Raw genomic sequence first — 72,089 nt, forward strand, 5'->3', positions numbered from 1 at the left:
TAAGTGCTCGGGTCAGGCCTCGAGTATATAGCATGAGAGCTTTGATGTTTCAAATTCATGATGAAGTTTGAAGCTGTGTTGCTTTTGGTGTGGGTTTAGACTAGGGTGTTTAGAATCTATGTAAAGATCATTCCTTGACCCTTGTACAAAGCTTGCTCAATCCGTTTTAAAAAGAAGTGTTTTACTAAGCAAAGAGAAAAAACAATTGGTTGAATTATCGAAATAATCGGTTGTTTGTCACTTGGCTAGCTTAGAGGTTTTAAAATTGTTTTTATTTGGTTAGATATCTGTCTAACCAATTCAACCGGTTAAAACGACTTTTCAACCTGTTGATTGTGACATTTCATAACTGTTTTTTGAAAACATGTTTAAACTGTTTTGGATGTGATCAAAACTTCTTTGACTCATAAATGCTACCTAAAACGGCTAGTAACAACATTTTAACAACATATGATTTTAACATCATCCGCAAATAATAAATATTGTAGGAAGAAATAAAATAATGAAAGAAAAAAACCTCAAATAGTATGAAAATATATAAAAGTCAAATTTTGGAAGATGAAATTAAACTTCTCACATAGAAATTTTATAAAATGAGAAAAAGTTGAAGAGATATATAACCATTCACGATGTATGAATAAGGATAATAATACGTCAACAGTTTACGAAATTTATATAATAACACTCATCATTTCATTTTTCTTACAGTTAAAAGTTTATTTTTTCTAAGAATTATATTTCTCTTAAAAATATATTGTCAAATAATTATATTATTGTCAAAAGGATAATTTTTTTGATAAATAATTAGAAATTAAAAGATAATTTAAAATAAAATATGATTTTCACCCTTCTAAATTGTGTCATATAATTTTTTTTTTAAAGTCAAATAATACTTTTACCAATAACATAATTATTTAACAATGATATTATGGTGTGTTTAAATTGAAAATGGAATGAATGAAGATTTGAGAGAATAAACTTATGAGGATTTGATAAGGAAAAGAAAATTGAAAGAAGTGAATGTGATTAAATTGAAGTCGTTAGAGTGATGTGAGAAAAATTTATTGAATTTTCTTAATTATGTGATAATTGTGAAAAAAAAATTAATATTTTTTAAAGTGTAAAATGTAAATTTATAACTTTATTCTTATTTAAAAAAAATATTTAAATAATAAATTTATATTTTTGTTTAAATTTAAGTTAATTAAAATTTTTAAAATTATTTATAGTACTATTGAGTAATTATTTTTAAAAACACATAAGTTTCTTATTATTCTTAAAACATATAAATAAATTTATAAATAATGTGATGAGTGTGATTGAAATTTTAATTTTTTTAATTAATAAAAAATGTATTTTTTTTTATATTTAAAAAAATTAACTAACTAATTTATATATTTATTTTTTATAATTCATAATAATATTATCATGTAAATTTATTTTTTATATAAATTAATATATTTATTTTATTTTATTATAATTTTATTTTTATTAATTATTATTATTAAATATTTCATACAAATAAAATAAAATAAAAATAATTATTATTAGAAAAAGTAATTTATATTTATTATTATTATTTTTAAAAAAATATTTTAATTAACATTTTTTATAATTTTATTGTTATTTTATAAATTAATTTTAAATATTATTATTAATTAATATTTATATTATTAATATTAATAATATATTTTATTATTATAAATATGTAAATATATAAACATATTTCTATTATTATTTATTTTATTATTATAGTATATAATTATATCATATTATTATTATTATTAATTATATTATAAAATTTGTATATATATTTTATTATGTATAATATTTAAATTTTACATATGTTATATCACTACACGAAAATCATGAAATAAAAATAAATTTTAAAGACAAAAAATAATTAATTGCTAGTGACTAAACTTGAGACTATTTTAGAGATTAATTTTTTTTATTGTTAAATAGTTTCTAAATTAATATGTAATTAATAAACAAGATTTTTCTACCAAATTTAAAATCTAAATAATTGGTATTTAAAACTTTGATGGCTAATTAAATACTAATTTAAAAATAAATTAACAATAATAGAAATTAATTTAGAAACCAAATTTTTTTAGTTTCTAAAATGGTCTCTAATTTAGTTAGTATAGGAACTAATTATTTTTTATCTCTAAAATTGGTTTTTATTTTATGTTTTTTTCTTATAATGTAGGATCGATTATGTATATAAATTTTTTATAATATAATTAATTATTTTATTTTTATTAATATATATATATATATGTGTAATATTTTTTTTTTATTATATATAAATATATATAATATTTTTATTTTATTATAAACATATTTAATATACTTCACATGAAAAGTAGGTAAAATGTAAATATACACTAGTCAGTGGTTTTCTGTCATCACAATGCACCTTCGTTCATATCAGAATAAATTTATTACATTTATCTCCGCTTTTTCATACCATTAAAGTTAACAGTATACACATGGAAACATAACATAAATGAAATTCACAACATATCATTATTGCTTTTTAAATTGAGTACATTTTTTTTATCTACAAAATTAAAATTTAATAAAATCTGATCTGGATTATTAATTTTGTTAAACAAGTTATTAATGTAATAAATAAATATCATCATCCCACTAACACTCTCTCTCACCATCTCCATGCATAGATTGAACCCACCAACCATTTCCTTCTTCTACTTTTTCTCGCGGTTTCGGGTTCAGGCAAAACGAACCTTCTACACACTCCAAAACCACCACAATTATTTCTTTCCTTAATCACCATTTTCCGTGACTTCTACACAACTATTATTCTTTTCCTTTCATGAATTTTTTTGGGTGCCAGTTACCGATAATCACCACATTTTTTTTTGTTTTTCTCATTGCTATAGCTTAGGGTGGGGTCCACATCATTGTCATATCAAACTACACGTGGCATCATACGCGTCGCTGTCATGAGCCGTACAGTTCCTTCTCTCTTCTTTATTTCTTTGTCTTCCCTTCACTTCCATTGCAGCTTCCAGAGAACCCAAGCAAACAGACCCTTTGTTCGTGTCACCAGCAGCGTCAAAAAGAACCAAGCTTTCTTCTACATATAGCTACGTGCGGGTAATGGCCGTTTCACCATCTCTCTTGTGTTGTTCTCTACTTTTACTTTTGATCCTGCACATTTCTAAGCTGTGCTGGTGTTTTTTTAAAAAGAAATAGAATTGAAAAATTCTAAGAATTTTTCTAAATGAGTTGTGGGTTTTTTGTTTTTTCATGAAGGGAAGTGGGGTTGCTGCTTTATATTAGAAAAAAGGTTTAGTTAATCTTTTGATCAACTTTTTTTTGTATGGTTAGTTTGCTCCTTCATCTTATGATTTGAACTATTTGGGTTCTTTTTAACATGCATGTCAAATTTGAGCATAAGGGTTTTTCTCTGTTTCGAAGGAGGGAATGTTTAATCCTCTTCTTTGTGATGATCAAGCTTGATGCTTTGTCCCAATTGTGTCATTAAGAAACACGTTAAGGGTATTTCTGGAATATGCAGGATTCTTCCAATTAGATTAGACAGTTTTTATCATTTATTTGTTATATAGTTCCTTCACATATATTATCATATTGGGGTTAGGGTTAGTTTTTCAGAACGAGGTGAATTAAGAATGGAATTCGTTATAGGAGAGGATCCACATTTGGTCTTATGAAAGATGGTCATGTAAGAAACAAAAAAAATCACAAATTTCATCTGTTTATTGGTAATTGCTATGATTATTATTCTCTCTCGCCGATAATAACAAGTGGCCTTTAATTAAGTAAGTTTATGGTTTGTGGTTATCATCTTGTTTACTACACCTTGTATACTGAAACAAGGGCTACTCCAAGGTTCTAGAATTTGTTCTGTGTTATCCATGTTTCTTGTTTAACGTCACTACCACTTTGTTTATTTGTAAAAGCAAGGTTGAAAGTGTATCTGGCTTTGGTGGAAATGGTTGGGAAGGAGGGAACTGGGGTGCTGAACATGAGTTTTGGAAAGCTTATGATGGTTGGTGGTGGTGAAGATAGTGGGAAAGGAGTGAACTTGAAAGCTGGGGTCATCACCGAATGGAAGGATATTCCAGTGGAGCTTTTGATGCAAATTCTGTCACTTGTGGATGATCAAACGGTGATCATAGCGTCTGAAGTTTGTCGTGGGTGGAGAGAGGCAATTTGCTTTGGCCTTACCCGGTTATCACTCTCATGGTACATAAGCTCTTTGTTTTCTGATTTCTAAATGCTTTGTATATTAAACATTGTAAGCTACAAAAATATATTTTCACTGTTTGGTTTATAATGTTTGAACACATGAAATAAATTATATTCTTGGTAATATATTAATCGAAATAGGAAATGAAAACATGGTTTCTTCCATCTAATAGGCCTTAAACATGATGTTTTTCTACTTATCTGCAATTAACTGCATATTTAAAGTGTTTTATTCTTGGTTTCATCGATTTATTATATAAACATGAATTGATTTCGTTTTGCTGCAATCTCGACTCTGCCATTAGTTTTAGCTCACCTTTAACACGTGTTTATGGGTTGCTAGAGTAGAGACTCCGTGAGGTTGCAACCCATTTTAATTTCATATAATTGTTTTGCATTTTATTTAGCAATCTGGATTAATTCCTTTGTGTGGAAGACAAGAGGATGAAGTGTGTCTATGGAGTTGATCAGTTACCTTTTAAGTCAGATAGCAGGTCTGCACTTGTTTAAATCATAACTAGAAGTTACTGGTATTGGGGCAACTTGGTTTTAGAAAATTTAAACAAGGAAACTAATGTCTGTTCTCAATGTTTTTGGTGGATAATCTTCAAAATCAGTAATAAAATTGATTATGAAATTCCTTTCAGGTGTAGCATGAACATGAATAACTTGGTCCTATCTCTTGCTCCTAAATTTACAAAATTGCAAACTTTAATCCTTCGTCAAGACAAACCTCAACTAGAGGACAATGCTGTTGAGACTATTGCAAATTTCTGTCATGAGCTCCAAGTCCTGGACCTCAGCAAAAGTTTCAAGCTCACAGATCGTTCATTGTATGCCATAGCCCTAGGTTGTTGGCATCTTACAAAACTGAACATTAGTGGTTGTTCAGCCTTTAGTGACAGAGCTCTGGCTTCCCTAGCCAGTTTATGCAGAAAGCTTAAATTTTTGAATCTATGTGGATGTGTTAAAGCCGCATCTGACACCGCATTACAGGTATGTTGGAGGCCAGTTGATTGTCATAACCATAGAAGAACTAAGATAGCTGAGTTATATTCTAATAAATAAATGAAATCCAGGCAATTGGACGTTACTGTAATCAATTACAGCTTTTGAACCTTGGATGGTGTGAAAATATCAGTGATGTTGGAGTAATGAGTTTAGCATATGGCTGCCCTGATCTTCGAACACTTGACTTGTGTGGTTGTCTCCTTATAACAGGTATTCAAATTTCAGTAATTTAAATCCACTGTAGATGCCAATTGATTTCATATTGGTGTGATTCTACTTGACTAGTTCAAATTCATTACTAAAACAACTTTCTTATCCATATTGTTCTTTGTCTATTTGAGCTTATCTGCGGTTTGGGTGTGTTCTTATTAGACACATTCTGATATAAGCAAATTCAGTAGTGAAATGTTAAGTGTAAATCCATGGGAAGAAAGCAAAAGGCAACGAATCTTTTTCTCTCTTAGATATTATGCAAAGAATGGCACTCCTTCTGTTAACTTCTAGTAAATTCACACTCATTTCTGGTAAATACTCTTTGTGTTTTCATGTAAAGTGGATGAGGTTGCAAAATATGTGGAGGCAACATAATGTATTTTCACATACAAATTACAATGGAGCTTGCTTTCACAGACACTGGAAAGTGAAAGAACACAATAATTAGCAAGGGAAAAAATCATAATTAATGAAGTTTCAAAATCTATATACTCATAACCATATTCAGTCTTTCTCAAGCATGATGCAGCTTCAGGAAGTGACCAATATTCACTTCATTTAGTATAAATGCTTTAATTCTGGTCTGAAGATTGACAATAGTACAACTTTGACTCTTGTGTTGTTATTTCAGATGACAGTGTAATTGCCTTGGCAAACAGATGTCCTCATCTTAGGTCCCTTGGACTGTACTACTGCCAAAATATAACAGACAGAGCAATGTATTCTTTGGCACAAAGCAAAGTGAAGAATAGAATGTGGGGGTCTGTGAAAGGTGGAAATGAAGAGGATGGATTAAGGACTCTGAACATTAGCCAATGCACAGCACTCACCCCTTCTGCTGTGCAGGCTGTATGTGACTCATCCCCTGCACTCCACACCTGTTCTGGAAGACACTCACTTATCATGAGTGGTTGTCTGAGTCTGACATCTGTGCACTGTGCATGTGCTGTCCAAGCACACAGTGGTATCAGCACCATTCCTAATACAGCTCATTGATCCACAGTGGTTGATGCATAAAGACACTTTGAAGAAGTTCACTTGAAGGGTTGAGAGTTTTAGGTCTTGTGTGCATTAGTTTATGCTGAATGCTACATCATGTCATGTTTATTGTAGAACAGGTTGAACTTGGTGCTTGAGCTTCTGTTGATTTCATGTGAAAGCTTAGGATATTTTGGGTGTAAAAATGGGGTTTGTTCTTAGCTTGGCTATGAATTAATGGTGAGACAGACTCTTATAATTGCTTTCTCTTATGCTAAGATGCTTGTTTTTTTCTTGTATTTGAGAAATGTTAGGTTAGCTGAGTTTTATTTGATTCAGTTTGTCTAAATATGAAATGCGTATGTTAAAATTGGACTTTTATTTTTTATCTTATACTGTTACTTTTGACTATAATTATTAATTTTAATCGAATTAGTTGGATTCATTTAAGGACAAAACTTACATAAATAAATCTATGCATACAAATTTTTATTTTAATATATAAACTTATAAAAATAAAATTAATTTAGTTTAAAATACTAATTATTATTATACTAAAGAAAGATGTTTTAAAACTTTTATCTTATCATTTCTGTCTACTTCGTCATCATTAACATTATTGTTTTACTATTCATTTACAAAACAAAATATAGGAAATTATTGCTAAAGATATTTCTGAGTATTCAAATATGCTACATAATTAAATAACACCAACATTAATTTATTTTTTATAATTTTTTGATAAAAATTTTCTTACTAGATAAAATTCTGAAACTTTTAACTTTTTTCCTTTAACAATTTTAAGGAAGTTCTAATCTCAAATTTGAAAAAAAAAATCAGTTGATCTTAAGCACAACTTAGCAATATTCTATAATTAGTTGCTATATTTTAATAACATTTTGTTCAAATATGGCCGATATTAAGTTAGTGGAAATATTCTCAGTATCTAATAAATGACACATGAAAAAAAAAGTAAATATGAACAAAATACGGTGTCAAATTATTGTCATTTATAACCAAAAGAATTTAAAGGTATTTGTAAATGTCTTTAATTATTTAAATAAATAGTGATGTCTATAACAATTAAAAAGTAATTAACTTTAAATAAAAAAATTTCCTTATCACATACTTTTATAAGGATAGACTATATATTCTTTTTTCCATTTTTTAAGAAATAATTTGAATATTATTTATTTGTTTTATGTCATGCATTTAGATGGTAATTTCTTGTTTATTTTACTAATGAAAAAATATTATATTAAATAATCATGCCAAATAAAAATTGAAAACTCTCAATTGTATTAACTAAATTTTTTCTTTAACATTATTACAAAATTTATACAATTCTAATAAAGTCAATCACAATGACATTTGGACTTTAAAATGTAATAGTTTTAATTTTACTTTTCAACCTAATATTAGATAAGGATTCCACATTTAATTAAGAAATACTATCAAGTAAAATTTTACAATTTTAAGAGAATGGGAATATATACATTGAACAAATAATAGAACAACTTTAATTTTGAAAAGAATCGTATCATTAAGAGTAAGACTAAGTTTAAAATTAAAAAAAAAATTAAATAATTCATATCACTAAGACTGAGATTAAAATATGATAAATATTAAATATATATCTTTTAAATAAATAAAACAAATAACTACTTTTTATTAAAAAAATTATTTCAACATTATAAAATTTGGAATCTCTTTATTATAAAATTTGGAATCTCAACTAACAACCTAAAATTCACCAATCATATGCCCATATATGAAAATAGTATAAAAGAAAAAAATATATATTTATACCAAATCTATGCAAGAAAGAGAATAACAATCATAAACAAAAAAAATAAAAAAATAACTACAACTTGTTATGAAAGAACTACAAACTAAGATAGGAAGGTGAGTCAGAGCTCTAAAGAAAATTCAACATATTATCAATAATAAGGTTAGTTAACTTATTTGTAAAATAATTGTCTTCATAAAAAATATGAGAAACTTTGAAATTCATTCTAGCATAAAACTGTATATACCTTTTTCACTTGTCGTTAAGAGACTGAGCAAGGAAGAATTACTCTCCAACGAAAGATAAAGCATGTTCAATAACAAGGATAACACCCATAATCTTAGCATATAAAGTCGTTTAGATCCTAAAAAATGCAAAAATAACTCACCAATGTACTCCTCACGACTCCCTCTAATAATGCATCCACAAGCAACTAGATCAGGAGACCCCTGATAGCACCATCAATATTGATTGTGACTTAAACTGCCTTAGAGACGTCATAAGACTTGAATAGGGACTAAGACCTTCCTAGCTCTACTGCAAACATAACAAAAATACCTTTCCTTGACATGTTGCCAGAGATACAAATGTGATCTTTGATCATATAAAGATCAAAGTCCACATTAGTATTATTGAAATCTGAAATAATTTCTAAGGCACCAGATCATCCAAAAGGAGAATGTAATATCAACAAAGTTAAGGTGTTGAATAAGAAGGTTACTAGAGGACTTAAGAAATGCAATGAAGTCCAAGCTTGAAAGGTTAGTGAGATATAGAAAAACATTATAAAGTAAATAGCAAATAAAAGTAACAATACAATAATTAAAAAGCAGATGATCAATATTTTTCTTCTACTCCCCACACGGAGAACACATAGAACATAAAGTGATACATCTTTCTTAGCCTCGAAGGCGCCTATGGAAGACCTTCAAAAGCGCAAGTAACTTAGAAAGAGGAATGAAACAGGACCAAACCAACTTCCCCTAATCACAAGGAGAGAAAGAAGAAAATAAATTCTTCACAACTTTCTAAGTCAAAACTCTACTATTGTCTAGGCTCCAATTCGAAACATCAAGCAGATTAGTGACAACCAAATTATCCAAAGAACTGAGCTCAAGATTAATTCGAAGATAAGAGGAAATAGATCAATCAAGTCCATTTGAACCATCAATAAAAAATGAAGAAATAGTAATTTTGTCAATATAAGGAACCCCAACTAATGGAAATCATCCCGCCACAACACCCACAAAATAAGAAGGATGAATACCTAAACATTTGTTAAGGACTTATTAGCATAGATGGACTTAATTGGGCTTTTTCTATCTTTTGTAAGCTCAATAAAGAGGACAAATCTAGCATGAAAACAAATTATTGTGGTAATATGGGAAAAATAATTAGGAAAAGAAATAGGCAAGGTAAAACCTTGTTTTGGCAATAGATTTTGTGACTATTTGGAACTCGATTTTGTGATTTGACTAATTTTGTGTATAATTTTTTGTGACCAATATTTTGATTGATTTTGTGATTGGTTTTTGTGACCAATTGTGACTGATTTGGTGACTAAAATTTTGTGATCAATTTTCTATGACTAAAAAATATAGTTATTATTGCGGTCATTAAATTATAAAAAGAACTTCTGGTCCCTAATAGTGACCATATTTTTCCATCACTTATTTGATCACTAATAGTGACCATATTTTTCCTTATTTTTTTTTAACACTATTCAACAATTTTCTAATAGTTGAGTAATAATCTTGGTTCTATGGCACTTTGTCATGATTCTCTTCAAGCTACCCATTTTTATATGAGTGAAAACCTTCTCATTTCATGAAAAAAAAATAAAGAATAAACAAAGAAAACATAAAATCATTAAAAAAAATACTTAAATTTAAGTTTTCAGCCAAAAGTTATAAAATAACAATAACAATAAATGTCCAAATATAAACTAAAAATATATATACCAATGTTATGCACTTATAATTGATTACCTTGAATTTCTCTCAAATGCACCACATATACTTCTGTCAAAATTTGAGAATCCAACCTTATTTGATTTTAGAATAGCCTTAATTTTTGGCTTAGCCAGACCCTACCCACAATCCAACATGCCACTTTTAGCCTAATTGAAAATTTTAAAAAATCACCACCTATCCATATAAAAAAATAAAGATATATTATTATCCAAAAGTATAAAGTTTAATATTAAACAATTAAAAGACGTTATACAAAAACATCATTCACCATGCTCTAAATATTACTTGAAACAATTCTATTATTGTCTCCCACATTCATAATATGTGTAATTAAAATAATATGTGAAATTAAAATAATATGTGTAATTAAAATAAGTAAATATTCTTAAAAGTAAACAAGAGTTTCATATCACTATGAAATTGTTAGTTCTAATTAAAATACAATAAAATAGCAATTAAACACTTCAAAGACTAAGTAATTCCAATACTTCAACATTTGCTTACTACAAAAGATAGAACTCAGTTAGTTAAAATGTCCATGTAATTCACTTAAAATTTAAAGTTATCAAATCTTTATTCTTGAACTCTTTTGATATATTATCTCATTGACTAGTTTTCTCCGTAAAGAATTGTATGAGACGATTTCAATGTCGTACCATAAAAATACATTTTGCACTTTACAACCACTTTTCTTCATTTCTTCTCATGAGCACTTTATTCTACCAAATTTTTTTTGGTAAAATGTTATATTATTGAAGAAAAGAGTTATAAAACCTCATGTGTTCGGATGAGAAGTTCATGTGAATCAAGTACCAATACTTAAGGCCATCAAATGCGATAAAGTGCAAAACTATTATTATGAATAAAAATTTATTGGTATCTAAAGTACCAATTAATTTAGATTTTAAAGTTGATAACTAATTAGATATCAAGTTAGAAACTAGTTTATAAATTTTATTAATAATATAAACTATTTAGATACCAATACTTTTTTAGTGACTAAAATAGTATCTAATTTAGTCAATACAATAACTAAATATTTTTTGTCTCTAAAATTTGTATTTTTTTTTAGTGAAGTATCCCCTTAAACCTGTCCCATCTTCTTTATATAAACTTAATATGACTCGTGAAAGGCATGGAAGATAATGTAGAAGGCATTCACTATGCCACCCTTCTCAACAACATTTTAAAGCAATAAGGGATTTATAAAAAGTTCAACAAGATAGACAAACCCTTTTTGCAAAGGAAACTCACTACAAAAAAAAAAAATTAGAATTACATACGACTCAAATTTGTATGTAAGACAATAAATTCGTATGTAACTATATGGATTACATACAGAAAAAAATTCGTATGTAAAACTGTCGTAGATAACTGTTACATACGAATTTGAGATTCGTATGTAATTACATACGAATTTGAGATTTGTATGTAATTACATACGGATATTACATCCGTATGTAATATATGTATGTAAGTGTGTGAAGATTTACATACAAATAAATCCGTATGTAACTTCGTGCAAATTTACATACAAATATATCCATATGTAACTGTATGCAGATTTACGTACGAATATATCCGTATGTATGCAAATTTACATGCGGATATATTCGTATGTAACTGTGTGTAGGTTTACATACGGATATATCTGTATGTAACTGTAAATCACTGGAAAAATATTCAGGTTTTTTTTTATATTTGAAAGCACTGGAAATCAGTTCCACACCTGCATATACCAAAAGTCATTCTAGTTTTCAATAGAATTCATTCAAAAGCAAATATCCATCAACATTTAAACCTGCCCATTAATTGAAAAGCATGATAGAATACAATATTATTTCCAAATATTCAAAATATCCAAATGTATTTCATTTAAACCATAAAAAATATCTAATAAAAGGAAATTCAAGTCATTATAAAGTTTTTAAGAAGTAATAATTATTATAATCTTGACCAGGTGAATTTTATTGCTCATCATAATTATCTTGCATCTGATTCTGTTGAGTATTTGGTTACGGGGTATTTGGTTGCTGTAAGGTATGTTGTGCAGTTGCTACTGCTTCAAGTGGTAGATATTGAATCATAAGATCTTGAAATGATTGAAACCGGGAATTCATGCGTCGAATATGCTTCTCACTTGTTGATAGTCGTTGTCTAAGTTCAACAATTTCTTCTGAATCAACTTTCTTACTTGAAGATGTTTGTGTTTCTTGTAGGTAGCGATCAAGACAGTCATCCTGACGATCGACACATCTAACCCCATACACTCGTCCCTTGTACCTTCCACCTAAAGTTTGTAACCAACAATTGTTTCTTAATCTTGGATCTAATGGAGTAGATATCGAGGTAGACGCAAATTGTGACTCAGATAATGCTTAAGAGAATCTACTTTGAAAATCTTCCTATTAAAATAAAAAATATTTGTTATAATAGTAATTAATGTACATGAACAAAAAAGTTGAAAAAACTAACATGTTTCCACCTTGATCTATCATCTACAAATTCCCACTGCTCTTCCATATATGTGTTTGTTGAAACACTTCATCAACATGGATCGAGCGGCCAAGCTCTATCTATAAACAAAATATTTTATAAATTATGGAGGTAATAATTAATCATAGATTAATTTGAATAAAAAAATTAATAATAGATTAATACAAAATTTTATAAGGAAGTCATACCAAACGAATATCGTGTCCATGCACGCTAATGGATCCTCCGGTGTGCAGGCATCCACCTTTTTCGGACAAACGATTCTTTTTAACTGTATCACATTTGGATCGATAAACAGACATGTTCCATTTTTCCAGGAGGTTGTTCCAAACACTATTGATGAGACCCAAGGAGAGGGTGCGCCTACCAATGATGAAGACCACACCATGACCTCAACATCCATACCTGAAAGGGTTACAAGGAACAAAGCACAGACTCTGGGAGTTGAGCATCCATTGGTCTCTCTATTTGCAATTGACATAGAATAGGTTTAAATAGCATAATTAGGAGGTGAAGACATAATATTGGGCATTAAGAAGTCCATTAGGGTAGAAAGGAACCCTACCTTCTAGAAACACATAGAATGGTGCGACATTGACCAATGTCAACACCTAAAGCCGCACCATATGGTGTCTTCCCATTCTACCCTCTTTTCTTCTTTTCCAAGGCTCCTAAATCTATAAATAGGAAGACCTACCTCATGTATTCATATGTTGAATGAAGAGTAAAGTTACTATACACAAATTGTGTTAGAATTGTGAGTGAGTGAATCTCCTCCTATATTGGTCTTATCTTGTAAGTGTTGTGAGCTCTCAAGTGATGGCATCTACACTTATCTTGGATTCAATTCACCATCCAAGTGGTGTGCTCCTTTCACAACTCCATATCTCCTAAGTTTCCTTTCACTCATCTTTTTCCATTCCATTTCCATTCCTATTTTCAATTCCAAAGTATGTCTTGTTCTTGTTTTTGCTTCCTTTAATTCAATTCGGTTCATGTATTGCTCACCTTGTCTTCGCTTAAATTCCGCACCTATATTTTTCATTCATTCTCACCATTAATTGTGTTTTTCCTTTGGCCTTATGGAAATGAACCTTCACATCTACTTAACATTTGTTAAGTTAATGTCCAGTGGGAATTTTCCTTAGGCTTCCCACCTATATTTGTCCTAAAATCTAAATCTAAGTAAAGTGTCACCAAACAAATGAACAATTCTAAAATCAACTCACATAAACTATTGTCAATCCATTCTTGTTGTTTACCTTCTTGGTGAACCACTTTAAACATTTGTGAAAGGGTGTGAGAAACCTTCGTATGGAAATTTTTCTTAACTTTTTCCTCATCCTCAACCCTCCATGTGGCCTTCCTCTGCAAAATAATAGGAATCATCAATCGAAATTGTAAAATATAAGCATTTTTAAAGGGAAAGAAAGACAAATTCCTTAAGACGTTGAAAAAATAGATCTCGATCAGCCTTTGGGATTGCCGCCCATGTTAGCCATGACTCACCAAATTGTTGCTTAATGGTGGCAGTGAGGGCCTTTGATGCAATTTTTTATGGATAAAACCTAAATACCAAAACAAAGTTAGTCAAAATTATAAGACAATAATAGTACATTATATAAATTGAGTTTTATTATATTTTTACCCTCCCCCAATAGGCTGAATCAGAGGGCGATCACTAGAATTGGTATTGTTTGATAAAAGCAAATGAACAACCAAAAACATGGGTATTTAACATAATGGAAAATTTAACATGGTTCCCCAAAGTCCATATGTGTAAAAAGTAAGTAACAATACCTGCAATATTACAGGCATAAAGATAGGACAAACACAACCTTCAAGGAAATTAGATGAAACTCTATTCCTGTGAAGCAATGTCATAGATGAGAATTAATCATATTATAGGAAACCATATTATAGGAATAATTAATTGAAAAAGTAAAAATCTAAGTGTTGATGATCAGTTCAATGCAGAAATAATCAGTTGTAAGTAAAGAATCCCACCAAAAAGGGATCATTTTTTTCTCAACTTAGATGGTCCTTTCTGGTCTTACGGAGTCAAAGTTCCAAAGTGGGGGTGGTTTGGTACTTGAAGTTCCCATAATGTGGGTTTGTTGGGGACAATCAAATATTACTAACATTTGGCTCACACTCTCCACGCCACTCACTCTGCACCTTCTGCCTCTCTTACACCCACTCACACTCTTCCCAGAATCTTCACCACTCCCTCATTTCCATCTCAACTTCCAACATTCACCACCTACCTTCACCTACTTTTTTTCTTCCCACTCTCCATCAATATAAGGAGAGGTAGTGACATAGAAAAGGGGATGAGAGCGTAAGGTTCCAAACATTTCCATTCATGCGTCCACCATTGCCTTCCTCTTTCATACCATTCGTTGGCACATAATACATAATGCAAATAAAAATTAGGATAAAGAGCAAACTCACCTTTGTATTGTTCAAGTCGTCGAACAGAGCTTCGTCTTTGCTTCAAGATTGAGCTTCACAAACTCCACTTCTAAAGGTAGAATTAGGGCACACATGTTTTAGGGGAAAACGTTGGAGTTTTAGTGAAAAAAATGTCAAAGGTTTAAAACTTAATTTTAATATTTAAAAATTCGTATGTAACGGATGTCCTTTTTTACATACGGATAGGTTTTACAAAATTTATTTACCTTCACATACGGAAAAATCGGTATATATAAGCAATTTACAAACTGATTTTTATCTATATGTAATATCCGTATGTAAATCCATAATTACATATGAATCTAAATTCATATGTAATAATCAGTGTGTAATGAGCAAATTTCTTGTAGTGACTCCCATGCTCAATCTTGATGAGCTTCTTCTATACTGTTTGGTGAATCTTAAACTCCTCACCTAGGAACCTTTGAAAGTTTTCCTCTAGGAAGACAAGACTGAAACCATCACTGAAGAAACCATGAATAGCATAACACCATTTGAGCCAAATCAAATCTCAATAGGATGACAAGGATCATGACACCGGATCCAGGGTTAGGTTAGACATCTTTGGTAGCCAGTGACTCCGGTCCTACCATTCCTCATAGGATCATTAGGGGTAAAGCACGGAAGCAAGGGTCAAGACATTAATTGTTCTCTCTTTTCAATATTTCTATAGAGTAGGATTAATTGTAATAATTTGGGCTTCCCCCTTGCCCAATTGTTGTAGTGTTCCACTCCTTTTAGGTTGGAGTGTGTTTAGTCACTCACACTTCTCACATTAAGCACATGCTTAAATTTTTAAAGTGTGACTTCCTAGATCCATGATTATAGGCGCCTAATTAGGGACTTAACTAAACTTAATTTGAATTTGAATTTTTCCCTCTTTCCTTAATCACATGACAATTATTGTTATAAATAGAGTGTTACATTGAGCTTTGAGTAAAGAAACTCTAGTTATTTTCTGTGAGACTGAGTTCTCTAGTTTTCTCTGGGTCTTATCTTGAGTGTGAGCTTTAAATGGTGACTTTTCACCACTTATCTTGGGTTCTCCTTCCAAGTGACATTTTCCTCCATCTCCATTCACCTTCACCAAATCTTTTTTCTCCATGAGTCTTCTATCTCTTCTACTCTAGTATATCTTCTTCCAATTCATCAAATTCTTATTTTTGTCTTCTTGTTCCTTTCATTTATTTCCGCCAATTAATTGCTTTCATGTGCTTCTCAGAAGGCAATCTTCATTGAGTTCCACCATACTTGAAATCAACTAAAGTTAATAAAGTGAAACTCTAAAACATGGATCATGTCAATCATAACTCAACTCATATCAATCACGCTAAAAAAGAATACAAGGATAAACAACTTAAGGAATGAAACCTCTCTTTGCATAGGACCCTAATTTTTCATCATCATATATGAGAGCTTTATAAGAAAAATGACTAAATGACATAAGCCTAATCATTCACATCCTTTTATCCTCGCCAAAGAAACTCATAATTGTTCTCCTTAGAGGACAAAAAAGAAAGTTATTAAGCACTTCAGTGCTTTCAAGAAGTTGAAGTCATATTGTCTACACACAATGGAAGAAATGTTTCTAGTGAGTTTATTCTTTACAACCCTCAAAAGGCCATCTCATAGAATCTCTACAGCAAACAAGCCCTACTTGATCTGTGGGTTATGACTCACCTTTCCGTTTTCTTGTCATAATTAGGAGGTTAATTGCCAATCAATTGCAATCAATGGGAGGTTAATTGCCACAATCAATTGCAATCAAAGGGAGGTTAATTACCATTAATTGTATTTATTATTGTTGTCTCCTAGAACCACTATATATAGTGGCTTCCTTCAAGCAATGTAACACACAACAACAACACACACTTGCTTCCTCTCTCTTTTTCCTATACTCTCTCTTTCTGCTCGCTCTTGGGTGTAAGTGTTTAACCCATATAGAGAGAATTTGTTTTAGGGCTATTTATCTATTAGTCTGAGAGGAATTCATTGTACTCCCAATACCATTATAGTGGAAGTTTTGGCTCTCTCGCCGGTGGTTTTTTACCTCTATTTAAAGGGATTTTCCACCTAAAAATTCTGGTATCATTCTCACTTTACTTGTTACTTTAATTTCTTAAAATCTTTGGTTGAAATTATTACGCTTCCGCACACGATATCCCTACAAATTGGTATCAGAGCTTTTCGATAATTCAACCAGGATCTGTTGTTCAATAATGTCGAAATTGGATATTGAGAAATTTGATGGTAAAATCAGCTTTGCTATCTGGCGAGTCCAGATGCTAGCTGTTCTCACCCAGAATGGTTTAAAGAAAGTTTTGACAGGTAAAATGATGAGACCAACCGCTATGACGGAGGAGCAGTGGGATGAGATGAATGAAAAGGCATTGTCTGCAATTCAGTTATGCTTGTCCCGTGAGGTGTTGCGTGAGGTCATCAATGAGAAAAGTACAACAGGCATATGAAGTAAATTGGAGTCTCTATACATGACCAAAAGTCTTGCAAACAAACTCCGGTTAAAGGAGCGACTCTTTACACTCCGAATGTTCGAAGGTACTCCCATCCAATCTCACCTTGATGAATTTAATTCCATCATAATTGATTTGGAAAATTTGGATGTTAAAATTGATGATGAGGATAAAGTCGTTCTACTTATTGTTTCTCTACCACCCTCGTATCAACAATTCAAAGAAATTATGTTATACGGTAATTATCTTACCTTAAACTTTGATGATGTCAAGACTAATTTACTAGTCAAAGAAAAATTTGATACTCAAATTCATTCTGAAAGTTCTAGTGAAGGATTAGTAGTTAGAGGGAGAAACCAAGAGAAAGGTAGGAACAATAAGTATAAATCTAGGTCAAAATCTAGAGGCAAGAACTCCAAATATTGTCGTTATTGCAAGAAAAAGGGACACGAGATCTCTGAATGCTATAAATTGAAAAATAAGCAAGATAGAGAAGATAAGGGAAATGGTAAACAACCAGAAAAATTTTCCGAAGCTAGTATTGTTGAAACTGAATCTGATGGGGATTGTTTTGTAGCTTCCAACACTGAACAAAGGTCTAAAAATGAATGGATTCTTGATTCTGGTTGTACTTTTCACATGTCTTACAATAGAGATTGGTTTACCACATATGAACCAGTTTATAATGGTCTTGTTTTGATGGGAAACGATGCTCAATGCAAAGTTGTTGGTGAAGGAACAATCAAAATCAAGACACATGATGGAATTGTTAGAACTTTAACAGGTGTCAGATATGTCCCTGAGTTGAAACGAAATCTCATTTCCTTAGGCACCCTTGAATCTCATGGGTGTAGATATTCAGCTGAAGGTGGAGTTTTAAAAGTGTCTAAAGGAGCTCTTGTGTTACTAAAGGCAATTCAATGTGATAGTTTGTATATGCTGCAGGGTTCAAAGTTACGGGTTCTGCAGCTATTGCCTCACCCAACAAAGATAACACCAAGTTGTGGCATATGAGATTAGACCACATGAGTGAGAAGGGAATTCTAATCCTCAAGAAGAAGGGTCACCTTGGTAACCACTGTACTGGAAAGGTTGATTTCTGTGAACATTGCATTTTTGGTAAGCAGAAAAAGGTTAGTTTTTCTAAAGCCATACATAGAACCAAAGGTACTTTTGATTATATTCATTCGGATCTTTGGGGTCCGTCAAAAGTTCCCTCCAGAGGTAAATGTCGTTATATGATGACAATTATAGATGATTTCTCATGAAAACTGTGGGTGTATTTTCTCAAACATAAGAATGAAGCATTTTCCACTTTTAAAGAGTGGAAATTATTGATTGAGAATCAGACTGGCAAGAAGATAAAGAGGCTAAGGACAGACAATGGCCTTGAGTTCTGTTCGAATGAATTCAATGATTTCTACAAGAAGGAAGGCATTTCCAGACACCTCACCATCCCAAGGACTCCACAACAGAACGGGGTTGCAGAAAGAATGAATAGAACTATCCTGGAGAGAGTTCGTTGCATGCTCTCCCATTCTGGTTTGAGCAAATCTTTTTGGGCTGAAGCGGCTTCAATGGCATGTTATCTGATAAATCGCTCTCCTAACAGATCAATTGATTGCAACATTCCAGAAGAAGTTTGGTCAGGTGACCAGGAAGATGCTCGAGAGAAGGTGGAGTTTGAGATTAAAACACCCGCTCATGAGGAAGATGTTCCCAATTCCTCCAGTACTCAAGGTGATAAAGTGACTGTTATTGATAGTACAAATGAACATTTGAGTCCACATGAGCAATGTCCACCTAAACGACGAGGGTTACCACAGTCGTGGTCTATGGCTCAAGAACTTCCACAACAGAGACCAAGAAAACCGACTCAAAGATTAATTGCAGAATCTGCCAACATTGCTTATGCTTTAACTATTGCACAAGAGATGGGTGAAGGTGAACCCAAGAATTACTCTGAAGCTATCTCTGGTGATGACTCAACAAAGTGGATTGCTGCTATGTAAGAAGAAGTTAAGAGTCTTCTAAAAAAAAAACATGGGAATTGGTGAAGTTACCAGAAGGAAAACGAGTCATTAGTTGCAAGTGGATCTTTAAGAGAAAAGAAGGGATCCCTGGTGTTGAGAGTACAAGGAATAAAGCAAGATTTGTTGTAAGAGGTTTTGATCAAGAGAAAGGTATTGACTTTAATGAAGTATTTTCTCCTGTTGTTCGTCATACTTCAATACGTATATTACTTGCTTTAGTTGCCTTGTATAATTTGGAGCTGGAACAGTTAGATGTGAAAACTGCTTTTCTTCATGGTAATCTTGAGGAAGAGATTTACATCCAGCAGCCTGAGGGGTTCGTTGTTCCTGGAAAGGAGGACCATGTATGTCGTTTGAAGAAATCTCTCTACGGCTTGAAGAAATCACCAAGACAATGGTATAAGAGGTTTGATTCTTTCATGGTTGGACATGGCTACTCCAGAAGTAGCTATGATAATTGTGTCTATTTTCAAAAGACATCTGATGGGTCATTTATATACTTGTTGTTATATGTTGATTGCTGCAAGAGATAAATTTTTAGTTAACAAGTTAAAGGCTCAGCTTAGTAGTGAATTTGATATGAAGGACTTAGGTCCTACCAAGAAAATTTTAGGAATGGAGATCACCAGAGATCGTCAAGCTGGAAAACTTTTTCTATCACAAAAGAAGTATGTTCTTAAGATGCTTGACAAATTTGAAATGCGAGATTGCAAAGCTGTTAATACTCCAATTGCCGCCCACTTCAAGTTGTCATCAGATCAGTGTCCAAAATCAGACGAGGACAAAAGGCGCATGTCACATGTCCCGTATTCAAATGCAATTGGAAGTCTCATGTATGCTATGGTATGTACTAGACCTGATTTAGCTTATGTTGTTAGCATTGTTAGCAGGTTCATGCATAATCCAGGCAAGGCACACTGGGAAGTCGTTAAATGGATACTTCGTTATTTGAAAGAGTCTCCAGATCTTGGTTTGGTATTTGATCAACATAGAGCCGATCCCGGAGGAGTAGTTGGCTATGTTGATGCTGACTATGGTGGTGATTTAGATCGAAGAAGGTCACTTTCAGCCTACACTTTTACCCTATGTGGGTCTGCTATCAGTTGGTATTCTTCACTTCAAGCCATTGCGGCTTTGTCCACCACTGAAGCAAAATATATTGTTGCTACAGAAGGTATGAAAGAGGCTATATGGCTTCGAGGCTTGGTAAGTGAACTTGGTCTTCAACAAGATGTTCTTGTTATATTTTGTGATAGTCAGAGTGTTGTCCACTTAACCAGGAACAGTAAGTATCACTCAAGGACCAAGCATATTGAAATTAAACACCATTTTATCTGAGACATTGTTGATACAGAAGATATAATTGTTGAAAAAATTCATACGGCCGAAAATCCTACATGTTTACCAAGCCACTTCCATCGGCTAAGTTTGATCATTGCCTGAACTTAGCTGGTATTATCCATACTTAATCAAGGCTTCATGGCGAGAGAGTGTTCCAGTCAAAGGCAAGTCAAGGTGGAGATTTGTGGGTTATGACTCACCTTTCCGTTTTCTTGTCATAATTGGGAGGTTAATTTTCAATCAATTGCAATCAATGGGAGGTTAATTACCACAATCAATTGCAATCAAAGGGAGGTTAATTACCATTAATTGTATTTATTATTGTTGTCTCCTAGAACCACTATATATAGTGGCTTCCTTCAAGCAATGTAACACACAACAACAACACACACTTGCTTCCTCTCTCTTTTTCCTATACTCTCTCTTTCTGCTCGCTCTTGGGTGTAAGTGTTTAACCCATATAGAGAGAATTTGTTTTAGGGCTATTTATCTATTAGTCTGAGAGGAATTCATTGTACTCCCAATACCATTATAGTGGAAGTTTTGACTCTCTCGCCGGTGATTTTTTACCTCTATTTAAAGGGGTTTTGCACCTAAAAATTCTGGTATCATTCTCACTTTACTTTACTTGTTACTTTAATTTCCACACACGATATCCCTAGAAAATCTTTGGTTGAAATTATTACGATTCCACACACGATATCCCTACATGATCAATACTTGGTAAAACTTCCAACCTTTAACCACCATCTCATAGTCTACATTTGTTATCCCAAACCAGATCACTGTTGATGAAACAAAACCCCTAAAGACGAACCAAAACTTCTTAGATCACCACTAAAGCATTTTAAGGATCATGTAATACCAATGAGATCAGATTCCATGACGTGACCATGCAATTTTATTTCTTATTTTTTTTTATTCATTTTGATATTTTCTCATTTATCATTATACACATTTTTCTTTATCTGTATATCATATAATTTTAACCAGATCAACACTATTCATTAAATTAAGAGTTGTAACTGAGAGAAATTAAGAGTCAAAATTGAGAGTTAATATTTTATAATATATGAGAGATAGTACTGTCTCTTAAGAATACTTATTAATAAAAAACGGGTCAAGAGTGGAAGAATCACTTAATAATTATTAAAATAATTATTAAATAAAAATTAGTTGTTAGTTAAAATTTTAGTAGCTTATAAGTTATTAAAAATTACTTTAAATATTAATAATTTTTTAATTTCTAAATCAGTATATAATTTAGTTAATATAATTATTATTTTTTCAAAATTAGTTTTTATTTAATAATTAATACTATTTTTCTTTTTCTAAAACTTACTTAAGTGAATTCCAAAATTTTTGGAATGTGCATTTTATAAAAAGTATATAAAAATGCTCAATTTCTCTTTTTCACTTTTTTTCAAAAAGGAAGCCTAGATTTTTTAACCGGTTTTCCTTTTCTTTTCTTCTTCAGAACACTATCTTATTTTTAATTTAAAACAGTAAACAGTCTTTTCCAAATATGATTTATTTTTCCAATTATATTAAATTCAGTGGAAACATATATATATATATATATATATATATATATATATATATATATATATATATATCACCCGAGGTTCAGGGACATTTTCCTTCCTTCTGTGAAGGCTGGAAATTTTCGTATAATAAGGAAATATAATCTACTATATTAATATTTCCTTTTTTTTTCTTTTGACCAAGGAAAGTATGCACTTTGAATAAACTGGAGAAGAAAATGGGAAAAATTTCTGACACTAAACAGTAAAATACATATATCTTGACAACCATTTATAATAATATAATAATATTTTAATTAAATATTAAATTAAATATTAATTTATTAGCACGTAGAGTGTGTATATGTTACTGTTAATGGTGTTAAGTAGTTGTTACAGATTCAGCCTTTTGACACTGCTATTGAACATTCGTTTTGTCGCTAGCTGTCTGGTCGTTGATTGCTTATTCAATTTTTCATCTAATCACAATTCCCAAATTTTAAAGTAAACAAACATATGTCGAAAAAATATTACTAAAAATATAACAACTGTTCACCTTGTCTAAAATAACTATATTAAACAAACAATTCCAATGAGTCGCAAAAGTTGTACGGTCATACTTACGTGTCAGAAAACAAATTCGTATGCCCATACGTTTCATTCTTTTATTTTGTTGTTATTGGGTGTAAATGGTGGAGAAAATGTAATGTAGAGATCTTCATTGACTTTGGAAATCCACGTTGGATTTCTAATGGATAGGGATGGTCGATGATAAACATCGGAATTTATATTAAATAGACAGTGATTTCCAAATATTAGTTTATTAAGTAAATGAAAGTGTTTCAATTAATATTGTTACATTTTTTTTAAGGTTCAATGTTTCTGTGCTTTCACTCTAACAATACTGATTCAATCTTAATCTTTTTCTCTTAACTTGTCATATTCGGTTTTGCACATTAATGTAAGCTATAAATAGTTTTTTTTTTTTAACTCTTGATAAAATAAATATCAATATATTAACCTCATGGTACACTCTAACATCAGAAAACCGAGTAGAGATATCAATGAATGGTGGTTTTACTATTCACATCCTTATTTATTTTTTAATGTAAAAGTTCATTCATACTTACGTAATTTAATAGATATGAATTTTTTGTCATATTCTTGTCTTTATTTTTATTAACTAACATGTATATCCATATATTTGTCAATATCCGTTCATTCATTTTTCAAAATATTAATTTAATAATATTTTTATTAAAAAAAATAAAAATAAAAAGATATTATCAAGTATTTAATATCAATGACATATATAATTAAATGTGTGACCTAAAAACTGTTTGATTTAGAAATCTTAATAAATTTTGTGAATATTAAATAAGTCAAACAATCAATTGAGAGAAAATTAAAAAAAAATATGTGGTAAAAGAAAGGAATATAAATTTTTTAAATAAAATAATATTAAAGACAAGAGAAAATAATGAATATAATTTTTTTTAATTTACCTAATAAACTATAAATGTTTTAATAATTTAAAACAAAGACTAATAAAAAAAAGTTTAAGTAATATTTAAAACAAATACTCGGTAAATACAAAATTCCCTATTAAGAAAATAGAATGAGTTGAGATAATTCCAAAAAAAAAAACAAATTTTTTTAACATCCTAAAAGAGATAAAGAATAGGCCACGATTGAAGTAAGCTCAATCAAGTAAATCCCAAAATTGAAAAGGTTCATAACAAAGCAAAACAAATAAATAATAAAGTTAGGACCATAAACATTTTTATCATATGTTTAACTTAATATACATAGTTGAAATAAAATCAAACTAATTTATATATCCAGAAGGATTACTTTTTTTAATTTTTTTATTGTCTTAATTAGTCTTTATTTAACCACTAAATTTAATAATAAGAATAATGAATGGTTAGGTTTATTAAAAAAATTATCCTTTTTTTACTGCATTTCCTTTTGATAAGGGAGGATCTAAATCCATTTCATATTGGTTAAATCCATTTCATATTGGTTATTTAAGTGGACGTGTTCTTTCATTCATTTTATGAGTATAATATTCACTTTATGAGTATCTTTCAATAAAAAAAAATCACCACCACCAAATCCGGTCGTTAACAGTACTATAATTGGTCGCTAAACGGATTTGTGACCGGAAACAGTCACAAAATAAATATGGAAGCGAAAATCCTAGTCGCAAAGTCTTTAGCGACCGAATTATAAAGTGGTCGCTAATTTGTAACCGATATTTTGGTGGCGAAATCGGTCCCAGAATATTTGGTTACCAAAGATTAGAAACCAAATTAGCAACTGAAATTTCAGTGGCTAAATCGGTCGCAGAAAATTTGGTTACCAAAATTCAGAAACCAAATTAGCGACCAAAATTTTATAAAATATTGGCGGCTAAATCGGTGGCTGAAATAGAAGTGATAGCGACCACCATTTTCGATCGCTAATGAATCAAAATAATTAATTAAAAAAAACTTTTGGTGGCTAATTCGGTGACTAAATGGAGACCCCTTTAGCGACTGATTTGATTTCGGTGGCTAAATATTTTTCTTAATTACAACGACAGATTCTATTTCGGTTGCTTTTTTTTTTGTAAATATAGCCACCAAATTGGTTTCGGTGGCTATTTTTATATGTATTGTTATACCTATTTAAAATGGTATTTTAACCATTTTATAAAAAAAATTCAAACTTGCTTATAGATACTCAAAATTCAATCAAGCTAAATACGAATGAACTTCAAATACGTAGTTTAAGAAAAAGTTGTACTCAAATTAAAAGTAAATCGTATTACACAACGAAAAGTATTAAAAACTAGTTAAAAGAGTCAAATCTATTATATAATTATCATCTCTAATGTTGTCTCCTTTATGATGTCCAACCCAAGTCATTTCAGTGACCAAGGAACCTGGTTAAATAATAAGTATAATAAAAATCATAATAATACTAAAGAATTTGTTTGGGGTTGTGTTAAATTTTCTTTGGTCACTGAAAGGACTTGGTTTTGAATCTCATTCACTGCAAATTTTATTTTATGGTGCCAAAAGTTACATATGAATATAATCCATGAAGCGGGAATTAAATTCCGTATGTAATGTTGATTTTACATACGAATTTTGATCCGTAGGTAATAATCCGTATATAATTCGCGTTTTTCTTGTAGTGTGAACTATTAAACCTTTTGCTCAATACACTAAGACCATAGACATTCCCTTTCTTATTTCCACCTCCAACAACATCAATGTATATTTCATTGTCATCAATAGACGCAACATCAGAGTTTTGCGAAGATTCGCTTTCAAGCATTTGTTATTGTTGGGCTTCTTCTCGGCGTTTCTTATATTTCTCCTGAAAATGAAATCAAATTGATTATTGCGAAGAAAATATATAGTAAAAATTAAATTATAACTTAAATATTAAACATACTGCAAGGTCGCGAGTCTTGTCATTGACCCATTGTCCAGTCTTCAATTTCTTCGTTATCTCTACAACCTCCCAAGCAGTTGGTTGTCGTTCAAGCTCCTTAGTCTACATAAATTTAATAAAAAGATATAATAGATTGTATTTAAATAAAATATAGAAAGAGAAAAAAATATAATAATATTACCATTTTCTCAAAGTGAGCCACAGTAGATATGGAACCACCACAGTAGGCTGAGGCTCCCTTCTCAACAACCCGATTCGCCTTGGCAATAACACTCTTGTTTTGGAATTCTGTAGAACTCCAATGCTGGTCCAAGGTTGCTCGAACAAGTGGTGGAATCCAGGTCCCCTTATCTTGACCATGCCTAACTTTACTCATAGCATTTTTAAAGATACGGGAGGCTTTTGTATCAAAAATGGATCTAATGAGTTGGTCTTGTTCCAGATCCCACCTATACTCTTTCTGCATGAAAAATAAATTAGAAAACAAACATTGTAGAAAAATATAATAACATTTTAAATGTAATCATAACTCAAATTACCTTAAACTCTCCAAACCATCTATCTCTGAGCTCAAGACGAACCTTCTTCCAAGTGGGACTGGGTTCATCATATTTTTGCTTGATGATTCGTGAGATTACATTGGAAGGTCCATTTGCTGGTGAAAATCTGTGTTCAAAACATATTGTCAAAATGATATATGAAAATCCTTTTGACAAAAAATAATCCCCATATTAAAGTAAACTATCATCCCACCATTGGAGTAGGAACATTACACCCCATATAAATAAGTAATCACAAGAGTAATGCTACTAACTTCAAAACACAAAAATATAAATGCGCCTTTGAGTATCAGGTTAGTCTCAACTTAACTAAAGCCAGTTATTTTCTTTCCCATTTTGAGTATTGTTTACTCAATTAACTGATAGATACAACTAAACTAATAAATTGGACTTCAGTTTTCCTTTTTTTATTGAACTCATGCACAAACATAATACACCATCTGTATTTTTGTAAATTCAAGTTGGCCTTAAAGGTGAAGATTTAGGTCCATCAAGTGGAAGCTCTAGACAGTGGAACTCACAATCTGAGTATGGCATGTTGCTATGCCATATCTACAGAGATCACACGAGTGCTTTCAGAAAGGTGGATCAATGATGACAAATATCAAAAACAGTTTTCTGAAACACATAATTGCCTATGTCCTGAACACAGACTTTTTTTTCTTAGTAGGTTGCTCCAAAACTTGTCTTTTAGATAATTTTACCAGCATTTTATTTATCACCAAGAATTAAAATGCAATAATTATTTTTAAAAGGTCTCTGCTCAAACACCAAAAAATTTACAAAACTAACCAGTTAAACCCAAATCAATCACATGTCTGAAAACACTAAAAAGAATCCCCTATCCTCCAAACGTAAAAATTATTCAGTTGCAAACACTAACATAATAACTTCGTTAGTAGAACTAGTGCAAAACACTATGTTCAACTCACATTGGAACCCCATCAAACATAAACCCTTGTGTGATTGCAATGCTCAGAGACCTTCAAACAACATTACAAAAGAAACAAGAAAAACTAATGCCTACAACGATAACTTGTTTGATCGTTTAGCAATAAACCATCTTTCGCAAGCCTAGACATAAGGATTGAGGTTATAATTAATGCAAGCAATCAAATACCTCCGTTCACACCTCCTCTCGCACCTCCATTCACCTCCGTTTGCACCTCTGTTCGCCTCCGCTCACACCTCCGTTCGCCTCTGTTCGTACCTTCGTTCACACCACGACCACCACCCGCAACTTCCTCCTCCTCCGACCACCGCCTGCAACTTCCTCCGCACCTTTATTCACACCATGACCAATAATTCTGTTTTGGGTATTTGGTGCCCTAAAAGCTACCTGCAGCTTCCAAATAACTCTGAAGCTTAAAAAAAACAAATCTCAATGTTTTATTTAATTACATTATTTATTATTGCCAAAGAATAAATAAGTATGCATGTTGTATTAAAATTGTCACGTTCTTTTTTACTAAAGCCACCTCTTTATAAATAATATTAAAATATTTAGCATTTATGTAAAATTAAAAAATAAATATTAAATAAGTATTTAAATATCCATGATAGTAAATGTGAATATTTTAATCAATTAATTATTTTTCATACTAATACATTTGATGATTTCTAATTGGGAGATACTTACTTCTGTTAATAATTTTTAATTAAAAAAATTAAAAACAATTAATAAAACTGTTATTAATAAAAAAAAATAATTAAAAAAATTAATAATTTAAAAAATATTTACAATTTAATTCTGAAAATTTATTTATTTTTATAAAATTAAATTTATTTTAAAGAGATGATTTTATTTAAATTTAATTATGTAGTGTAATTTACTTATTTTTAAAGGATTAATTTTATTAATAATAATATTTTGTTATGTAATTTTATTTAGAATTTTTATTTGAGCTAATATTTAAAAAAAAATATTTAATAAATTTTATTTAAATTTAAGAAATTACAAATATAACTGACACATATTTTTTAAATAGAAAAAGAAATCAATAATACTACTAATTATTTTTTAAATGGATGACTACTCATTAATATTCAAAGTGTGATCCTTGTATAGTTTTTTAAAATAAAAATGAATTATTATTATTATTATTATTATTATTATTATTATTAGTAGTAGTAAAATAAACAATTATAATTAGCGATAAAAAAAATTTGGTGGCTAAAAAATAAACGCATTTGGTGGCTGATTCAGTGGTAAAAATAAAAAATTATATTTAGTGGCCGAAACAAAATCGGTGGTTAAAACATAAATAAATTTGGTGGCTGATTCGGTGACAAAAATAAACATTTATATTTAACGACCAAAAGAAAATCGGTGGCTAAAAAGTAAACATATTCAGTGGCTAATTTGGTGGCAGAAAAAAAACAATAAAATTTAGCGACCGAAATAAAATCGGTGGCTAAAAAATAAACATATTCGGTCGCTAATTCGATTGCAGATATATTTTTTCCAATTTATTCGAAACAGCCACCACTTTAGCGACCAATGGTTTTGTCACTCTCATTTTCGATCACGGATTCGGTCGCAAAACTAACTAACATGATTAATAATTCAGTCTGTCGCTATTTCGGTCGCAGATTTGACACTACAGGTATTTGGTGGCTATTTCAGTTGCAAATTGTGACCACTAATTTTCGGTCGCTAAATTCAGTGACTAAATTATTATTTTCTTGTAGTGAAGAAAGTTTTATGTGAAGAAAGTTTTATGTGACACTTTTGTTTTTATATTAAAAGTACATATATTTAATTTAATTACGGTTTGTTTATCAGTTATATATTTTTAAATATTAAAACTTCTATATTTGATTATTAGATACAGAATATTCACTAATTTTAGTTATAATAGATTAAAAAGATATACTAAAACAAATTAAAATTATCCATGGCTATCCATACATCTAATCCGTAGGTAAATATATTTTAGATTCTAAAGTTGGTTGTTAAAATCTTGATAGTGAATTAGATACCAATTATGAAACTAATTTATATATTTTATTAATAATAAAAATTATTTTAGATACCAATAATTTTTTTAGTCTATAAAATAGTATTTAACTTAATCAATATAGTGATTAATTATTTTTTGTCTCTAAAATTACTTTTTATTTAATGATTTCTTGTAATAAAAAATTATAATAATAATAATAATACTAATAATATTAATATTATCATTATTATTATTATTTTTAATAATAATATTATAAATATTATTATTATATTTAATACTAATACTAATACAATTATTAATATTATTATTAATATTATTAATTTTAGGTTTTAGAGAGTTGTTTTGTATTTCTAGGCATGGGTCATGTTTTGTTGTTTACTTTTTCTTTTTAATGAATTGTTTTATGTGATAACAAATAATTATTGAAATTTAGAAGGTCAACATGTCAAATTTTATAGTAATGTTTAACATAAATTTACTAAAAAATATTATTTATTAATAATAATATCAATAAATATTAATATTTTTCATTAATATTAATAATATCAATATTATTATTATGTTGATATTACTATTATTATTATTAATATTATTATTATTATTATTATTTTATATTAGTATTATTATTAATAATATTAATAATAATTATAAGTATAATCATAATAAAAATAATATTAATTCATAATTAATACGATAATAACGTTTGTGTAGTATAGTGTTTAGATGTTTCTTAGTCATGCAAGGAACCTAGATTTCAATCATCTCTCATGTAAGTTTGTTAACGACATTAATAAAAGTAATAATCCATAATAAATGTGAACATTAATAATATCAATAAAAAAGTAACAAATAGTAAATAATGGTAATAAAAAATAACATATTAATATGAGTAAATAACATGAGTGTAATAATGGTAATAAAAAATAAATAATAATAATAATAATAATAATGATAATGTTAATACTATGAGTGTTCACTTACAGATGAGTATCACTCGGAAACATGAAATTATATTACTTATGCCGTGATTGAGTTAAGATTTTGGGTTATAGGTCATTTCTGATTGTCTACGTATTTTTGTATTTGTTTACAATTTTTTCTGTAAATAAATTCAATTTGTTTTGTAGTGATAGAAAATCAAGTAACTGACTTGATGCAAAAAAGGTTGGGTTCAAAAGAGTTTTTTATACAAATCACAACAATCGGCAAATGATTAAGAACACATCAAGCACTTTACAAAAAGTCAATTATCTCAGTATACAAAGTCGGATCCCATCAAACCTCGAGAAAACATCAACAGAAGAAGAACAAGCTATAAACCAGAATACCATAAGTTCTTCCTTCTGGTCTTTCCATAAGAGAAAAGTTATGTAAATAAATTGGACTCCCTTTGGAGGTCCAAAATAGAAAAATAGGCTAGAGTAGGTTCACACAGCATAAAAAGGAATGTACTTAGTAAAATGAGCTTGTACCAAACCCACTTTTTCAAGACATGACATCTAGATTTAAGAAGATTTCCCTACCTTCTAGAAGAACTAGCCAAAGGGGCGGTTTTGACTTAGTCAAACCCCTAGGATTGCTCCTCTCCTTATTACCATCCTACCCTTGCCCAACTTGCCCATCAAGGTACCCATTCTTATAAATAGGGTTCCTTGTCTCATGTAATGACACATTGAAATTTAAAGTAAAGAAACTCTACTTGAGTGAATTTGTGAGTCTGAGTACTCCTTTTATACGGGTCTTATCTTGGGTGGGTAATATCCCAAGTGGCAGCTCTAGATCTTATCTTGGGTAAGTAATATCTCAAGTGACGGCTCTTGTACCACTCATCTTGGAGTTCATCTACTCCAAGGGGCATGACATCTTCCATTCTCCCTAAGCTTTCTTATTCCTTCATCTTTTCTATTTTATTTTGTCTTTTGCACCACTCTTACCTTTCATCTTCATTCTCTTATCTTTTTTTATTTTATGTTCATCTATTGTCATCTTCATCTTTGTTCATGTTAGTTTCTGCACCTTCATTTGTGTTTTTCTCTTTGTCCTTCTAAAGTGAACCTTCACACTTACTTAACCACTTGGTTAAGTTTGCATCCAGTGGAAATCTTCTTAGGGTTCTCACCATAATTGCTAAATCAAAAATCATAAACAAAGAGCAACCAATAAAATGTGCAATCCTAAAATCAACTCACATCAGTTTTAGACCTTGTATTGTTCATGTGTTGTTGGTGCTCGAGAAAGATGAGTCTTGGAGAGTGTGAACTGATTGAAGAGCCATTAATAACATCACTCATTAATACATAAAAATATATTTTACATCGGTTATAGGTGATTTTTTACATCGATTTCATTACCAATGTAGATACCAATGATGTAGAAAATGGTATATATTTTACATTGGTTGAAAAAATTATGTAAAATATACAAAAATTACATCTCCTAACTAATATAAAAGAGAGTTTTCAAGAGTCAAATAAAGGAAAAAGCAAGGGACTTATACATTAGTTCTCCCCTAGAACCGATGTAATAGTCCATTCTAGTGTTATTTGTGTTTGTAAAGGGCACACATTACATCAGATCTCCCCTAGAACCAATGTAATATCTCATTCTTATGTTACTTTTGTGTGTTAGTAAAGGGAACATATTACATCGATTGTGACTAGAACCGATATAATATGTGTCATTTTACTTGGGTTAATGTAACAATCGCTATAATATGTTATATTTTTTAATAATTTTGTCAATTTTATTATTTTTCCAACCTGTAATTATAAATTGTAATTGTAAACAGACATACCAAATTGTTAGGAAAGTAATATTATATATTTATCCAAACTTAGGAATGATAAAACTTGTGCAAATCAAAACTTAGAAAAATAAACTCAAGTATAACATAATCAAAAACGAAACTAGCAATATGAAAGACAATGTTTATCTACCACACAATTCTAAATCATAACATGTTTTGATTTCTAATGTGCATAAAATATTTTTTTCTATTCATGACAAATTTCTTCTATTGTGTCTATGTCCACTCGTTGTCTCCAAAAAACTGAAATACGAAATAAATATTATTCTTGACATATATGAAACCTCTAATAATTTTATTTTTCAAATATTTAAAATGTTTTAATATTTGCTTCCAAGAATCAATAATACTAATATGGAATATGGTCCACATCTAATGCATGATATAGTTGTACATTCAAAACTTCCTTGTTTCTTATTGCACTCTATTATATGAAATTCAACGAATTTATTTTATTCAAAAACTAAAAAGCAAAAATTTAATAGTTTTAATGAAGAACTAAATACACCTTAGGATAAACCCAACTTAGATTATGTAATGATGTAATGGATCTATCGTGCAAGACATTGCATACATTAATTGCACTAAAAATAAAGGTCATTATTTATTCACAATACATTATATAAACTACAATAACATTATTTTTTAATTAAAAAATACCCCTATACTACAACCTTCATATTTGCACTTGACTTTCTATGCAATGAACAAAACCACACAAGAGTATTGTCCATGTGACAAATAAGCATTATTTGCCAATGAGACCTAAAATAACCAATTGATTAGTCATGTTCTTTGAATTATGTAACATCTAAATGTAGCCAATTTTACTTACCCATTAATAAAATAAGCCATGTAAATTTTCTTTCAGGATTCATGAGTTCATCATTGAATGTAAGTCTGATATTCCATTTTTTTATTCTTTGAATTTTTGTATATATTGCAACTCAAGGAAACCATAAATATCAACATTCCCCATTTTGATAATTAATTGATTTATATACCTTCATTGTTAATATAAATACCAGTGACAATATTTGATCTCATGAAACATTAGTTATTAAATAACACGTAAAGATTTAAAGCGTACTTACATCATCCATAGTTGAATGACTATAATATTCAACCTATGATTACCCTAGATGATTTCAAAGACATTATTCATGTTTATGTAAAATGGTATATTACGATTATCAATACCAAGCATTATGGCATCCAAACGAATGACATAAGATGCCTGAAACAAGTCATGTGAAATCCTAACCAACTCCTAAATTAATAACGACGATTCAAGCTATCATTGAACTATAAAACTTATAAGGACATAGTTATTAATACGATGAATCTAAAATCATTTTTAAAAACCTTTTTTTAAACATTGTTAAAAGTATTGTCACTACTAGAAGATCATTAATTAAAAACCAATTTTAGAGACAAAAAATAATTAATTACTATTTTGACTAAATTAGATACTATTTTAAAGACTAAAAATTATTGGTACCTAAAGTAGTTTCTATTATTGATAAATAATTTTTAAATTACTATCTAATTATAACTATCAAGATTTTAACTACCAATTATTTAGATTATAAAGTTGGTAGCTAAAACCTCAATAGCTAATTAGATACCAATTTATAAATTATTTATCAATAATAAAAACTAATTTAGATATCAATAATTTTTTAGTCTTTAAAATAGTATCTAATTTAGTCAATATATAAATTAATTATTTTTTTTATCTAAAATTAATTTTTATTTAATAATTTTTTTTGGTGTATATAAGAAAGAAATCCAAAAGGAACTCGAATCTTTTACGCAATCGTTCGAGAATTGAGACAGTTAAATTTCCCTAAAATAGTTTCATTAGCACCAATAATTTTATATAAAATAGCATATATGATTAAATTAATCAATTTTTTTCCCAAAGATATGTTACAAGAAAAGGATAATATGGAACTTCAAGTTATTAATTATATTCTTTTTGGAAATGGAAAATCAATTCGAAGAATTTCTAATACAAGTATTTAATTAGTTCGGACTTGTTTAGTCTTAAATTGGGATCAAGACAAAAAGGTTTCTTCTATCGAAAAAGGACATGTTTTTTTTGTTGAACTAAGTATAAATGGTTTGGTTAGATATTTTTTAAAAATTCCCTTAGTGAAATCCCATATTTTATTAAGAGTGATGGTAGTCATTTGGTTAAATGGATTAAGCTTGTTGTGATAACTATTTCTATTTGGATGATATGACGTATGAGGAATTATGCTAGATTTTAAGATAAGATTGAGATTTCTAGAGCTATTTTGATAATTAAAGTTTTAACTTGTCTAATGAGAAATTCGTCTAAAGCTTCAATGAAGAATGATATGTTAGATTTCAACGTGATTAAGTTTTTTGGAATTAATACTCGTAGTGGTAAAATTCTTCGTTCTCTTCCTGTTAGATGGGAGTTTCCTTCACCAGGTTGGGTTAAAATTAACACTAATGGGACTGCTAGGGAGTATCCTGATCTTGCTACTTGTGGAGGTATTTTCGTGGGAGTATGGGGGAGTTTATTGGTGCTTTCTTTGTGTTTCTTGAAGTTCAGACTACTATAGTTGCCGAGTTTTATGGACTTATACATGCTATGGAGGAAGCTCAAAAGGCGGGGCTTACTAATGTCATGCTTGAATGTGATTTTGCCTAGGTTTGTGTTGCGTTTACTGTTAGGACTAATGTTCCGTGGATCCTTCGTCATCAATGGAATATTTGTCTTAATTATTGTGGGAAAATCAGGTTTAGGGTTACTCATATTTTTCGTGAAGGAAATGCATGTCCTGATAAGTTGGCTAATTTAGGATTTATTCATAGAGAATCTTTTCATCGGTATAATAGGCTTCTATCTAGTCTACTCTTAGAATTATTTATGAATAACTGTAGTCTACCTATGTATCGTTTTTGTTAACATATGAGTTTTGGTCTAGTCCCCCATATTTTTGTATTTTTTTTAATAATACCTTTTTCATGTGATATTAAATGATTGTTGTTGCTTGAGGTGTCAGTCTAACCGAGATGTCAAGTTGCATAGTGATGTCTAACATGAAAGCTTTTATAAAAAAAAATGACATTAAACAATTTAGGAAATGGATTTATTTAGAATTTTGAATAAAAAAGTCCCATATTTCATATATAAGAAAAATGAATGATCCGTCTGGTTCAAGATTTATCTTAGATAATGAGTCGGACTAGACCAACATCAATCCATTTTTTTCTATGAATTCGAGGAAAAAAGTTCAACAATCACTTAGTAAGAGTCATGGAAGCTGAAAGCATCTGAGTAGGAAACCCACCCCAAGATGAGTGCTCTCCTATTCCGATTTCCCCAGAACCTCCAGTAGCACAACCGAGGCAATGATGGATTCTCTGCCCTAATAAAGATGGAGCGAAAGAAGTTTTGAGAATTTAAGAGAAGGTTACGACCGTTTTTAAATAAAGAAATCATATCTATAAAAATAGAGTTAAATTTTGTGATTAAATTTGACTATAAAAAATTCAATGATTAAATTTATTCTATAAGAAAATATTAAAAGTGTATTTTGATAAAAGAAATATTTAAAAGTGTTATTTGACTAAATTCTTACAACGATTTTCAACAAATCGTGACCCTTCCTCTCTCCACACACACACACATATATATATATATATATATATATATTTAAAGAATTGAATAGAATCATAAATTTTATTTATTTAATGAAATTAATTAACTTACATGAATTATTAACAAATTAAATCAAATAACTTATATTTATTGATGAGAACTTCACCAAAATTAATTAGTTAGATTCTATATATATTGTATTTTTTTCTAACTTTTTTTATCTGATTGTTGTTATTTATGTATCAGTCTAAATTAAATTATCAAGTTGCGTAATAATGTTTAAGATAAAAAAATTTATATAAAAAAATTATCTTTGTACTTTTCCAGCCAGCACAATAAAATAATAAATATCAACCTCATATATGGCATGGGTACTATTAATATTGGTAAGAAAAACAAAATTTGAGTTTCAAAATTAATTATATAAGGGGTTCCTCTGCTTCTCGCTACGCCATCTCCTAGTTCCCAAATCAAATCCATTCGCTTTGCTCATACTGCTATTTGTTAATCCAACTCAAACTCCAAGGTGTCTCCTCTGATTTCACTCTTTCTATACACAGATATCTCAGAATCAGCATCACTCTGCGTTGCGCTGTGAAGGATGTGAGAAATTTAGAGCGATTTCAGTTTGTGTTCGTATTGGAATCTTTGCACGCACTTCGTTCTTCGAGAAAAGAGGTATGTACTTTGCTCTGTAACTTCTTTGTGAATGTTGAATTCAGCTGCTGCGTTCTCTCATGCCGATTTTCCGACCTTAATCATCATCTTGCTCATCAATTCAAATCAAACATTTTTTTTTTCTCATATCAAGGAACAGCTCACTCAAACCATTAAAACTCGCTTAGAAAATGCTACACAGTGTTCCGTTTATGCGGCTTCAAGATCTTTGAATTTGTCTGATACAGGCTTCTGCCTCAACAATAAAGGTTAACGAAACGTCAAATCAAAATGACTATCAATTTCAGTTAGATTGATACAAATTAGTTCTTAAATTATGGACCAAATTTGATTCAATTTGTTTTAGAATTTTAAGTTTTTTTTCATGATATCACTTCAGATATGTTTATTTTGGAAGTGAAATAAAAACTTTGATTGCCATAAAAATATCACTCATTTGAATGGAGTATATTACTATAAGTCTTAATTTTTTAATTACAATATACACTAACCTAGATAATTTATGAAACTAATATTTAAATATCATTACTTAATTCTATTTTAATCACCGTAATGATAGGTAACACTAGCTTATCTTTTTTATACAGAATTAGAAGGTTTGTATATGATGGTTAATATATATATATATATATATATATATAAATAAATGTATGTATATATATATATATAAATAAATGTATATGTATATATATATATATATATATATATATAAATAAATGTATATGTATATATATATATATATAAATGTATATGTATATATATAAATTGTGGGATATAACGTAATAAACTTATTAGTACTTAATTTTTTTAGTGTCTCAAAATTTTAACATATTACTTTTGTATATTCTGTACTAACATGTATTTTTTTTTTAAATTTAGATGAGTCAAATCGAAATTGAGCTTTTTTTCAGTAGTAAAAAATGAAGTGAACTATAGTTGGTTATATTGTTACAAACTTGTGGTAGAAGTGGTGGAGTTGTTTTACTTTGACTTTTGTTATTATGAAAAAATATATAGATATGAAAATATAAGATCTAGTTTTGTTTGAGAGTATATTTTTTGAATTTTTATTTGTTTTCAACAGAATATTTTATTGAAATTTAAAATGTAATATAATGATTAAAGTAAATGGTATGATTACATGAAAAAATAGTAATATAAAATAATATTCAGCGTGATAAGAGATGTGACAGAAGGGAATCCTAAGAGAGAGATGGCAAAGAAGATATAGCAGGATAACAGTGTAGTGTAACAATAAAAAAGAAAAAGAAAAAATAAATAAAATAAAAGATGAAAGAAGAAACTAACAGTATTTCCTCTTACTCACTTTTTTTTTCTCTTCTTCCCTCTCTTTATGAAAAAAAAAAAAAAATTTCTCTTATTAAAGTTGTATTTCATTTATTCTCTTATACAAAGTGGGATGTTGACAATAAAGTATGTGGCAGACAAATTATTTGGCATCACCAACTATGTTGGTTGAAAAATTGTCTTGCATTTATGTAGGTGTCTTTTGAGTGAGTATTCGTGATTTTTGTAAGCATTTAAGGGCATCTATCTATATATATATATGTATAATAATATCACTAGTATTTTTCAAAATATAATTTTTAAAATATAAAGATTAAAAAAAAATTAAATTTGAAACAGTATTTGTAAGCTAAAAATAAATAATTTCAAACAGATATTTATTTAAAAAGTCATCTTATACACCAATAATCATGGTGTACATGTACATCACCCACTCCATGTTACAGTATTTTTGGGTAAGTAAGTTTACCATAAACATTTTTTAAAATAAAATTGAATATTTAATTTGGATACTTCTGATAATGGTATTATTTTTATACATATAGGACTTAACCAGCAAATACGCTAATCTTGAAAGAGATGATTTTTTTTTTCAGCTTTAAATAGCTTTTATACATATAAACCTGGATTTTTTTTTTCTGTTTAGAAAAACTGGTAATTATAATTTGGTTGGAAAAAAATGTGGAATATTATTAAAATGGCTACTCTATATATGTATTACAGAAAAGATTTTAGACACTATAATATGCTGAATCTAACTTTTTAAGCATTGTTTGGATTGGATTATGCAAAATGAAAAAAGAAAAAAGAAAAGAAAAAGATAACAGAAAATAAGATTATTTGAAATAAAAAAGAAAGTGAAAAGGAAATATGTTTATTTAATATTCATATTCATATTTTTATTTTATTTTAGTTATTGTTTTAATTATTTATTGTATTATAATAAAAACATAAATATTAATAAAATATAAATGACATAATATTCTTTTTACCATGTGAAAACATAATTTTTTAACCTAATCGATTGTATTATATAGATATTAATGAAATTTACAATGTAATTAATTGTATCCTAAATAGATTATGTTTTACAACTTATCATAACTTTTTTATGTTCCCTATTTTTTTTTTTTTTTGTTTCTTTTCATTTTTCCTTCCAACTTTTCGTGTCATGAAATAAACAAGGCCTTTTATCTCATAGTTTTATAAACATGCAATTTTATTCCTGTAAAAATTTAATTAAAAGTTTGTTTCTTAAGTTTTTAAAATTAAACACTTTTAGTATATTACTGGTATAGTATTTCTAATCATAAATGTTGATGCCCACATTAATAATAATAATATTATCATTTACTCATTCACATATAATATTGATAATAAACTTTGACATTTTTTTTTTCACTAAAGACAAGTAATTTTTTTAAGAAATTAGATTATATGTTATTGTTTTGTTAAGAATTAGGTGATATATTAATGTGAGATTAAAATTACTTAGTTTAAAAAATTTCAAAAATTAAATATGCTAGTAAATTTCTACATGGATCAAAATTGTACATTTATAACATTAGAGAGATCAAAAGTATATTTAAGCTTAAAAGAAAATAGTATAATTAATAACTTATTTTATATATAATTAGAGATATTTTAATTAATTTCAAATGGCAAGTCATGAGAATGCCTTCCTATTCCTTGCTCCATCGATAAGCTACCATATAGAAAAAAATATTTATTTATGTTACATACAAATACCAGTTGGTATAATTTTTTTGTCATTACATCCATACACAAGTCATGTGAATATTTTAAAAAGTTAAGTGACTTATTTAAATAATTATATATGTATTTTTGTTCCTTATTTAAAATGCACAAATTCAAATATTTTGTCTAAATCAAATTGTTTAGACATGTATCCAAACACGTGATACATATTATGGCTGCATGATTTAAGTTTATTTCTCCAACCTTGTATAAAAATATAAACTTTGTAGTGTGTATATTTTTTAAGAATAATATATGGATAATCCTATTTAAATATACAATCAAATGTAACTTTATTTAAATCATCAATTTATATTATTAATATAGTTGTTAAGTAATCATATATATGGGTTGTTACTATATTATTACTCTTCATGAACTCATTTGTTTTTCACATAAAAAACAGATGGTAATACTATTATTGTCGCTGGCCAATAAAATTTTGCATGAAGTGAGAATGAAACATAGTTTTCCTGCTACATAAACTACCCCACAATTTATGAGTGCAATATATTTAATCTCCATATAAACTATTTGTGTGTGCTACTAACCACTATGTGTAATGATTATGAAAGAATATTTTTAAGAAACTTGCAGAAGAGCGCGTTAGTTTAGGTGACCAAATTGAACGGTGGTAACTGAAGATCTTTCTTTATTATGGAATAATTGTGGAGGATAAGGTAAGGGCAATTGGGCACGGATGTGTACCTTTTGTGATGGTAAATTCACAAATAAAGTGAAACAAAACACCTATTTAGCGAAGCTGGAATCAGATATTTATGTCACATTCAAGTCACTTTGGTCGGACTTCTAAGATTCCATTCATCTGTTTGCTGCTGTTACGAGTTACAAATTCGTGGTGAAGCTTAATTGTCATTCTTTTGGGTATGATATGCATTCGCTTGTAAAGCCTAACAATGTCTCTTCACCACGTGGATTCTTGTTGTTGCTTGATGGCGTGTTTGGAACTTTGTTCAAGTGGATTGGACAAATAAATTACATTAATATATATAGCACCAGAATGAACATGCTATCTACTGAAGTTTGTGAGGGCTCTCCTTTTTTAGGCAATAGACTCAGGATTTGATTATTGTGAACGAACTAACCGTGGTTTGGAAGGATCTATTTTATCTCTTACTTGAATATGTTGGAGATATATCGACTAGAAATAAAAATGTTTGGATAAAAAGTTATGAATCAGTTTTATAAGATTGAGTTAGATTTAAAAGTTAACTTCTCAACATGGTATCAGAGATCATATAGAGTTAGTAAAGGTTTGTTTGTCTCACCAAACCGATCATCTATTTCATTATATAGTCTCACACGAGATAAATCTCGACATAAAGAGTGTGTTAGAGATCTTCCATCAACTAAAAATAAAAATATTCATGGTATATTATTAATGTAAAACTCATCTTATAACTTTGTTTTATAAGATTGAGTTAAACTTAAAATTCACTTCTTAATTAAACATATAATTGTTTTACTCTACGTACTAGATAAATAAATTTATGTACGGATTAGTTATCTCCTACAAACTTCTAAAACCAGTACAAAATTATAGTTTGTGCTAATCTTACACTACTCAAATACAATTACCTCAGTTAGAAGATTAGATGACTTGTAAACCTAGAAAAATTGAACTGCCAAAACTTATATAAAGTATGTGTCAATCCCGCCATATATTTATATGAACAGCTCTCAACCAGACGCACCATCTTGCTTTCTGTAATAATTGTGAATTTTGTTACTCTATTTGTAAAGCAAATTGCTTTATTATGCGTTCACGAAAGAAAGGAAAAGGTTATAGCATTTTATATTTCCACTATGGCATTAATATACTCGCTGGATTCTTCCACGTACCCATCTAGGTTTTGCACCGAAAATGTCTCCTTTTACTGATGCCATGATTCTCCTGTCATCCTCTTTATTCTTGTTTCTGTCTCTTTCTCTCTGCATTTGATAATCTATTGGAAAAGGAACGTTCGGTGCTTAACTTGTTATTATTCGTAAAGTCATGTTCAAAGGTCAGGAAATGAAGCACGAGGATTCTTTACACATGCTTGGGAGAATGTGCGCCTAAAGCATTGCATTAAGTAGTGCTCTATCAACCCCCATTGATGACATCATAGTTTTAAAATATGATTTTGATTGTGTGATGATGTTCAAATTTTTGAATATTGCAGGTATAAATATGGCATGTGTGGATATGCACTACACTTCATAGAACTATTGTGCACCATATATAACATATAGCATTCATCTAACTGATGATGGGATCTGTCTTAGGAACTGCACAACTCATTTGATTCCTTTTGCTGTATGGTCTCATTAGTTACCTGTGATCCGTTTTGCACTGCAGAGTTATATTATATTGTGTAATGCAAGTAGGAATCTGCACAAGAAAGTAACGGTTCTGTTTCTCCCTTTGACTAGACTTTTTCACTTTGATAAAAGGAAAAGAAGGAAAGTTGTTGACTGGGGAAGTTGATTAAATGGCAAAAGTTTGTTGGCCATATTTTGATCCCGAGTATGAGAACTTCAGCAACAGAATCAACCCTCCAAGGTTAACTGTTTTATCTTCCCTTGAATTACATCTTTGCTTTTCTTTTCTTTTTCTTAGCAATTGCTGCAAAATTGTGTAGATTCTCTCATCATTTATGTATAGCTTAATTGGTTTAATGTAGTCTCAAAGGTAAAAGGAAAAGAGCAGCACAACAAAAATGTTAAAAGCTTGAGTAATTCATAACTTAATTAGTCTTTGTAATCAATTTAATCCCCACTAGAGTCCAAGGTTAGCTCCCTGTGAAATTGGGGTTTGTGGCGGGAATTTCTAATACCAGGAAGAAGTGACTCTTTGATGGTAACTTTGTTTCCACTTCGCAGGGTCTCTGTGGACAATGATAGTTGCCATGATTGTACACTGATCAAGGTATAATTTCTCAAAATGACTAATTATGATAATGATATGGCCTCGTTGTGTTCTGAGTCATGATTTGGCAGCTGAGCATCTTGGGAAAAATACCTAGATCATGTCGATTTAAAGTTACTTTAACCCTAGAGCTTTGTTTTTCTCACACTACGTTGAATTTAACTTTATTCTTATTCTTATATGCCAAACGAGACTGTATTGCACCTCAGTCAATTCTCTGACTTATGTAAAAAACTTTCGCCAAATTTCATTTGACTAGAAAATAATTCAAACAAACTCTACCCGCAAGTGACCACTTTCTTCATTGTCTTTGATTAGGAACATGCTAGCAGTTTGTTCCTTGTTCTAATTTGAATAAATGAACAGAAAAGATAAGTTGAAAACTGAATTGAAAAGCGCATTGAACAGACAGAATTTCTGTTAAAACCCCATTAAGTCGACTGCTAAAAGATTAAGTTAAGGAAACCATTTGGCTTCCCCCAAGTGGCTATCATCATCATATCATATTTTTTCCATAGTTTTTGGATGAATCATTAATTTAGAGATAAGTTGATGCAATATCTAATGGATTTTTTTTTTTCGAAAATAAAATGCAGTTTGATAGTATTAACAAACCTGGAATTCTGCTGGAAGTTGTGCAAATCTTGACAGACCTTGACTTCATAATTACCAAAGCTTACATATCTTCTGATGGTGGATGGTTTATGGATGGTATGTTCGTGATTGAAAACTTGAATCGGTAATGCATTGACTACACAAATTTGTCCTGTCCTTGATTGTTGTTAGCCTGATTAAAAAGCTGGTTACTTTTGAGAACACTGGTTATCAAGATGCTCTTCATTACTTTCAGTTATCTCTTGACCATGTATGTCCATGAAGTATTTATTTTTTTATGCCTATTTGAGCCAAAAAGAGGGATAATCCTATTTTGGTAGATTAGATACTTGTATGGCAAACAACACATTTTAGTTCTTATGGACATATTTGCTTAAGGTTGTCTTGTAAATAAAGATGAATTCATAGCTAAAACCACTCCCAATTAACACAAACATTTAACAAGTGACTTGTTTACCAAATGGAATAAACAGTATTTCATGTCACCGATCAGCAAGGAAAGAAGATAACAGACAGCAAAACAATAGACTTCATTGAAAAGGTACTCATCTTTCTTCTGATATATTCTTTTAGTAAAATATAATGTGATATATTGATGTAATAAATTGAAATAGCATAATAATTGAGTTACTGAAATGGAGCATTTAAGCTTTATCTGTCTTTAGAAAAGGAAGCACACATGATTTGTTGTTTTAAGAAAAACATCAGTAGTAGTATAAACAAAATACTTGGTTCACACCATATTCAGAACCAGATATGATCTGTACCCTTTCTCATTTTTTAGTCTCCAATGCACCTCTCTAACTTGAGAGAAATTCTGAACTCACCTAGGAACTTCCACAGTCTAGGAAATACACTAGTGATGTTACTATAAAAAACACGTTCACACTAGTAGCTAGATACCCTTCATTTACATATGTCATGTAACAGACATCAAATAGTGAGTAATATTTGTGAACATTATTACAACAGGCTTTAGGACCAAAGGGCCAGAGCACAGAAGGAGTAAGGAGTTGGCAAGGCAAAAGGGTTGGAGTTCATTCAATTGGTGATCATACAGCCATTGAGCTCATTGGAAGGGACCGGCCTGGTCTCTTGTCTGAGATATCAGCAGTCCTTGCCAGCCTCCAATTCAATGTGATTGCTGCTGAAGTTTGGACTCATAACAGGAGAATAGCTTGTGTGCTTTATGTGAATGATGCTACAAACGAAGCCATGGATGAATCAAAAAGATTGTCTATTATGGAGGAGCAGCTGAACCACATCCTACGCGGGTGTGAGGATGACGAGAAAGTGGCTAGGACCAGTTTTTCAATGGGTTTCACCCACATGGATCGGAGGCTCCACCAAATGCTATTTGCTGACAGGGACTATGAAAGTGCTGGAGTAACAACAACTGATTGTGCTCCTTCTTTTAGGCCAAAAATCAGAATAGAACGTATTGTGGAAAAAGGGTACTCAGTGGTTAGTGTGAGATGCAAAGATCGGGCAAAATTGATGTTTGACATTGTTTGCACTCTCACCGACATGCAGTATGTGGTTTTCCATGCTACAATCTCATCGGAAGGCCAATATGCATCCCAGGTACATATCATTTATCAATAATAATCCATTCTTTACTTCCATTACAGTCATTATTTGGTTCGCTCAATTGATTGTAACCCAACTTTTGAGTATGCAAATAACCGTGAATCGTTTTTTTTTTTTCAATCAACGGTGAATCAAATTTTATTATAAATAATAGAAAAATGATATATTTAAAATCTTGTTCCAGTATAAGTATAAAACCCTCTTTCTTTGTCTTAAATTTTAACTTTTGTATGATATAACAAAAATACATTTTTTTTTATATCATCAATTAGAGGTTGTATACTGGAACAGGTTGTCAATGTATCATTCCTCTAAACAATAATATACAGAATCAAATATAATATTAATTAAAAATAAGTGATATAAAAAAATATTAAAAGTATCATATATAAAAATGAAGTCAAAATGTTCAATTCATACAATTAAATGTAAAATATTATTTCCTATATTTAAATTTTCATCCTAATCTTATAAGTTCCCTCATCATCTCTCAATATCAATCTCACTTAGATTATCTTATTCCTCTAGCATAACATTCTTTTTGGAGTTCATCATCATCCTTTTTTTCTACCTTTCCAATCATTTCTTCAATTTCATAGGTTTTTCCTTTTTATCGACATTAGTACTTAAATTACCTATTAAAGAAACAACAAACTTTATAAGTACTATAATATTTATGATTAATTTGCACAAGTTTTATAGTTTAAACAAATACTCCTCTTTCTTTTCTTGTTTGAAACTTCCTCTTCAAGAGAAAAAGTTCATGTATATTCATTTATGAAACATCGTTTGGTAAAGGTAATTTTTTCAATAATCCACTCATCATCTAATTCAATATCAATTAAACATATAGGATCATAAGTATCCCCTTTCTCTCTCTAACCTTTTGTCTCATCTTAAGTTGAAGATTATTTTTAACAAAGAGGAAAACATATAATCTTTTTGTTGTTCTAAAACTACATTGCTAGATTTTGCAACTCTTTACCCTCTCCACCATAACTTCCCCCCAAGGAGCTATAATTTCAAATAAAAAGCTAACATAAGTAAATGTAATCTTGATTGTTATGTTTTTTTATGAAACCATGAAAATTAATTAGATGCTCACCAAGTTGTTTTTTTTTTATTTATTATTACCATTCTTCTTCCAACAAATTATTGGCTTTTTTGAATTTATCAAGTTCTTGATCAAGTGAAAATCTAATCCTTCCATCTAGGATTATTTTTTCAATGATCTTATATAAACAGTATAAAATCTGCATTGAAGTTTTTGTCACAAAGAAATGTGAAAAGAAAAAAAAGGTATTAAAATAAAAATCATTATTAATTTGCAATAATGATTAATGTATAGTATAAAAAATAGTTACTTACTTATGACTAAGATAGTAAGAAACAAAATGAAGAAGTCAATGTAATTGTAAATTTCAACGAGTATTAGTTATTGTCCACACCTTTTTGTAGCTAGAGTCTTGATTCTTAAAACTTGTATGATGCAATTCTTCTTGAGTGTTGGATGAAATTGATGAAATGCAACGAAAGTCTTGTACATTTTGTTGAGGAAGCATTGAATGGCTATGGAGGTATATGGGTTTAGGAGTGAGTTTACAAGGTGCAAGGGTTAAGGAAAAGGTTATGTCAACTTTCTTGAGTTTCTAAGAATACAAGAAGCATAATAGAGAGAGATTTGGATAAAATGTGCTGAGAGTTTCAAAAACACAATTTCATATATTAATCAATCTGAAAATTAAGAGAGAGGAGTCTCTTATTTATAGCCTAAGGAGACTCCTAAAATGACTAATAGAGTTCTAAACTACTCTTCATTCCTAGCATGACATGTGGCAATCCTATATACAAGAAGTCATCTATTCATAGCTTGCCACATGTCTTTGAATGATTGGAAGTCATGGAGAAGGTGTTAGCTTACTGCTTAACGAGCTTGAAGAGTTATTTCCCATACAAAGAAAAGATGCCCCAAATATATGTCTTGTTTGGAGAGAATTATATTCCTATTCTAAAGTTGACTCAGAAATACAAGTCAGAAAATACTATTCTACTATTTACAAAATTTATACAAGACTAAGGCAAATATTATCTTTTGTATTCTTCTAAGTTGATCCCCTGCTCTTAGTTGAAAAGAATGGTGGCTTTAGTATGAATGGTCCTCCATCATTGTAGCTATTAAATTTGTGCTTTCGCTCTATCCAAAACTTCATAGATTATAGCGTGGTAGGTTTTGAGTCACCATCTACAAGTCTTAATACTTTCACAAGTGGAGTCACACACTTCAAACAATATTGGATGGATTTCCAAAATCTATCATCACATAAAACAATGTTCACTAATTGTTTACCTTCAGGTGTAATCATTACTGGTTGTCCATTCTTGTGAAACAAATATAGTTTGAAGAGCATTTTTTGTTGTTGTGCTATACATTTTAAGGTGAGAAAAGCAAGTGCAAATCTTATGATTGTTGATCAAGATAATTCTTTTCCTTTAAAATACTTTTTATACAAGTTTAAGACTCATGTGTGCCTATAAATGAAAGTTATGACTTTTTTTGACATTTGTAATGGTCTTATAAAATACTAGGAGCTAATCAATATCTTCAAGAATTAAATCAAGGCAATGAGTTGCATAAGGAGGCAAAAATAATTTTGTTTTCTTCTCTAACATTTTTTCTTGCTCCCACAAAATTAGAAGTATCATTTGTCACAACTTGCACAACATTATCCTCCCCAATTTCTTTTACCACATAATCTAATATTTCAAACATTTTTTTGACATCCTTGATCACATTACTAGCAATATATAGGTTTTAAGAAAATTGTTCCACTTGGATATTTAACAAAAAAAAAATGTTGGTAAAAGACCTCCCTTTTCCATCTATTCAACCATCACACATCAAAGTACAATCCCATTTCTCCCATTCAACCTTATATTTATCAAAATTAGGTTGGATATTGTCAACTGCCATTTTCAAATAAGATACCATAACTTCATGATTACTAGGAGACTTTAAATTTTTTTACATATTCAACAACATATTTTAACATTTGGAAAAATAAGGAACTTTTTATCAAATTAAATGGTAAAGCATTGTCATATGTGCATCTGCAAATGTCTAGAATCACCAACTCTCTATCCTTAAACAATTTATTCATAGTTTTTTGCTTTATAGCTCATTGCTTCCCCTTCTAGGAAAATGATTCAAATGTTCCTTTTTCATTATTATCTTGGATATCCACTTCTTCAAAATATCATGATTTGCTTCTTTGATTTTGTTTTTCATTGTCTTCTATCAACTTTAAAAACATGTCTTTAATATGATTCTAACCAATGTACGTGCAATGAAATCTTCCTTTGTTCTAGCAAGATGATATTCATTCTTGAAACATCACCCGAACAAGTATGTGAATAATACTTGCACTAGATTGTCTATTAGGGAGAACACTCTCACAATGATTCAATATAATATGTATTTCTTTCTTTCATTGTTTGACTCATGACCTCCACCAACAAATTCAAACAACAACTATTTTTTTTCTAAAAATAAAATAAGTAGAATCCTTAAAAACTCAATTTTACAGGAAAAAGAAAGAAAACAAAAAATATAATAACAAATACAAAAACAATTATAGATAAAAAAAATAGTTTTATATAAACAAATACTTAACCAATTTTAGATAAAATAAAATAAAACGTATACTTAAACAATTTTATATAAAAATAAACAGATATTTAAATAAATTATATTAAAAATAAAAAAATACAAGAACACTTATATATTTTAAAATGTAATTTTTCAAAGAAAAGGTAAAGAAATTATTAAACAATAATTAATTTTGCACACTATAATAAGAAAAAAAGTTTTAACGAAAGTTATTTAGCAGAGGTTAATATAACCCTAAGAATTGATTTAATTAATGGAGGTTTTTTTAACCTTCGTTAAGTTCAAAGGTTATTCTAAAACCTCAGCAAAATAACAAAAGGTTTTTTTAACCTTCGTTAAATTACGAAGGTTTATTTTAAAACCTAAGAAAAATAACAGAGATTTTTTTAACCTTTGTTAAATTCCAAAGGTTTATTATAAAATATCAGCAAATTAAAGGAGGTTTTTTTTAACCTTCGTTAAATTCTAAAGGTTTATTCTAAAACCTCAGTAAAATAACGAATGTTTTTTTAACTTTAAGTAAGTTCCAATGGTTTAATCTTCAACCTTAGCAAATTAATGGAAGTTTAGGGTTTAACCTTTGTTAAGTTTCAAAGGTTTATTCTAAAATCTTAAAAAAATAACGGAGGTTTTTTTAACATTTGTTAAATTTCAAAGATTTATTATAGAACCTCAATAAAACACTCTAGATTTTTCAAATTTCAATAAATAAATATAATTAAATATATTTATAAATAAATAATTGAAAATTATATAGCTTTAATATATATTTTATAACTAAATTCTCTAAAATTTTGAAAGCGTAACTTTATACTAAAAATAAGTTTTCTAAGGTTTCAAAAATTTATTTTAAAAACTCAGCAAAATAACTTGGATAATAAGTATTTCAACAACTAATCTTGGATAATAAGTATTTCAAAAGTATTTTGCATATTTCTTATGAATGATGGTAGTTGGATTATATAATTCCTAGTTTTTTTTGTTACGAGCTCATACTTTAAAAAACTTGACTTATTTTGTTTTACCTTTTGATGTACGTATATTTTATGTGCAATTTTAGTTTTAGTTATTATTATTAATATTTAATTTTCATAATTTTGAAATATTTTAAATTGAGATTTTTATTTTAAAATGCATTTAATAATTAATTCACTGTGAAAGTGAGATGTAATAAATTTAATTTCTCCTCACAAATTTGTTCTTGCAATCTTTAGTCAGGAACACATATGACTTTGAAACTCATATCTGATAGATAATGCAATTATTTATGATATATAAAGCAGTGATAAACACTAGTTGTTGCCGAGCTAGGTAACAGTAGCTTGTTACCCAAGTTGGGACAGTAAGTTGATGGAAGAAGTAATATTGGAGTAAGAAGAAGATAGTGTCTTATTTAATGTTTCTTCTCCTTAGATAAAATAGACATAAGTGTGGCTGAATTGTGATTCTTGGCTAAATTGTGGTTACCGGCCATTGAGCCTGTGCCCAGAGAGCAGTGTGTCTACGTTGGAAGATAGAAGTCAGGAGGATCTTTAGAGATGATGGAAAATGGGGTTAAAGGTTATTTCAAATGACAAGTCATTTTACGAAAATTTTGAAACTCATGGTATTTTACGGGTGTTTTTAAACCCATGGTAGAGGTTTGAAACCTATGGAATTTTACTGAGGTTCTTAAACCCATGATATTTAACAAGGATTCTGAAAGACTTTTCTCGAGATTTAAAAAAACTTCAGGGAACATATTTCCCAAAGATGGTTTAGCGGAGGAAAGCAACCCTGAGTAAATGACTTAATAGATGTTTTAACCCTGAATAATGTAAAAATAAAGTCTCGTTAAAACCATTTTTTCTTGTAGTGACATTTGCATAAAAACACAAAATAAAAGATAAAATAAAAAAAAATAAAACGATACAAAGTTAAAATAAAGAAAAAAGTTGTCAACAAGAATGAGTTGTTGTTGTAATAAAAATAAGTGAAAGTTTCATATTATTAAAATAATCTATAATAATAAATAAAGATTTTTTTTTTACATTTTCTAATTTTATCCTTTATGATATTAAAATATAACAAATTTAACCATTATTTATTTAAATTGAAAATTTAAAATTTAAAAAAATTTGAGTTTAAAGGAAAACAAAATTCAATTTCTTACAATTTTATCCTTTAAATAACTACTTTTTTTTAAAAAAATTTCAAATAATTCTTGCCAATAAAAACAATCTATACAATAAAATAATTATATACAACAAAATTAAAAAAATATTTATTTTTATAATAATTTTAAGAAAAATATTTTTATAATTTAATAAAATATTTTTATTTCAATAGTTATTATAATAATAGTAAAAAAAATCAAAAGAAAAAAAGTGTCATAACATCTTTTAAAAAAATAAATTATTTATTTATCTGTAACAATAAGATTGTGAACATATTTCGTGTTCCAATTTTATCCTTATAATATTAAAATATCATAAATTTTGACAGTTATTTATTTAAAAATGAAAATTTAAATTTTAAAAAATTTAGAGAAATTTGAATTTAAAAAAGAAAAAAAAAATTCTTACAATTTTATCCTCTAAATAATTACTTTTTGAAATTAAAAATAATTCTTCACAATAAAATATCATATACACAATACAAACATTACACACAATTAAATTTAAAAATGATTTATTTTTATAATTACTTTCAATAAAATATTTTTATAATTTAATAATATGTTTTTATTTCAATGGTTATTATAATAATAGTAGTTTTTTATTAAAGGAAAAAAGTGTACAATATTTAGATTACTCATCTTTTAATAAAAAATAATTTATTTATTTATTTAATAAATTCAATAATTTATTTTTATTTCAATATAATTAAATATTTACTCTTTTTAAAAAATAACAACTACATATATATAATAATTAACCTTTTAATATATATATATATATATACACACTTTATTCTTTAAAGAAATAATATATCTCTTACTTCTACCTAATTTTTTACAATTTCATTTTTTAAATGACTACTTTTTTAAATTCAAATAACTACTCAAAATAAAATTAATTTTAAGTTTACGATAATATATCTAATTGTTATATATATATATATATATATATATATATATATATTTTATGATAATTTTATACAATCACGATGTCATATATTTTTTTATTCATATAGATCATGTTTTTCATGATAGGTGTATTGTTTGTAAATTTATTTTATTGGATGATGCTCCACATTAACAAATAGATAAAAGTAAACTATCTAATTTAAATAATATAAATAGGTAACATACATATATATATATATATATATATATATATAACTCTCTATATACAAAAGAATTCATTATTAGATGTAGAAAGAGGAAGTTGAAAAATGTGGACTAAAAAGTGTTTGATATGCATTGGTAGGAGTACTTTATCCGGCACATTGATGGATGCACGCTTGACACTGAAGGAGAGAAAGAAAGGGTCATCAAATGCATCGAAGCTGCTATTCAAAGAAGAGTTAGCGAGGTAATGTGCAGTTCACATTTCATTGATGCATGTTTCTCTGGTTCTCAACTCAGTAAGTTCTGCATGAAACTTGATGGTTTATGTTATGTTTTAACTAGTGAGTTTAATTTTCTCTTGACCCGTTTTCTTCTGAAGTCACCCATCTACTATATTCTTTTCTGCTCATCAGAAACTCTTCTGAGTTTAACCCAATGAATGCATTTTGCACCTGCAGCTATCTACTTGTATTGTTGCGAATGCTACGGCAGATATATGGGGCTAAGTTCCACTCAGTGATGGTCTTTTGTCTTCAATAGAGCATTTAGAGCTTAAGAACCTATAATCTCCACGTAATATCATCTCATCCACATCCCTCCCTATCACCTAAAAACTACAAGTCAAAAACACTAAGGCAAAATTTGTTGTTTGGTTTTATCATATGCAAATTGAGTTAATGTGACAAATGCACTATATCCTATTTGACATTTTCTGCATACAATACAAAGTAATTATCATGATCATAGTGTTGTTAGCTAGCATTGATCCTGTGTATGATGGTGGACACAGGGTGTGAGCCTTGAACTGTGTGCAAAGGACAGAGTGGGGTTGCTGTCAGAAGTGACAAGGATTCTGCGAGAGAATGGCTTAACAGTTAGTAGGGCAGGTGTGTCAACCATAGGGGAGAAAGGGCTGAACGTGTTCTACGTGAGAGATGCCTCTGGGAACGCAGTGGACATGAAGATCATCGAAGCATTGCGCAAGGAAATTGGACAGACATTGATGGTGAATGTGAAGAGGGTACCAGGCAGTGCCAAAGCACCAGCTCAAACCCGAGGATGGGCTAGAACAAGCTTCTTCTTCGGGAACTTGTTTGAAAGGTTCATGACTTGAATACTCAGACTTCAAAAATCATGCATTCATTCTACTTGTCTGGTTTTAAAGGACACATTGAAATGTGTACATTTAAGAATAAAAACAAAGTTGTTAAGTGTCTCACTTAGGTAGGGCTTCAACTTGGTGCCTTTTGTTTTAAACCAATGCTTATAAGGTGTAACTTATATTCTCTCAATGTTATCCTATTTTTGAGTGATCTACTTTCTTTATCATAACTTTTTTTTTGACTCAAAGCAACAAGGGCAATAAGGACACTATATTATTACGTATCTAAGTAATTAATAAAGGACTTAATTAACTAAGTGACATCAAATCAATAACTCTGTTGAGTGAATTGAATCTTTTTAAAAACATTGATAAAATATTCTATTTTGAGAATAGATGTGGTAGGGTGCAATTCTCTCGATGGTTAAGTATAGAATGGAGTATGAAACATTAGAAATCGAGAAGATATGAAAGGAATTGAAACTCAAAATAAATAAATTAAAGAAGTATATTCCGAGATATTCTTGAAAAACTTAATTACATGAGGTATACTTGAAAAATTTAATTACATCGAAGATGAGTGTGTGCTCAAGATAAATTTAAATGAAAAAAATTCAAGAATTAACTATTAGATAAAGTAAATCGATAAGTGATTATAAAGATTTTGAATAATGAAAAATTGTGCAAGCTTTATTTTTTAAAACGTTAATTATTATTTTTTACATTATATATATGACGAAGTAGACACTACTTTGAAATTTAAGAGTACATTTGTCAAAACATTTGTTTTTGTTAAATACGTTAACATTATGATTATATATGGTGTTAGAAAAAAATCCATGAGACCCTATTTATTATTTATTTTGATTAAGTTCTATCAAAATAAAAAGCCCAAAGCATTATTAGTACCTTGTTGTCTTTACATTTGTCAGACACAAGCTTCTTTTCATATTATAGAAAACGTAAGCGTTTTGTCTGTCAAATGATATTACACATTGTTGTCTTTTCTTCATGTGATAAGCAAAAGTCTTAATGAGATGATACATAGCTGTTAAGCCAATATTATTATCAAATATTATATATACTCATATGTGTTTGCAAAGAATATTTTTACCTCTCAAGAACATCTCAAAAACTCATGTCAACATCAAAATATTTCTTGTAAGACACATCTAAAGCTTCTCCATGCCAAATCATCCCGACGCACCTTTTGTCAAGCCTAGAAGCACTATTTATTGTCTACGCTTTGTGACCTAGGTCCAACTATTCATGTCAGTATTTAGAACGTTGCTTGGCGAAAAGATAAGCATTTAATGTTGCATGAAGTGCATTTAATGCATCTATCTTTTTATGCAAGAAGAAGAAGGCATCTCTTAAGATCTCAAAGGTTAGAAAAAAAGAGAGCAATAACTTCTTTCTCCACTCGGTATTTAAAGGAATCCTTCAAGTTAAAGACAAAGAGATCGATAAAATATAAGTACACAAATGCTATCGAATTGATGGTAGAAAAGCTCCATGTGATCAAACTTCACAAATATCACTTTTCGTTTTCAAAATAGAAAATTAGTAGAGTGAGTAAAATTTACATACATCATAAGACATTTCCCCTCTCTAGCAAGCAACTCTTGTGATCATATCTTTACAAAAAATTTGTAAACAAGGAGTGATTGTGTTTCACAAAAATACTCAATGTCATAGATAGGAGTGACTACTTGCCAAACAATACTCTATATTAGTTAGGAGTGGCTACTTTTAAAACAATATTCATTGGGGCTTAGCTTGGAGTGGTTGAGGTCTAAATAATATTTGGTTTTTAGTCCAAAGTGGTTGCATTCCAAACAATACTCAAGATTTTTAGCCTGAAGTGGCTGAGTGTTCAAATAGTACTTAGGTTATTAGCTAGGAATGAATGTGTTCCAAATAATATGCAATTTATAACATGCAATAGTAGTTTGTGTTAAGACTAGATGGTTTATCAGTCTCATGACATTAAAGCCTAGATGTTTTAATAATAACAAATACTATAAGGTGTGTTATGTTTTATAATAAATCTCACTATGTGCAATATAAACAATATTAATAAAAGAAGATGACTAAGACTCACCAGACAATATTCCAGTGAAAATATTCCTTAAACAGTCTAGTAAAGACACATCAAACAGTTCAATCTTGGTCTCAGTATTGGACAATCACTAAAGTGATTGTATGATATATAGAGAACATTTAAAACAAAGAATGTTGTTCAATAAGATAGTTCAAATGTGAAGAGACCACTACAAGAAAAATCCATTTTACCTACCAACAAAAAGTGGGGCTATAAAAAAGAAGTCACTAGATAGAGTGAAGTCTACTTAAGTTGGACACAAAAATAAATGTCAAATATTATGTCTACAATGAAAACCTTTAATTCACACTAAAAATTATTATAATAATAATAATAAATTAACATCTAGAATGGGGACACAAAGTAGATGTAATGAAAAATTAAGTGACAAAATAATATTGAGTTTAGAATGAGGACACAAAGTGGATGCAAGTTAAAAATTATTAAAATAATAATAATAGTAATAATAATAATAATAATAAGTTAACGTCAAGAATGGGGACACAAAGTGAATGCAAGTTAATATTTTATTACATTTAGCATAGGTCTAACCGATATTAAGGTGGCGTGGGCGTTTATTGTCACCTTAGCCCACGTTAAGTTATTTAAAGAGAAAAAAAATAAAACATTAAAACATTTTTATCTCACATTTTCATTTTCTCACACTTTCAATCATTTATGTCTCACACATTTTCATTTTAATTATTGTTGGAGATCCCACATCGATTAAAGATTAGGACATTTCATAGTATATAAGTCGGTGCAAACATCACCTTATAAGCCAGTTTTATGAGGTTGAGTGATGGAAGAGGCCCCAACACCAATCCTTTGAGAGGCCACTAAAATGCTACATTGAGGCAACCACTAGAGTCATGGTCAAAGAGGGGTCAAGAGGACACATTTTTACATGTCATAGACCCTAGTGTGTCATAGTTTTTCTTACTTTTCTAGTCAAAGTAGCATAGTTTAAATATTTTTGTAAATGTGTTGAAACATGCAAAGTAGTACCTAAAATGCTAACCTAAGTTTAATTAGAGTTTCCTACTCCTAATTAAACTTAGGTCCAACCCACAATTAGCCTAAGTGGGGCATAAGGTTCTAGAACTCCTAGCACATGGAAGAATTCTAGAACCTACCTCACATGTGCTGAATTTTGGAGCCACCATCCCATGTGCTCCCATGTGCTCACATTTGCATGTAATTTGGCTAGCATTTCCTCTTCATTTACATTTGCATTTCTGGTCCTCCAAGGCTATTTAAGGAGGATCCTACCTCATGTTTTGATAAGATTAATTTGAGTATTGTTATGCTGCCAAACTTGAGCCATACATACTCCCTTTGCCTACAATCTCTCTAGATTTAGGTCATTGATCTTCAACCCATTCGCCTACCAAAGAGGGCTGGCCGAACCTCCCTCACATCCCTACTCTTCCTGCACCTACAAGGCCACCACACCTCCTAAGAGGGCCTTGTCCACCTCCAATCCGTCCAAGCTTCCGCCACCACTCAAAAACACAAAAGAGAAGAGCTCAATGTCATCATTGAGTTAGGCTTAAAGTCCACTTCTTAATATGGTTTAGGATTGTTTGTTGGGCTTATCATGTCACCCGCTATCGGACCACCCATAATATATAATCTCACGCATGACTTGGTAGCCTCAGTGTGAGGGGTATGTATTGGAGATCCCACATCGACTAGAGATTAAGACATTTCATAGTATATAAGTGAGTGTAAATCTCACCTTATAGACCGGTTTTATGAGGTTGAGTTAGGCTTTAAAGTCCACTTCTTAATAATTATTTAATTTATATCCATTTTAGTGTCCCCCAAACTAGGGGTGAGCATGGATTGGATTTTCCAAAATCCAATCTAGATCCAATCCAAATCCAAATAAATGGATTGGATTTAAAATCCATATCCACTTTAACTAGATCAAATATATTTGGATTTTTTTAAAATCCATTTAAAGTGGACTGAATCCAGAATAAATCCACTTTATTAATTATATTAAATCCATTTTGTCAATTACATTAAATTCATTTTGATATGGATAGAGACTAACTTGGCTCGAACTGGGACTAAGCCGACTCAACCTCGACGCAGACCAACTCGGCTCTACATCGGCCCCGACCCAGACGACATCGGCCTCGACCCGAACGACTATACATCAGCTCGGGCCCGAATGACTCGACATCGGCCTTGGCCCGAACGACTCGACATCGGCTAGGGCCCGTCGACATCGGCTCGGGCCTGTTCGGCTCGACATCAGCTTGAGCCCGCTCGGCTTGACATCGGCCCGGGCCCGCTCGCCTCAATATCAGTTGGGGCCCGATCGCCTCGACATCGACTGGGCCCGCTCGCTTCGACATCGATTTGGGTTCGCTCGGCTCGAGATCGGCCTGGGCCCAAACGACTCGACATCAGCCTGGGCCGAACGACTCGACATCGGCCCGGGCCCGCCAAACTAGACATCGGCTCGTGCCCGCTCGGCTCGACATCGGCCTGGGCCCGCTCGACTCGTCATCGGCTCGGGCCCGCTCGACTCGATATCGGCCGGGCCCGCGCGGCTCGACATCGGCACGAGCCCGCTCGGCTCGACATCGGCCCGGGCGCGCTCGGCTCGACATCGGCCCGGGCCCGCTCGGCTCGACATCGGTCTGGGCCCGCTCGGCTCGACATCGGCCCGGGCCCGCTCGGCTCGACATCGGCCCGGGCCCGCTCGACTCGACATCAGCTTGAGCCCGCTCGGCAAGACATCGGCCCGGGCCCGTTAGGCTCGACATCGGCTCGGGCCTGGTCGCATCAACATCTGCCCGGGCCCGTTAGGCTCGACATCGGCTCGGGCCCGTTCGACTCGACATCAGCTCGACATCAGCTTGAGCCCGCTCGCCTCGACATCGGGTTGGGGCCCGATCGTCTCGACATCGACCGGGCCCGCTCGCTTCGACATCGGCCAGGGCCCGCTCGGCTCGTCATCGGCCCGGGCACGCTCGGCTCGACCTCGGCTCGACCTCGGCTCGGGCCCGCTCGACTCGACATCGGATCGGGCCCGTTCGACTCGACATCAGCTTGAGCCCGCTCGACTCGACATCGGATCGGGCCCGTTCGACTCGACATCAGCTTGAGCCCGCTCGACTCGACATCGGATCGGGCCCGTTCGACTCGACATCAGCTTGAGCCCGCTCGGCTCGACATCGGCCCGGGCCCACTCGACTCGAAATCGGCCCAGGCCCGCTCTACTCGACAACGGCTCAGGCCCGGTTGCATCGACATCTGCCCGGGCCCGTTCTGCTCGACATCGGCTCGGGCCCGTTCGACTCGACATCAACTTGAGCCCGCTCGCCTCGACATCGGGTTGGGGCCCGATCGTCTCGACATCGACCGTGCCCGCTCGCTTCGACATCGGCCCGGGCATGCTCGGCTCGTCATCAGTCCGGGCCCGCTCGGCTCGACATCGGCCCGAGCCCGCTCAACTCGACATCGGCCCAGGCTCGCTCGACTCGACAACGAACCAGGCCCGGTCGCATTGACATCTGCCCGGGCCCGCTCGACTCAACATCTGCCTGAGCCTTGTTTGCTTGACATCGGCCCGGGCCCGGTCGGCTCGACATCTGCCCGGGCCCGCTCACCTCAAAATCGGTTGGGTCCCGCTCGCCTCGAAATCGGCCCGGGCCCGCTTGCCTCGACATCGGTCCGGGCCCGACCGTCTCGACATTGACCAGACCCGCTCGCTTTGACATCGATTTGGATTCGCTCGGCTCAACACCAGCCCGAGCCTGAACAATTCAAAATCGGCCCGAGCCTACACGACTAGACCCACACAACTCGACATCGGCCTCGGCCCGCACGACTCAACATTGGCCCAAGCTCGAATGACTAGATATCGACCCTGGCCCCCTCGGCTCGACATCAGCTTGGACGCACTTGGCTCGTCATCAGTCCGGGCTCGCTCGGCTTGACATCGGCCCTGGCTCATTCGGCTCGACGTGGACTTGGGTCAACTTTGCTCAACCTGCGCCTGAATTGTCTTGGCTCAACCTGGATCGGGCCAAGTCAAAATCCAACCCAAAATACAATTTGGATAATCCAAAAATGTATCCAATCCATATCTAATCCATATCCAATTAAATGGATTGGATTTAAAATCCAAAAATATGGATTTGGATTTGAAATAAATCCATTTAAATGGATCAAAACTAATATGGATTTAGATAATTATGGATTGGATTTTGTAATTTGGGTTTTTTGCCCACCCTTGCCCCAAACCTACACTATAGTTAAATAATATATTTTTCTTTATGTAGGCTTAGCCAACACTACCTTGTAAATTTGTGTCCCATTGGAGGCGGTCGCTAGCTAATGCATAGCCACCAGATTAGCTTTCATTTCTATTGGGACACTAAGCCCACACTAGCCCCATGTAACCCCTCTATTTTTTTCTTTGTGTCGCTCTTTTGGGGACTCTACTATCACTATTTCTTGTAGTGGACGCATCAGACAGTCTCATTTGACTAGATCAAACGTTCTCACTAGAAGGTCTTGTCAGATAATCCTATTACTCATGGATACATCGAAATATCTTGTCAGACATCTCATAAGGCATAACAAGTTAGATGAACCCGAAGCATGTGAAAGCTCAAACTATAAAGTTCCTCTAAACACATCAAATGGTCACCGAAGCATGCACTTAACATATTTTGTAAGAATTGTAGGCCTAAAACAAGAGAGGGGTGAATTGTTTTTAAACATTTTTTGCAAACTTTGAAGGTGTGGAGAAAGCCAATGAAGAATCAAAGCCCTAAGGAATAAAAATGCCCAAGTTACAAAATTGTTTTAGTTGATTTCCATAAAATCAACCGGTTGTTTTTGCGATTCAACCGGTTGTTTTTATCAGTAGTTAATAAAAACAACTTTAAAACATATATAACAAAGATTAGGAAAAGAGAGAATCACACAGCCAAATTTATATTGGTTCACTCTTACACTAAGAGCTACATTCAGTCCCCAGAAATCACTGGGTATTCCACTACGTAATCAAACCTAGATTACAAAACACAAACACCAAAGAGGTGATCTTGAGCCCTTCAAGAACACTCACCCTCTTTGATACACAATTCACTTCAAGTCAAAACACCCTCTGACTGTAGACACCAGTACCTTAAGTTTTACAAATATTAAACGAATACAAGTAAGAAAAGGAAGGATCACACCTGATAAAAAAGGATTACAGCAGTTCCCTATTCCACTCTTAAACAAAGCAAAACCTTAAGCAATCTTGAAAAACTTTAATCTTTTTGGTAACCTAATATATCTTCTTCTCAGAGATGTAAACACCAATTATATAGTCTCAAAAATAGTTGTTTAAGACTTTTAATCAAAGGCCAAAATAATTTAGAATCATGGAAAACAGATTTACCAGACTTAACAAATTATGTTGAGATTTTTCAAAAAACAATCAATTGAAAACTCGATTCAACCGATTGAATTGGCCTTGACGGTTAGGTCATCCAATTTCAACCTTTTCAAATCCTTTTCAAAACTACTAAGTGTAAAACAACCGATTGAAACGATAAATCAACATGTTGTTTTTCACTACTTTGAAAAACACTTTTCTTTTGAAAGAACTTGATTGATCCAATTTTGGATTAAGCTAAGAGTGGATTGACAAATTCTAATCTACCTATAACCCATGCCCACAAGTAGCAACCCAACCTTCAAGTAATCTTCATGGATTTAAAGACATCAAAGCTTTAAGTTCAATAACTATCACTTTGTCTTATAGTCATCAGGAAGTTTGTTGTATTAGAGAGTGTCTATACTCAACCTCTACATTCAAAGAATATTTTATGAAACTGCTTATATGTTTTCAAATCTTATTTTACATTCTTAAATCTTAGAAAATACATTTTTCAAATAAGATTAATGATTAAAATGATTTTGGAAAGTTTTTTATCAGTGGTGGAGTTGTGAAGTTGGGATGTTAAGAGTTAAACCATTTAGTAGCATTATTTTTAGGAGCAGCTTTCAGGTATAAAACTAATTTTATGCTGCAAATGGTGAAAGTATTGCTGCTTAATGGCAACCTAGGTAGTTCTTAACGTTGAAGGCTTTGCTGCCTCACTAATTCTTAATTGGAACAAGAGTCAAAATAACATATGTGCGCTGAAGTTGGTGCATGGGAGGTGTTGTTTGTGGTTGCAGACCGTCTTTGTCTGGTTTTCATCATTGTTATGCTTATCTTGTGTGCAGGATTGTGCTGGTTTTGGGTGGATATAGACCGGTCTCATTTCTTGAGAAAGACTATCAAGACTATGCTGAACTTTGCTTCAAAGAATTTGGTGATAGGGTGAAGTATTGGGTTACATTGAACGAACCATGGAGTTACAGCCTATTTGGCTATGCAAATGGACGAATGGCACTAGGTCGTTGTTCTGCTTGGATGAATTCAAATTACACTGGTGGTGATTCTGCAATAGAGCCATATTTGGTTAGTCATCACCAACTTCTTGCTCATGCAACAGTTTTTGGTGTCTACAAGACCAAGTATCAGGCCTCTCAGAAAGGTTTACGTGAAACTGAATATTGGGTGGGGAACTAGCTGAGGTGCTGAATCTAAAGTTGAGTTTTGGTGCATTATTGGTGCAAGCGTGTGGAGTTGTTGGAGTCATAGGTACCATGGTTGCCTTAGTTGTTGTGCTGCTTAATCTGTGAAAAATCCTCAGATGAAACCATGTGGAGCCTAGGCTCTGGTGTAGGCAGCAATCAAATGTGCAGGGCAGGTTGAACTTTCTTACTTTGCAGACAAATAGACGAGCAACTGGAGTGCTTGAATCTTATTGGTGCAGATTTGGTGTTGCCTTGTGAGAAGCATGCAGACCATAACAGGACCAACAAATGGTGATCGAGCTTCCATGAGGCCCTCCTGTTGTATCAAGTCCAAAGCCAATTCATAAGTGATATATTGGACAAACCATGTTTCTATGTACACAAGTCATGACATGAAGTATGAAGAATTAAGAAAGTGAAGGGTGTTGTGATTCAAGGTAGTGAAGTGGTCATGGAAGTAGATTGGTAGCAGAGGTCGGGTGTCACTTTGGCAATAAAAATGGTGTAGTTGTTGTGGTTAGTCTTGAAATGATGTAATGGGAAGGGAGGGTGTATTTAACACCTATCCATTAGCTTGTTAATTTTCCAGCAGCTAGCTAGCCATCATGTTTTCTTTTTTGCTAGTTTTTATACAGAACCAGATTTTTGGGGTTGGGCTCTTGAAATAGTTTAAGAGTCTTGACTTTAGTGGTGTGTCACTTAGCTTTGCTTTGCTATGTGGATTGCTTAAATTAGGAGTGACTTTTGTATAAGGATTGGAACACCCCTAAAGTATCTCTTTTTATTCTATTAATTCTTTGTTGATAAGAAAAAACAATATGTAGAAAAACCTCTCTAATGAAATTACTAAGCTCTAAACAACCAAAAAAGTCTCGTGTGGTGAAAACTAGGAACTGAAATATGACCTTGAGATAAAAAAAACACATACCTTGAAAAGGTTAAGAAGGAAATGCTCTTGGTTAGAGAAAGTCAGGGTAGGAAACATTTATAAGTTGATAATAGCCAGATGATAGACGGTCTGCTATCAGAAAATAATGCTTTTAGAAAATTTTGTTTCATGAATCTTCTATTAGACTGCCAGTAGGAACATCATCCAATGGAGTCCTTAGTAAGGATCAATGGAAGAAAGCCAACAAAAGAGGACCCAAACAAATATGCGTACCTAAAAAAAGATAATTTTTCTTGTACATGTGCTTAATCCAATAAAGAAGACATCTATCATAGTACCTACATATCTTAGTGACTGCTCATGGCATATGATGGGAGAAAAACATATACTCCAAAAACTCTAGAAAAAGAAAGGAAGAAAGGTAATTTTTGGAAGAGACTCTAGAAAAAGAAAGGAAAAAAAGTAATTTTTGGAAGAGACCAACATGAGAGACTCATTGGTGGTTGATTAAGTCTAAAACTTTTTTTTTTATAAATGATGTCTTGTTGTTAGACAATGTGAAAGACCACCTACTTAACATAAATCAATTTTGTGACAATGAGTGTATTATGATTTAAAAAAAATACCAATGTATAGTTAACAAGAAGGATGAGACCAAATTATTTATTACCAATATACAAAACAACCTTAACATGATTAACACTTATATTTTCAATAGTGTCCATAATGTTTATTAATAAATTTTGCGTAAAAAAAAAAAATCCTACAAAACATCAAATTTTAACAAAGTAAACAAATAAAAAGTATTTCATGTATAATTTTAAAAGTAATTATCATTAAAATTAATTAAGTTATAATAATAATAATAATTCTAATTGATTAAATGACTGTTTCAAACCTATTTATCTTAATTAATTTAGTTTTTTAACATAATATTTCTCTTAACTCCTATTTGTCACGTTACTTCTCACACTCTTTAGTTTCTTTTTCAATGTTTTTATGGTATAATAGTTTATACAATATTTTCGACGGAACATAATCAATACAGAGGGTTTTTAATCATGATGGAGTTATTTTTTTTGTTTTTTACCAAAATGAGGTCCATTTAAAAAAATTACAAATTTAGGCAAGTCGTGTCAATTCGGCTCGACTTCATATGCACAAATCGTTCACATTTGACACGACTCTGCCATGTCATACTGAAGTCGTGCCAACTTGGCACGACTTCTGCCCTGTCATACTGAAGGCGTGCCAACTTGGCACGACTTCTGCCCTGTCATACTGAAGGCGTGCCAACTTGGCACGACTTCTGCCCTGTCATACTGAAGGCGTGCCAACTTGGCACGACTTCTGCCCTGTCATACTGAAGGCGTGCCAACTTGGCACGACTTCTGCCCTGTCATACTGAAGGCGTGCCAACTTGGCACGACTTCTGCCACATCATATTGAAGTCATGTCAACTTGGCACGACTTCTACGACATCATACTGAAGTCGTGCCATGTCATTTTTTTTATTGTTTATATATTGAGTAGTAAGTTATGTAATGCTAAAAATTAATTTGATACATAACTACTTTCTAAGAGTGTTAGTTTTAAAGAACAAAAAATTGGATAATCGTGTATGAATCATGTCCGGCGCCATTAAATATCAAAATATCAAAAAATTTGCATACATGAGACATTAAATATCAAAATATACTTTTTGGCTAGTGGGAAACCATGTCCGACGACAATGTCCTCAGGAGTTAATGACGAATAAGCTGATTATCCGGACATGATCCATACACGATTATCCAATTTTTGTTCCTTAAAACTAACACTCTTAAATAATTATATATCAAATTAATTTTTAACATTACATAACTTACTACCCAATAATATAAACAATAAAATAGAATAAATAAAATATATGACGCGACAGAAGTCGTGTCAAGTTGACATGACTTCAGTATGACATGGACGATTTGTGCATACGAAATCGTGTCGAATTTGCACGACTTGCATAAATTTGTAATTTTTTTTAAACAGACCCCATTTTAATAAAAAAAAAAAATAACCTCATCCATCATATTCAAAATCCCCAATATAAAAAATCGATTAATATTTTCGAAGAAAAGTTGAATAAGAAATGGCAAAAAAGAAAAAAAAAAGTGAAGCAAACCCACACACACTTGATAGAGACGCCAAAAATCCCCATTTCCCAATCCCGGAGCAGTGGTTTCCTTATTCTTCCTTCAATTATCCGAATCGTTCATGATTCGCTTTACATTTTCAATTCTATTCGACGGGTTTTTCATCTGATCATGTAAGGTAGCTAATTTCTAGTCATTATGATCTATTTGCTCTTTGTCTTTCCGATTGCTAACGGAGAAATTTCGATTGCTCCGTTCACAAAGTTTTCATGTTTTCTCAGGCTTTTAGATTTCTCCAGTTCGACAATATTATTATAATTTTTAATAATAAGAACGTTATTGTTGTTATTTTGAGCTAAATTGCTGATTGAGTTTGTGTTTACAATTATAATTTTGCCTAACAAGGTAGATCCTTTCTTCTGCATTCTTTTACTTTTTTCAATTTAAAATTGTTCGTCTGAATCGTAGTTTGTGAGTGAAACCTCTGATCATATAAAACGGGTATTGTCTAGGGTGCAGTCTGAAGTTTTATTTCTTGGTGTGTGATTTTTAGTGATTTTACTTTGGCTTAGTATTGTTAATTAAATGATTTTGTGTTCGAATTTACAGAAGATTTGAATTAAATTTGAGGATTGAGTTTGACTGGAGGGAGGGAGACAGAAATGGCTAACAATGCATCAGCCTGTGCTGAGAGGGCAACCAGTGACATGCTGATTGGACCAGACTGGGCAATTAACATAGAGTTGTGTGATATCATCAATATGGACCCTGGGTATCTCTTGTTTTATTTTATTTCTTTAACCCATTATTCTACTCGATTATATATGCTTTAGGCAGATTATTTTTTTCCAATCAAGAAATGAACAGGAAACTAGTTGCTTGACTGGCCTTGTATTTTGTTCACTATGCTTATGATTATATTTGAGTAATCTAGCACTACAAAAAAGTAAATCTTTTAGTGATTCTTTTAGAAATAAATATTCTCCATTCTGCTTTTACTGGTTATACTATGTTTTGGAGAACTCCATTCTTCTTTCTTTGCTACGAATTCTTCTGTGCTGTTTAGAGAATTGGAATAGTCAAGCACTATGGTTCGTGTTATTGGACAATACCTCCTTTATTTGGTATCTATTCCACATCTTCAAAATTTCGGTATTTATCTAGTTCAATCTACTAACCTTTCAAAAAATCTATGATATTTCAATATAGATGGAGAATTCTGTTTGGTATTAAATACCCTGCTTTCATTGTCACAAGTAGCAAAATCCTTTTTCAAAGAAAAGGTGTTATTTAGGTCATCCCAAATTTCTTTACTAGAGGAATAAAATATATAATTTTAACTTAGCTCTGGAACCATGGAACGTCACATCTAGGTCGTAATCAGTGAATCTTCATTATTCCAAATCTCAAACCTAGGGTCATTTGAATCCTAATCCTCCACCATCAATGTGATTTGATCTTGGTTGTCCTGTTATAATCCTCAAAGTGTATTGGCTCCACTGCAAATAATTCCGACCATCAAACCAATAGGGTCCACCACATTTGGGAGATCATTAGGGCCCATAGGAGTAAATTTTGCCAAAGTAATTGAGAAAACTCACAGACTTTCTATCCCACCATTGTCTTCAAGGGTGGTAGCAGAGGGGTATGCGCATGAGCTTTGATACCAACTTGAATAATGAGAGGGAGAAAAGAAATATTGATTACATTCTCAACTCCTCTATTTGTAATAGCTACATTCTCTCAGGGAAATAAAATAAGCTCAAATGAACCTGTATATGCTAGGGATATTTTTTTCTAATTACTGTAGAGATATTAGAATATTTTTATCCAAATAATCCCCTATTTATAATAGTATGTATAAGTTCCTATGGCCTTTTAACTCTTGGGTTAGATTTTTTGGAAAGCTTTTTCCGTATGGAAATCCTTTGCACACTTTTTCAGGGTTAGTAATGAAAGGTAATCCTTTCCTTTTTAGTGAGCAACTCTAATTCTCCAAAATTGAGATGCCTAAATCAAAGATGCCAAAGCCAAGAAGCTTCCTTGTAGCATTGAGACATTTTGTGACTTCATTTCGAATGTTGAGCATGAACATTCTGGTTTTTGACATTGGCACCTTAGGAATCAAGTTACTTGCATTATCTCTAATAGAAAGGTTATTGTCTTTGAAGTGGATGTCATAATATTTCTCGCGGAGAAGCCTTAGGTTCAAGATATTACTTTTCATATTTGGCATGTAATAAATATTTTAGATGAATTGATGCTCACTATTCTTTAGACAATTAAGAACATTATCTTTTAATTTCACTTCTATCTTGGATTCATTTACAAAGGCCACATTTGTTAGAATAGATGGCTTTAAACTAGAGGGAGGGTGAATTGTTTAAAGAGGATTTTCGTAAACTTTTAAAACAAGAATGAAATTATCTCAAGAAACAATTGATTCAGAAATTCAGTTCGCCAAAACAGCAAGCAAAAGCTGCAGTACCAGAAAAACAATCGGTTGTTTCACAGAAACAATCGGTTGTTTATACCAGTAAACAACAAAATAAAACTGAATTTAAAGAGTTAAAGATAGAGAGATTGTACACAGTTGTTTATACTGGTCCACTCCAAACCCAGAGCTACATCCAGTCTTCTCAGAAACCCTGAGGAAATCCACTAAGCAACCACACCTTGATCACTTACACAACAACCAAGAGAATGACCTTGAACACCTCAAGAAACACACCCTCCTTGGTCAACACACCTACACCAAGATTGCTGATCGATCCCCTCAAGAACACACAACCAATCTTAGCAAACACAGAAACGAAACTTGTCTTTACAGAGAAAACAAGGATTACACTTGTTACAGAAGATAATCTGAAATTAATACAAGCAGAATCCTATTCCACAACTTTGATCAATCACACACTCTTAGCAATCTTAGCTCTCTTTGAAAAACTCAAAAGCTCTTAGCAAAAACTTATCAAAGATTAATTGTCAAAAACTGTTTTTCTGAATATATTCAAAGATGTAGTTTGTTATCAAATCTTAACAAACTCTTAAATTGCATTTAAAGATTGGTCAAAGCATTTAATGACTGGAGCGTAAGCAGTTAAATCATTTAAAGCTCAGTCAAAGATAAAACAGTTTTTCTGTTATGGTCCCAAAACAAACAATCGGTTGTTTTCTCGAATCAATCGGTTGTTTTGGTTCTTAACAGTTCAACCATTTTAAAAACAGTTTTCAATCTTTTTCTCAAAACACCTAAGTATAAACAATCGGTTGTTTCGACAAAACAATAGGTTGTTTTAACTTAGTTTGAAAACATTTTACTTTCACAAAGATTGAGAATGCCTATGTTTTAGATTTAATCAAAGGGTGGATTACAACATCCAAACTACCCCAGAATTAAGCTAAACCAGCACAACAACATCAAGCACAGCAAAGGCTTCAACATCATTCAAAGGATTTGGATTCTTCAAAGCTTGAACACCACTTGGTTCAACAACATTGTCGCTCACTAATTCATCATGCTCCACAAACACACTCCATGTTTGCACATATGATCTATGTAGCACAGATACTGACACCAATATCGGACACGATACATACACTTTGACACATGTAATCTCCAAAATGTAGGACATAGGGACACAAATCTATATAAATTAAATCATTATGAATTATATAAATTGACAATCAAGATTTATGTGTTCAAAATCATCTATGAACAATGTTAGTCAAATAGAAAAAAATCCAAAAGTGAAAAGAAAATATAGTTCATTTAAGACATTTCATCTCCTTCTTGATCATCATCATTGAAAACATTATAAATTGAAGACTATTCTTTAGACAATTAAGAACATTATCTTTTAATTTCACTTCTATCTTGGATTCATTTACAAAGGCCACATTGTCGCTCACTAATTCATCATGCTCCACAAACACACTCCATGTCTGCACATATGATCTATGTAGCACAGATATTGACATCGATATCGGACATGATACATACACTTTGACACATGTAATCTCCAAAATGTAGGGCATAGGGACACAAATCTATATAAATTAAATCATTATGAATTATATAAATTGACAATCAAGATTTATGTGTTCAAAATCATCTATGAACAATGTTAGTCAAATAGAAAAAAATCCAAAAGTGAAAAGAAAATATAGTTCATTTAAGATATTTCATCTCCTTCTTGATCATCATCATTGAAAAAGACACTTTAGTTGAAATTCATTTAAAGACAAATAACAACTTTAAAAAAAATTCACATTATATGAAGATATGATAGGAGATTAAATAAAAACATTCCCAATAATACATATATAATAATATATTCTAAATATTCTTGATTATATATAGGATTTGTTCCTTATTTCTATAATCATATTAGAAACTTATATTTAGAAAATCATTGTATCCTTCTAAAATTTGTGTTGGAACTGTGTTAGAATGGTCAAAGACCTAAAAAATGTCTTTTGAATTTGACACTTCATCGATATGTGTCGTAGGTGTGTCAGTGTCTGTTATGTGTCGGACATAGGGACACACCATTTAAGAGGTGTGTCCGAATTTCATAACATGTGATTGCTTGTCCTAGTGTCTAGGTACCAACTATTATCTTCAATTCTTTCATTATTCATGCAAGCCATAAGTAAGGTGTCACCTTCTTTACTTATTTCTTCAATATAATTGCATTCTCTTCAATACTATTGTTTCTAGGTGCTCTACATTTGGAAGTGTAAGGACAACTTCTCATAATTGTAGCGTTTCACATTAGAGTTGTCATACCTTGATCTTAAGTTGCTTTGCCAATAACCTCTTGTGGAGCTTTCTCTTCTTTGAATGTTGTTGTTAATTGATAAAGGGGCCAATGACAAAGAGCAACCATTAGAAGGAATAATTGCACAAAAGCCATCATGGCAATGGGAGAGAATGTGTCACCATAGTCCAATATGAATATGTAAGTATAACCTTTGGCTACCAAGCAAGATTTGAGTCAATCAATAGTGCCATTAGGACCAACTTTGATAGCAAAGATCTACTTACAACCAACAACAACTTTTCCAGAAGGCAAAGGAACAATATCCCAAGTTCCACTATTCTGAAGAACACACAGTTCAACAATAATAGTTTGTTTCCAACCAAGGTGGGCAAAAGCATCACTTATAGTTTTAGGAATTGATAGAGAAGAAATAGAAGAAAGACAAGTAAAAAGGGATGGAGACAATCGATGATAGCTTATAGCAATATAATGAGGTAAAGGATTACGAGTGCAACATGTACCTTTATGAAGAGCAATGGGAAGATCAGACTTAAGTGATGGGGCCAGAGGGGACGAAGGAGGTGCCACCAAGGGAAAGTTTGTAAATGGCGTAACTGGACGGTGTAGATGTTTTTGGCAATGCAATGGTACACTCAAAGAGGAGGCAAAGATGATGGATCAAGTGGTACATCATACACAACTGTGGTATCAAAGGCAAGAGGGGTGGTGACCGTGCTAGTTGGACTATTAGAGAGGAGAGAAGTAGACGTAAATTAGAGAGAAGACTCAAAGAAGGTAACAATAGTGATGAAAGGGAAGGTAACAAACACGTATATGCTCTTTTAGATTGAGAAAAACCTAAAAAGACACATTTGTGAGATTGAGCAAATAACTTATCAAGGTCTGGAGTATGGATATGGACAAAGCATGTAGACTTGAATACTCGAGGAGGTATGGGTTATCTAAAATTGAGGATGACACGCGATTGATGAGATAGGACACAGTGAGAACAATATCACCCCAAAATTGTTGAGGAACTTGGTCACAAACTAAAAGGGTTTGAGTTGTTTTAGTAAGATGTCTATTCTTGCATTCGATAACTCTAGTTTTTTGGGATCTATATGCATGTGGTTTGATGAAGAATACAATGTGAAACCATAATAGTTTGAAAGGAATGAAAAGGATACTCACGAGCATTGTCACTACCAAAAGTGCGAATGGAAATACCAAATTGATTTTTAATTTCACTGTAAAAGGATTGGAAAATAGCAAACAACTCAACAATTTTTCATTACGAATAACCAAGTACACCGAGAATAGTCATTAATAAAAGTTACACAATATTGAAATCCTAAATTGGACTTAACATGACTCATCCTCAAATGTGAGTGAACCAAAGCAAAACAGACAAAGCTTTATTGGAGACACTCTTCGGAAAAGGACTATAACTATGTTTGCCTAAATGACACAATTTACAAGACAAGGTAGACAACCTAGACAAACTTGGGACTTTTTGCAGTTTGGCGAGGCTAGGATGATCCAACTGAGCATGGCTGAGAGAAGAAAAATCCACCACCGAGCTAACATGACCAGAGGTCCAAAGATGGTAAAGGCCATGAGATTCACATTTGGTGCCAATCATCAGTCTTGAACACCGGTCTTGAAAGAAAATGGAGTCTTTATTAAAAGAATGACACAATCAAAGGAATGAGTGAGACAACTAATGGATAGTAAATTAAATTGAGATCTAGAGACATAAAGAACATTGTCAATGGAAGGGGAAGGGAAAAGATGAATAGTACAAACACCATGAGATGGAGCTTGAGAACAATTAGTCATGGTGACAGATAGTACAAAATAAGAAGTGGAAAGGGAAGAGAAAAAAGACTTATTACTAGAGATGTGATAAGTGGCCACAAAGTCAAGCACCCAAGGGCCGAGATAAGTGGATTGAGTGAGACCAAAACAAAGGGCTTGTGTGTGCAACAAAAGTAATGGAACCAGATGTCTGAGGTTGTTTTTCATACCATTTCTTAAAGTCATGGAAGATAGGTGAATCAGGGGGCCTATAACAAGGGATAGAGATGGAGCAGTTTGGGCAACAACAGTAGATTGAGCAAGACAACCATGCACTACATAACATCGATCAATCATATAGCCTAGTTTGTGGCAATGATTACATTTAGGATGACTCTTGCCAGGTTTCCAAGACCATTTGAGCTCATCACGCTGAGATACCAATGCTAAAGAGGGGTTGAGAGATAGAAGGTATTTTAGTAGATGACTTGCATGGCACATGGAAAAGGGTGGACCAAGTAAAGGTCAAAGAGATCACATTTAGGGATCCAAAAATCTGATCCCGAACAACCGAATACTCTTTGGGAAGTCCATATAAAGCCATCAACATAAAGAAAGTTTGGCATTGTTCTAATTTTTGAGCAAGAGTGGATATGGGAGGCAATAGTTCATTAAAATCATGTAAGAGAGCATGAACTTTGCCAAAATATTCAACCATGGAATCATCAAGAGATTTGGGAGCGACAACATTAAACAAATTTTGACAAACGCCATAGAGATGTTGAGTGTCATTTGTGTACAGTAGTTGAGCTTGTTCCCAAACTCCAAAACATGTCTCATGGGCATGAAATATTTGTCTGAGGGAAGGATTGATGGTCAAATTTAGAATGATGTAGAATTGAGCATCAACCTG

The 72,089-nt window shown here is 31.5% G+C and overlaps 4 protein-coding genes across 22 annotated transcripts in view; 3 read left to right on the plus strand and 1 right to left on the minus strand.

Moving 5' to 3' along the window:
• Positions 1-2,670: 2,670 nt before the first annotated feature.
• Positions 2,671-6,743, plus strand: LOC137813461 (F-box protein SKP2B). Of its 2 annotated transcripts, none has more exons than XM_068615722.2 (5): positions 2,671-3,126; positions 3,954-4,239; positions 4,890-5,238; positions 5,322-5,463; positions 6,098-6,743. In XM_068615722.2, exons 2-5 carry the CDS (start codon positions 3,986-3,988, stop codon positions 6,460-6,462), a joined length of 1,110 nt encoding a protein of 369 aa, XP_068471823.1. In that variant the 5' UTR covers positions 2,671-3,126; positions 3,954-3,985; the 3' UTR covers positions 6,463-6,743. The 2 variants fall into 2 exon arrangements, with proteins under 2 accessions (XP_068471823.1, XP_068471825.1); XM_068615724.1 differs by having other exon boundaries at positions 2,971-3,126; positions 3,958-4,239.
• A 19,024-nt stretch (positions 6,744-25,767) lies between these two features.
• Positions 25,768-31,385, minus strand: LOC137815433 (uncharacterized). Its single transcript, XM_068618565.2, has 6 exons — positions 31,339-31,385; positions 27,485-27,535; positions 26,532-26,658; positions 26,174-26,452; positions 25,993-26,094; positions 25,768-25,914 (listed from the first exon to the last, which is right to left on the minus strand). Exons 1-6 carry the CDS (start codon positions 31,383-31,385, stop codon positions 25,876-25,878), a joined length of 645 nt encoding a protein of 214 aa, XP_068474666.2. The 3' UTR covers positions 25,768-25,875.
• A 4,944-nt stretch (positions 31,386-36,329) lies between these two features.
• On the plus strand, positions 36,330-53,095 carry LOC137813462 (ACT domain-containing protein ACR3). 13 transcript variants are annotated; one of them, XR_016519365.1, is made up of 9 exons: positions 36,346-36,639; positions 42,142-42,271; positions 42,592-42,637; positions 43,234-43,348; positions 43,726-43,793; positions 44,225-44,836; positions 51,920-52,024; positions 52,239-52,353; positions 52,571-53,095. XR_016519365.1 is itself a non-coding variant. In XM_068615728.2 (9 exons), exons 3-9 carry the CDS (start codon positions 42,201-42,203, stop codon positions 52,892-52,894), a joined length of 1,341 nt encoding a protein of 446 aa, XP_068471829.1. In that variant the 5' UTR covers positions 36,350-36,639; positions 41,892-42,025; positions 42,142-42,200; the 3' UTR covers positions 52,895-53,095. The 13 variants fall into 13 exon arrangements, 10 of the variants coding, with proteins under 10 accessions (XP_068471826.1, XP_068471830.1, XP_090156040.1 ...); XM_068615728.2 differs by lacking the exon at positions 52,239-52,353 and adding an exon at positions 41,892-42,025 and having other exon boundaries at positions 36,350-36,639; XR_016519366.1 differs by having other exon boundaries at positions 36,420-36,639; positions 42,068-42,271.
• Positions 53,096-64,576: 11,481 nt separating this feature from the next.
• Positions 64,577-72,089, plus strand: part of LOC137813463 (TOM1-like protein 3) — a 13,145-nt gene continuing 5,632 nt past the window's right edge. For 2 of the 6 annotated variants that reach the window (XM_068615734.1, XM_068615736.1), the window contains exons 1-2: positions 64,577-64,786; positions 65,223-65,385. In XM_068615734.1, coding sequence (XP_068471835.1) covers positions 65,276-65,385 — 110 coding nt within the window. In that variant the 5' untranslated portion in view covers positions 64,577-64,786; positions 65,223-65,275. Of the gene's footprint in view, positions 64,792-65,222; positions 65,386-72,089 lie in introns of all 6 variants that reach the window. The other 4 variants (XM_068615733.2, XM_068615735.1, XR_016519370.1 and 1 more) reach the window with 4 other exon arrangements.

Source organism: Phaseolus vulgaris, chromosome 1 (genome assembly GCF_051622355.1).
Source record: "Phaseolus vulgaris cultivar YP4 chromosome 1, ASM5162235v1, whole genome shotgun sequence".
Taxonomy (NCBI): domain Eukaryota; kingdom Viridiplantae; phylum Streptophyta; class Magnoliopsida; order Fabales; family Fabaceae; genus Phaseolus; species Phaseolus vulgaris.

What these genes read in the sequence shown, in the direction of transcription:
- LOC137813462 (XM_068615725.2), top strand. Translation starts at nt 42,201, where the DNA reads ATGGCAAAAGTTTGTTGGCCATATTTTGATCCCGAGTATGAGAACTTC. An exon ending in CAATAGACTTCATTGAAAAG is followed by an intron (nt 43,794 to 44,224) that starts GTACTCATCTTT and finishes TTATTACAACAG; the next exon opens with GCTTTAGGACCAAAGGGCCA. An exon ending in AAGGCCAATATGCATCCCAG is followed by an intron (nt 44,837 to 51,919) that starts GTACATATCATT and finishes ATGCATTGGTAG; the next exon opens with GAGTACTTTATCCGGCACAT.
- LOC137813461 (XM_068615722.2), top strand. Translation starts at nt 3,986, where the DNA reads ATGGTTGGGAAGGAGGGAACTGGGGTGCTGAACATGAGTTTTGGAAAG. An exon ending in ACCCGGTTATCACTCTCATG is followed by an intron (nt 4,240 to 4,889) that starts GTACATAAGCTC and finishes AATTCCTTTCAG; the next exon opens with GTGTAGCATGAACATGAATA. An exon ending in CATCTGACACCGCATTACAG is followed by an intron (nt 5,239 to 5,321) that starts GTATGTTGGAGG and finishes AATGAAATCCAG; the next exon opens with GCAATTGGACGTTACTGTAA.
- LOC137815433 (XM_068618565.2), bottom strand. Translation starts at nt 31,385, where the DNA reads ATGGAAGATGTCATGCCCCTTGGAGTAGATGAACTCCAAGATGAGTG. An exon ending in ATGTTTGATGGGGTTCCAAT is followed by an intron (nt 26,659 to 27,484) that starts GTGAGTTGAACA and finishes TTTTGAACACAG; the next exon opens with ATTTTCACCAGCAAATGGAC. An exon ending in ACAAGACTCGCGACCTTGCA is followed by an intron (nt 25,915 to 25,992) that starts GTATGTTTAATA and finishes TTTCATTTTCAG; the next exon opens with GAGAAATATAAGAAACGCCG.